The 71535-nt window shown below is 42.5% G+C and overlaps 1 protein-coding gene and 2 pseudogenes across 10 annotated transcripts; 1 reads left to right on the top strand and 2 right to left on the bottom strand.

Annotated features, from left to right (window-relative positions):
- Positions 1–28212: 28212 nt before the first annotated feature.
- On the bottom strand, positions 28213–31697 carry LOC108349783 (40S ribosomal protein S19 pseudogene; annotated as a pseudogene).
- A 2073-nt stretch (positions 31698–33770) lies between these two features.
- Positions 33771–70497, top strand: Tial1 (Tia1 cytotoxic granule-associated RNA binding protein-like 1). Of its 10 annotated transcripts, none has more exons than XM_039083035.2 (12): positions 33771–33800; positions 54195–54291; positions 61003–61101; positions 61335–61389; positions 61526–61613; positions 63464–63539; positions 64522–64630; positions 65366–65461; positions 65572–65656; positions 65869–65992; positions 66329–66468; positions 67652–70497. In XM_039083035.2, exons 2-12 carry the CDS (start codon positions 54280–54282, stop codon positions 67776–67778), a joined length of 1011 nt encoding a protein of 336 aa, XP_038938963.1. In that variant the 5' UTR covers positions 33771–33800; positions 54195–54279; the 3' UTR covers positions 67779–70497. The 10 variants fall into 10 exon arrangements, 9 of the variants coding, with proteins under 9 accessions (XP_038938963.1, XP_006230372.1, XP_006230374.1 ...); XM_006230310.5 differs by lacking the exon at positions 33771–33800 and adding an exon at positions 41355–47700; XM_006230313.5 differs by lacking the exons at positions 33771–33800; positions 67652–70497 and adding exons at positions 46965–47700; positions 66173–66231 and having other exon boundaries at positions 60952–61101.
- On the bottom strand, positions 36859–37758 carry Rps2-ps13 (ribosomal protein S2, pseudogene 13; annotated as a pseudogene).
- Positions 70498–71535: the final 1038 nt, after the last annotated feature.

Below are 71535 nucleotides of genomic sequence, written 5' to 3'. Positions count from 1 at the left end.
AAACTTCTCTCCCACCCATCCTTCCTCTCCTCCAATGACAGGCCTCCTTCTATCCTGTACCTGCCCCTCACCTGTACTTTACAAATTCAATGGGGAAGGTTCTGGTGAAGTTACCTGATTCCTGAGTATGTGACTAGGCAACTGTCCTTGGGGCAGTGGAATTAGCATCAAAATGCAGATTACTCCTGGGCAAACCACAGGATTTCCCCCTTTGAAAAATTTATTCAGAAGAATCAAACAAAAAGATATCTAAACTTTTGTCTTGAGAGTTGTATTTTGCAGAGTGTGCCTACTTGGATTCCTGGTCTCAAGGACTTTCATCTGGGTCCAGTCAGGACACATTGGCTACAGCATTTGCTTCATTCTTCCTACCCCCTACCCCCAAGGATATCTCAATGCCCATGTACAGCTTGAAGAAGTTATAGAGGAGTCATCACCCCAATTCCCTGGACTTTGCAAATTCAATGGGGGAAGTGGTTCTGGTGAAGTCACCTGATTCCTGAGTATGTGACCAGGCAGCTGTCCTTGGGGCAGTGGAATTAGCATCAAAATGCAGATTACTCCAGGGCAAACCACAACAGGGCTGACTTAAGAGGGCTGAGCTCAGGGGCCAGAGGGCTGTGCTGTGCTCTAGGTTCAGACACAATGAGGTGACAGTCTTGATTGGCAAAGAGACTCTTCCATCCCTTGCTGTTTGTAGCATCCATGGAGAGGTTCTACAGGGAACCCAGAAATGCTTCCATATAATGACCACATGACATCAAAAAAAAAAAAAAAAAAAAAACCTACATCTTCCCTAGTGATTCTATGTATTTGTAACTTGATACAGAATCTCGATAGACAGCCTAGACAGGATGAGCAGGTGACTGGTCACCCTTTAGCACGAATCTCTTATTTTTGTTGTCATGTGAGGGATTGAGCTCCGCACTGAAGAAATACTAGGAACAGAAGGGAAGAATGCCTGGGGCACATCTGTTGGAGAGGCAATAAATCTCCATACAAGGGATTATGATGGCTACCCCACCCACCAGCCTGATTGCTCAGCCAGCATCCCGGGATCTTAAAAAGTGTATGGTGGCTGGAGAGATGGCTCTGAAGTTTAGAGCATTTGCAAAGGACGCACATTCAGTTTCCGACACTCATGCGACAGCTCGCAACCACCAATAACTCTAGTTCCAAAGGATCAGATATCCTGTCTGCCTCCACACCAGGATCACATGTGCTGTACATACATACGTGGAGACAAATGCTCATAAGTATAAAACTAATGAATTCGTTACTTTAAACAATGTTTAGGCTTGTAAAAATGTTTGCTAAGCATGTAGGAGCCCTGTAGGCATTTTTTTTTTGCACCCTACTTTAATAAGGTTCAACCTTTCCTCTAGCCCACCACCCAGCAGAGGTAGTGGAAGAGACATGGGGGAAGTGGACCTGTTCAGCAATAGTTCTTTGTGGGTGAGCTCCATCTTCTCTGACAGCAGTTCAGTCCCACAGCAAACACCAAATACAACTCAGCAGCTGCAGACCAGTCCTCTAGGCAGCAGGCAGCAGGAAGCACACATGAACTGGCAGCTAAAGGCCATCCTTGTGGCAGGCTGACACCAGGCACGAAACAGCAGCTGTAGTTCAATCCCAAAGAAACTGCAAGGCTTGCCAACTAGCCTGAGGTGAGGCCTCAAAAACAGCAAGCAGCTGCAGGAACTTCACAAGCAGTTCTTGGACAAGCTCCTTTCAATGGCGGTGTTACCAAAAGTTGAGCTCAATAATGCTATCCATCGAACCAACACAGGCCTGTTGTTAGTGAAGAATAGTGAGGTGGAGCAAACCAAACCAATGCTCATTGCTCGTCCCCCACTGTCTGTGGGGTCACAGTTATACTCCCTCATCATGGGTCCTTTCATGTGTTTTCTATATCAAAACATCTTTTCATCTGTGTCAGCTTCAGGAAAACATTCTTTCCTGTGTCTGCTTTAGCAAGACATCCTTTCCCCTGTGTGTTCCCGCAAAACATCATTTGACATAACTGACTTTCCAAAGAAACTAGAAATTTCCACACCATAGTTCTGATGTTTCAGGCCAATTACTCTTGTATCTTGGTTTTTCTTTTCTTTCTTTCTTTTTTTTTTTTTTTTTTTTTTTTTTGGTTCTTTTTTTCGGAGCTGGGGACCGAACCCAGGGCCTTGCGCTTCCTAGGTAAGCGCTCTACCACTGAGCTAAATCCCCAGCCCCCTTTTGTAAAATTTTTAATGATATCACTTCATGGGCTCTCTAAAATTATAAGCAAGCTCACAAAATGAAAACTCCTCACAATCGCCAGGACGTAAACAAATTGCATAAAATAAACCCTCTAAATCTATCTTGAAATGGCAGTTGGAGTAAGCAAACAGGCTGTAATGATCTCACAAGTTCCAAAACCTCATCAATCCTTCGTAAATCCTGTAACAATCTCTACATGTTTGATTATTTTTTATTTAATTACAAATAAGTCTGAGTTAGTCAATATAACACTGGCAATCCTTTTTTTCTTCTTCTTTTTTTTTTTTTTTTCTGGAGCTGGGGACCAAACCCAGGGCCTTGCGCTTGCTAGGCAAGTGCTCTACCGCTGAGCTAAATCCCTAACCCCTACACTGGCAATCCTTAATCACAATCTTTAAGTTCTCCTTGTAACACCAGAGCACAACCACAACTTTGGAAAGTCACCTGAGTTTTGAGTACATGACTAGGCAGCTGTCCTTGGGGCAGTGGAATTAGCATCAAAATACAGATAACTTCAGGGCAAACCACAACTTTGGAAAGCAAAACTCAACCTCCAACAAACAATCTAGTCTCCAAAATCCAGTCTCCAAGACACTGAGTCTGTCCTTCATGCTACAAAGTTTGACTGCCAATTCCTACAAATGAACGCACGATGGTGCAGTCTCCAATACCTCAACAAAGAGACATTGCCCTAAATTCTTTTAGAAGCCTGGTTTCTAGGATAAGAGTTCCATAAAAATATTATCCCAATTTAGACCTATTTCCCTAGATTGGCTCATGCCACATGTTGTCTAGAATGACTTCGTCCAAATTACCAGTTTTTTTTAATGGATTTATTTATTATATATGAGTACACTGTAGCTGTCTTCAGACACACCAGAAGAGGGCATCAGATCCCATTACAGATGGTAGTCAGCCACCATGTGGTTGCTGGGAATTGAACTCAGGACCTCTAGAAGAGCAGTCAGTGCTCTTAACCACTGAGCCATCTCTCCAGCCCCAAATTACCAGTTTTATGCCAACTTTCTGTTACCAATGTTACATTTTTTTAACCATATCCAATAACTTAAAAGCCAATAGTCCATAACCAAGGCATGTAGAGCATATTTATACATTTAAAACCAACCAGAAACAAAATTGAAGTGGCTACACATATCTTTAATATTTAGACCAAACACCATTTTTACTTTTCTAGCTGTGATTTTAAGAGAAGCACCTTGTCACCTGCTAAGTCTAATAATAAGTCAGGGATTTTTCTAAGAGAAACAGCCATCAGCTCCCTTACCATAGAAGCTGAGGAGCTGCTGGCACCTTTAAGATCAGCTTGTGCAGATGCTCAGCCCCCGGGCAGCTTCTCCAGCTGACCTAGGCTCCTAGCTACAGGTACAGGGCTCCAAAGGCTGATTGAAACTGCTTTTTATTCATTTGTTCCTTTTTTGAAATGAGTTAAAAGCAAGTCAAGGTGTGAACGACCAGCAGATAAAGTTTTTACCATTTTTTCTTTTGAACATGGAACATAAAACATTTAAGCAACGAGAAACAAAAACCACAGACATAAACTGACAGACATGGACAGCTTGGTGCACCAAGGACAGACAATAGACATTGTCCCCGCCAGCGGGGACCCAGTTATTCAGGGTCCCGAAGGGGCGCTACCCTTGGGCCTAAATGGGGGGCGAGAGAAGAAGGAGACCAAGCAAGATTCTGTTGTCAAGGTCTCGTTTATTGGAGTGAACGTTACAGCTTTTAAGGCTTTCAGGTAGGGGGAGTGTCCTTTGTGAAACACAGAGGAGGGGGAGGTGCGGATACAGGCAGTGATAGCTGGAGGCAAAGAGGTCAGGCAGTAGACGATGAGGTCAGGCGGTGGAGACACTGGGTGTTGATTCAGGAGGTAACAGGTATCTGCTAAGGGAGCTGAGGCATCCCTTGAATGTTATCTTCTTGTGTCGTAAATTCATGGGAGAGGCTTTCATTCAACAATCTTAAGACTTATGGCAGTCATCTTAGGGGTGAATATCTGTGGCCAAACAGCCCAAAGTCACCTAGCCACTTTGAGCCATGCAGTCAAAAAGCGGCTAGGCCCAAATCCAATACGGCTCCGTGCAAGACATAGAGGGAAAAAACTAGATGGTGTCCCACTGAAGGGACCCAGATATCCTACCTATGGAACCCAGAACCAGAAATAAGCATTTCTCCAATAGGAGCCAGCAGAGAGACAGGACGTCTCCTGCCTTCCTTCTGTTCCTAGGAGAGTTCTGAAAAGGTTTTTCTCTTTCTCCAAAACATCTGCGGAGAATCTGGGAGGACTGTTTCTCCCAAACCCATTCATTCTCTCTCATGTCTAGGGTGTAAACTATCTCTAGTCAGGATCCAAAGACTAAAACATAACTCTAAAAGAACACATACGCAAAACCACTTTACCATTACCTTGTCCCTTTCTTATTACAAGTTTTACTCACGCTAGCCCAAATCATCAAGGCCTTTTCTAGCCCATCTTACCCCAATATGTCCCTGCTTCTGCGCCGGCTTCCTGGGACGTCCCATCAGGAGACCTTGTCTTTCCCGGTCTCGGATCGCTGGATTCAAAGTTCAAATCTCGGTGGGACCTCCATTTGTCGATGCCCCATGCCCGCACCGACAGGGTACTGAGACTCGGGCGAAAGCCTGCAGGATTAAAGAAACACACACACACACAGGTTATTCGTGTCAAGCCAGAAGAGGAAGGCGCTCTTGTAACTTTATTCACCACTTATATACCCAAGTTCCCCACGTAGAAAATATCTGGGAAGCACAGTGGGAAACCCTGGCTTGAGACTTCGGTAACAAAAGACAGACTATGAGACCTGAATAAACTAGGGAAAAATCCAGGCAGACCAGCCTAAATCTCAAAGACAAAGATGAGAAGACAAAAGGCAGGAATGAATTGACCACAGCCCAGGTGTGTCGGTACCAGGCCAGACTGCTCCTTTGTTAGGAACAAAGGCTTCCACATGCATCAGCAGGGCTCAGCAGGGGTCAAACCCTGCAAGAGACCCAGAAGGGTCTGACAAGGGGGGTGAAACATTGCAGGGGACCCAGGAGGCTCTGACAAGGTGAAATAGAAAGACCCACATATTGGCATGATCCTGTCCAGGTATTTTTGTGGGGAAGAGGGAATGTTTGTGTTTTTCCTACAGGATGCTGCAGGAGTGTGCCAGCTGCCAGAGGTGGTTGGTGAGACTTGCTGATCCTGGGAGCATGAAGATTCAGTTCTCCTGGTTTGGGTCCCTGGAGTCATTCCTGTGTCCTTAGAGGAAGATGGAGGATTCTCCCTCATCTTTTGTCATCACAGAAATTCTGGCATTGCTGCAGTCATTGTTACCGCCACTGCATGTCCCATCCCACCGCGGCCTGCGCCCCAACCCTCTGTGCACCACTACTTGCCAGAGAAGACTGGACTCTAGCTGTTACCCCTGCCCCCTTCATTCCCGTGGCAGCTCTTGCCGCCTTGACTGGTGGTGTCATTTTGCAGTCTGTAGCTTCACAGGAATGCCATCTGCGTGAAGCTGCTGTGGACTGGGGAACTCTGCCCTGGTTGTGCGGATCTCAGACGTGGTTCCATTGCCTGCTGGTTGTTCCAGAGAAGAATGGCCCATCCTGAACTGTCCTGGGAAAGACCTTGGCATTTTCGCTGCTATTGTAGCAGCCATTGCGTCTGTAGTGTCTGGAGTTACCCTCCCCCAATCTATTATTAGGCAAGCACAGTGGGTGAACTTTCTGGAGTAGTTGCCAATGATTGGGAATTCTAAATTTTATTACAGGAGTGGCTTGACGATGACCCTTGGTGTTATGGCCCTCCGAGTTCAGCCCTAGGGCCCTTGTGCTTCTTATGACATGCGCAAACAGCACATACAGTACTGGGCAGCAACTAAGCATGTTGTTCTCCTTGGTAGGAGACAAACCTTCTGCCCAAATTGAGCTCAGTCTTCACGGGAAGCAGTTAGCTGATGATGGGCAACTCTTTGGGACCAGGCTTCGCCTAAGGCAGGAAATTCTGAGGCTGGCAGAATATTCCAATGACGGGAAAGAAGCTTGTTATCTCAAAGTGACCTAAGACAGGCTGCTGCTTGAAATTATTATAGGGGGACTTGCTTAATAAAAAAAATAAAATAGGGGGACTTGTCAGAGCCTCCTGGGTCCCCTGCAATGTTTCACCCCCCTTGTCAGACCCTTCTGGGTCTCTTGCAGGGTTTGACCCCTGCTGAGCCCTGCTGATGCATGTGGAAGCCTTTGTTCCTAACAAAGGAGCAGTCTGGCCTGGTACAGACACACCTGGGCGGTGGTCAATTCGTTCCTGCCTTTTGTCTTCTCATCTTTGTCTTTGAGATTTAGGCTGGTTTTTCTGGATTTTTCCGTGTGTGTGTGTGTGTGTGTGTCTGTGTGTGTGTTTCTTTAATCCTGCAGGCTTTCGCCCAAGTTTCGGTACCGTGTCGGTGCGGGCATGGGGCATCAACAGTAGCTGGGCAGTGGTGGTGCATGCTGTTCTCTGTTCAAGGCTAGCCTGGTCTATGTAGTGACCAAGATAGCCATAACTATACATTGAAACCTTGTTTCAAAAAACATAGAAAACAAAAAGGTGGGCTCAGATGATGGAAGGAATGAGAAGGTTTTTTTTTTTAAAGATTTATTTATTTATCATTATATATAAGTACACCATAGCTGTCTTCAAACACACCAGAAGAGGGCACCACAGACTCCTTTACAGATGGTTGTGAGCCACCATGTGGTTGCTGGGAATTGAACTCAGGACCTCTGGAAGAGCAGTCAGTGCTCTTAACCACTGAGCCATCTCTCCAGCCCCGGAATGAGAAGTTTTTACACAATGCTTGCTAAGAAGCCTGGCTCAGAAGATACAAAAGTTTTCCTTTTTTGACATGGGACTTGATGCATATGTTTCCACATGGCTTTCAGAGGGGAATAAACGCAGACCCTTGCCCAACCCCATCTCCCCCAATCTCACGCTTTGCCCTCTCGTTCAGGCCTGTCTGGGCTGGTTCTTCTTGTGGGTTTGTTTGGCAGCTTTTTTGGTAGTCTAGGCTCCCCCCACAACTCTCTATGTAGCTGAGGCTGGTCTCGAACTTCTAATCCTTTTTAACCTCACCTCTCAAGTGTTGGGACTACAAGTGTGTACCCCATGCCTGCCTGATCCTTGTGGTAAGTGTGATAAGAACAACCACTCAAAATTCTTCAGGATGCCAGCAGCAGCAGCAGCAGCAGCAGCAGCAGCAGCAGCAGCAGCAGCACAATAGCCCCTGCCATAAAGAACCCCAACAGCTACTGCTCAAAGTTGTTCATCTCCCTCCTCATTTTGTTTTGAAAAAAAAAAAATCTTTAAGGGACATATGATTGAGATTAGGGCTAGTGGCTCCATTGGTAAAGTGCCTGAGTTTGGATCCTAGCGCTCGCATAGAAGAGAGACCTGGCTTATGTCTGTAACCTCTGTGACCCCGGTAATGAGTGGCTGAGACAGATGGATTCCAGGGGCTCACAGACCAGACAGTCTAGCCAATAGATGAGCTCCAGACTTCAGGAGAGAGTGTGTCCCAAAAAGTAGAGTGAAAGATAGCAACTGAGGGAGACACCCAGTGTTGATCTTTGGCCTCCAAAAGTACATGTACACACACACACACACACACACACACACACACACACACACACACACACACACGCTGAACCCCATTTTCCTAATTTACTCCAAACTGAATGTCAGGCTGGGAGAGCCCAGGCAGTGCACTGTAGATCTGATCTTCCCATCCTGGGAGCTGTTTAACAGCAGCTTCTTGTGAGGAACCTCAGGTGGACAGCATTACCTGAGGAGTCCACACAACATGACTTGATCCAAGGAAGACTCCACGTTGAGGCTAAGCACACAGACACTGCTGATCAGAGCTCTGTGTCAACACTGATCACTTGCAACAGGCCAGACACCCAAGGACTGAGCAGTTACTAAGGCAGCCAGACATGGGCACCTCCTAAGAGACAGGGACCAAAGTCTTGGTCCGTGATGACACTAAACCTGGGAGCTATGGAAGCATTCCCTTAGCTTCAGATTGAGCTGTTTCATTGTAACCGGAATCTCCAAGACTGAACAATAGTGAGCTTTTGAAGAGAGGTGAGAGGCCATTTAAGGCAGATGCAGGAGCCAGCAAAGACCAAAAGATATGCAAATGTGTGTGCATCTAGAGTACAGGATTCAAGGGCAAGACAAACAAACAAACAAACAAACAAACAAACAAACAAAACAGTGCAGGGGCTGGGGATGTAGTTTGGTTGATAGATCGCTTGCCTGGCATGCACAATGCCCCGGAATCACATACACTGGGAGTGTTGGCACATGACTGCATTCCTAGCACTTTAGAGGATCACAAGATCAAGGTCATCCTCTGCCACGTAAGGCATTGGAAGTCAGCCTTGGACACAGGAGATTCTGAGAGAGGGAAGCAAAGGACAGAAGCGGTGTTGGATAGATATACATTCTGGAAAGTCCTTCACGGCCCATATGTATCGTCTGAATAGGAAACCTCTCCAAAGGTAGACCCCCAACCCGTGGAACAGTTTTGAGGAGTTCTGGAAACTTAGCTGGAGGAAGCTGGTGACAGGAAGAAGCATCTTGTCTCTGGCTGCTTCTGTCCCTCTCTGCTTCCTGGCTACACTGTTACAAAGCTGCTCTGTTTGCCTTGTGGTCCCTGCCATGCTAGAGTGAATCTTCTGAAATTGTGATAAGTGTCAATCAATCAATCAATCAATCAGTCAGTCAGTCAGTCAATAAATCTTTCCTATTTGTAACTTACAATCAGCTATTTTGGTCACAGATACACAAAAGTAACTAAGGCCCTGAGAGACCAAGTCCTTTAAGTTCAGACTCCATTTTAGAGAACTTGAACTCAGGTAAACTAACCAGCCACTACCTAGAATTAGTTTCCAAGTTATCCCCTCCTCCAATAATACCAGACCCCCAGTTTCTAGGCTAACCCCAACAAGACCTTCGTCTCCAGGTTAATCTCCCCCAACAAATCCAGTGTTTCCAGATTAATTCCCAACAAGCCGCCCCCTGTCTAACAACCACCAATGCAGAGGGAAGCAGAAGGGTTAAGTTTATGGTTTGACTCCCAGAGCACCAGCCAGTTATGCCAATTAGATGCTCTCCAATTAGATGCTTACACACACACACACACACACACACACACACACACACACACACACACACACACACACAGCCTGAGCTGGCTCCAATAAAGGTTCTGGTGTGATTTGCATCGGATCAGCTTCTGTCTGGTCTTTTGGGGTTCACTAACACTTCCCTGGCATTACAGCACCTAGTATCTTCTCTTCAAGATGACAGATTTCAAGGACCCGAAAGATGGAGTCTCAAGAGTCCTCCCAAAACCTGCAGAGGATACAAGTCTGTTTTCCAAAATCGAGATACTAGCTCCGTTTCAGAATTAGGCAGTGGCGGGTGGGAGAAGAGCCAGCCCACAGAGGCCAGACAGCCAGGCGCCTGGGGAAGACCTTGTTCTGGAAAGACTCAGCTGTAGCCCACAGAGTTTCAGAACAGTTCCTGAGACCAACTGGGCGGTGGCTGTCAGGTGATCAAATAGTCAGACAACTTTGTTGGAAGTTCCTCCAGCTGGGAGTGCTGGCCCACACTTTTAATTCGGGCATTCTGGAGTCAGAGGCTGGTGGATCTCTTGGCTTACAAAGCGAGTTCTCTGCCAGCCAGGCCTGCAGAGTGAGACCCTGTCTTTAAAAAAGAAGAAAAAAAGAAAAGAAAAGAAAAAAAATCTGTCAATGTGGAAATAACTCAGTAACTGAGGGGGAGGACGCTAGCCCATGAGGAGCCCTGCCACATTCGTTCCTTTTTCCCATGTCATACAATTTAGGGAAGAGATGCTTAGTGATCTGGGGTGTAGGCCAGCAGTGGACTGCCTGTCTCACATACCTGAGACCCTGGGTTCTATCTCCAGTACAGCGAACAGCAGCTATAGCAGGATGTTTGATAAAAGAGAGCTAAAGGAGCTGCTCTGCCTGGGTGCTGGTCCCAGCATGGGGACCAGGAGAGAATCTGACTCACATTTTATCAGCTGTCTGTGGACAAACCTTCATTTTATAAAACACTAAATTATTAAAACAGGGAAAGTCAAGTTTATGGTTGTTGATGTCAAAAGAGTGCTTATGGGAGGCCTAACAACATTAGTGTTTAATAACACAGTTTTATCCCAGGGCTGCTGGGTAAAGGTCACAGTGGTGGCAGCTGGGAGGCTTTCTGTGCAGTCCCTAAGGTAGCTAGAGTTAGGTCACCGTAAGACCATAATCAGGAAAACAATCTCAAATTACTTTTCCTGAGGGCCTCCCACTGGCCTTGCCTTCTCTCTGCCTTGCTTTTGCTGAGCTCTGCCTATGCATCTAGAAACTTCTTGAGTACCCTCACTGAAGGCTGAGGGGGAGAGGGGCATACAACGTAGGTATAACCTCACTGCTACAACAGAATTAAATATTTCCATGTTCCTCTCAGTTTTCAAATCCCAGAAAAGGGAAAAGCTTAGTTGTTTGCGGGGGCGGGGGGGGGGGTTTGTTTGTTTTTGTTGCTATTGTTTGTTTTTTTGAGACAAGATTTCTCTGGTAGCCCTGGGTATCCTAGAAATTGTTTTATAGGCCAGGTTGGTCTCAGACTCAGAAGTCTGCCTGCCTTTGCCTCTGCCTCCGGAATATCAGGATTAAAGGCATGTGCCACTCCACAGAACTGGATTATTTATAAGGATTAAAAACAGGTCTGGAGAAATAGCTCAGTAGACAGTTTCTGCTCTGGATCCCCAGAACACACATAAAATCTGGGTGCAGAAGTGCGTATCTGTCACCTTAGCAGACCAACAGGGAGGTGGGAGGCAGAAACAGGAAAGTCTCTGGAAGCCCATGGGACAGCTAGACCAGCATACACAGTGGTGAACAGCAAGAGACCCTGTCTCAAACAAGGTGGCGGCAGGAGGGACATCTGAGCCTGTCGTCTAACTTCCACATTTGTGCCAATGCACACATATGTGTACACACACACACACACACACACACACACACACAATTATGCACACAAATCCAAATAAATAAAACATAAAAATAAATAAGGTTTAAAAATATCTTAAATAGTATGTGACACTGAAGTTGTTATAATTTGCCTCTTCTGGCCTCAGTCCTAATGGGTTACGTGCAAGATAATAGTAACATCTTCCTTGTACAGTTACTGTGGAGATCAAATAGGTGCACAGAAGGAGTGCTTGGTGTTATTATGCCTTTATGCCTGTTGGAAAACAAACACCTGACAGTTTGTACCAATTTCTATCGCAGATATTCTGCCTCCAGAGTGTCTTTGAGTCTCTAAAGAAAAGCACTCATGAGAAAATGCACAATGTACATGCTTGTGGTCTCAGCGATTGAGAGGTGGAGGCAAGAAGTAACAGGATCAGAAACTCAAGGTTGCTTTGTGAGTTCAGGGCCAGCACAAGATATGTGAAACCTTGTGTCAAAAAACAAACAACAAAAACAGACAAATGAAACCAGGTACAGTAGCACACCCCTTGAATCCCAGCACTTGGGATCTGCAAAGGCAGGCAGATTTCTCTGAGGTTTAGGCCAGCCTGGCCTACATAGCAAGTTCCAGGCTAGATAGATCTACAAAGTGAGACCTTGTCTCAGAAAGACATGGGGGTGAAGTGGGGAATACATCTGCACACATGCATAGAGACATTATATTTACCTCAGTATCTTGAATATGTTTCTATATGAATGAGTACTGATTCACCATCCTTTCTTAATGACTGGGCAGTATTTCACTGAATGAGTGTATCTGTCTTAGTTAGGGTTTTACCATTGTGAATAGACACCATGACCAAGGCAACTCTTTTTTTTTTTTAGTGGGGAGAGGGGTAAGATTTTATTTATTTTATGTATGTGAGTAACACTGTTGCTGTCTTCAGACACACCAGAAGAGGGGCATCAGATCCCATTAGAGATGGTTGTGAGCCATCATGTGGTTGCTGGGAATTGAACTCAGGACCTCTAGAAGAGCAGTCAGTGCTCTTAACCACTGAGCCATCTCTCCAGCTCCCCAAGGCAACTCTTATAAGGACATTTAATTGGGGCTGGCTTACAGGTTCAGAGGTTCCGTCCATTATCATCAAGGTGGGAGCATGGCAGCATCCAGGCAGGCATGGTGCAGGAGGAGCTGAGAGTTCAACATCTTCATCTGAAGGCTGCTAGTGGAAGACTCATTTCTAGGCAGCTAGGATGAGTGAGGGTCTTTTTTTTTTAATTTTTTTAAAGATTTTTTTATTTATTATTATATATGAGTACACTGTAGCTGTCTTCAGATACACCAGAAGAGAGCATCAGATCCCATTACAGATGGTTGTGAGCCACCATGTGGTTGCTGGAACTTGAACTCAGGACCTCTGGAAAAGCAGTCGTTGCTCTTAACCGCTGAGCCACCTCTCCAGCCCGTGAGCGAGGGTCTTAAAGCCCACACCCACAGTGACACACCTACTCCAACAATGCCACACCTCCTAATAGTGCCACTCCCGGCCCCAAGCATGAACAAACCATCAGGATATCATAATTTATATGACCAAAGAGGGTATTTAATATACACAATGACTTATTTGTTTGGAGATTTTATTTTTGAAAAATACATGCGGACCATCATTTGAATAATCAAACACAGTTTTGACATCCACAAAGCCACAAATCCAGCTGAGAGGCAAACTGGGAGGGACCTCAGATCAAGGAGCCAGGACAGACACCTCATGGGACAGGTTAAAATCAGTCCAAGTTACTATACTTATTCCAGATTAATTTGGAACAGAATGAAGCATTAATGGAGGTGTAATAGTTGTTTCTTTAAGCTTTTAACTACAGTGTAAAAGGATTAGTGGTTTTACTATTTTATTTTTCCATTTGGCTTCCCAGAACCTCGAATTCAATCAGAGTCCTGCTGTTCAGAGGCATTTTGAAATGTGCCAAATCTTAATTGAGGTGGAAGTGCCTGGAACCAGAGTTAATACCTGGAGCAACAGGGAGCCCACTTTATGGAGGTGAGCTGTCGCTGGTTCTGCACCTCAACTCCTCTCTGCTCCTGGGGCCAGTTTACATTCTGACTGTAGCCTGGATGGCTGGGCGCTGAGCTGGGCAGGGTCAGACATACAGCTCCGGTGGTTCTGCTGGGCTTCAGATGCTTGGGAATGTAAGGGCTGATAGAGCTGTGTTACACAGTCAGGGGCTTATGTCACTAGTACCAATATGCCTTCCACCCATATGGAGTATCCTCTGCTCCAGGCACTGTGCTGGGAGGTACAGAGAAGCTAACAACGGACAAGACTGGGTTCTTCTCACTTTCTTGGGGTTTAGAATCTAGTCAGTGGTTTCCACACAAACAAATAAATAGTGTGTGTACATCTGTGTGTGTATGTGTGTGTGTGTGTGTGTGTGTGTGTGTGTGTGTGTGTGTGTGTGTGTATCCTCAGGAGGCCAGAGAAGCCAGATCTGGAGAGTTCGAGTTGTAGGTAGTAACTCAATATGGATGCTGGAAGTTAAACTCAAGTTCTTTGCAAGTCGTTAGATGCTTTTAATGGCTGGTCTATCTCTACAGCCCCAGTAGATAAACCTTTTGATTAACACCATGAGAAACAATCAACAGAGTGATGAAGCAGAGAGTGACTGGGGGGGGGGGTCTCCTCCCTCTCTATTGCTACTACAAAGTCTCAAGAGAGTCCTAGAGGGTCAAGAGCTTTGCACTGACAGGTTCTTGTCTCTGGTGAGGAATTTCATGGTACATAGTATCACAGTGAAAGTATGTGCAAGAGGGTAAGCCAAATTTTAAAACTGGAAGCATGAAACTGAGGAAGGATCCAGGCCTATTATTTTTTACAATAATCCAATCTTCAGGAACTAACTCCCCCAAGACTTGTGTTAATAATCTCTTTAGAAGGTAGAGCCCTCCAAACCTGATTAAATCAGACTAGACCCTACCACTCGGTGGCTCCACATCCTTAACATCGCCACACTAAGGATCATGCCTCAGGTTGGACTACTTTAACTGACGCATTCAAACCAGTTCTAAACCACAGCATCTGCTTCCAACGGGAGGTATTGTGAGCTACGGCCTGGTGGATGAGGTGGGCCCAGCTTTGAGGTGGGCCCAGCTTTGAAAAGAGCTGCAAAAGAGCTTTTTAGACTCCAGTCTTGGGGTAGGATATACCTATGGCCTGAAGCACTGCCCGTTTGAGTCATAGCGAGGCACAGAAGAGTATTCTCTGAGCCAGCAGGATTCTACAAACACAGGGATGAATTCAGACTTCTTTCTAAATGATATTAGATGCACAGAGGATCTTAAGCAAACAGTGGAATTGTGTGAATCCTATTCTTTTTCAAAAAATAGTATTAATCTGTTGATTTGAGGATTTGTCAAAAGGAGTAGGACCAATGGAGAAGTTGGCTACAACTTTTCTCTAAAGACATGATGCTATTGTTCTGTTGCTGTGAAGAACAGTATCACCAAGGCAACTCTTATAAAAGGAAGCATTTGTTTGGGAGCTTCCTTACAGTTTCAGAAGCTTAGTCCATTATCATCACGGCAGAGAGCATGGCAGTAGGCAGACACACTGCTGGAGGAGTAATCTGAAAGGTACAACTTGATCTGCAAGCAGAGGGAAAGATTCTGGGCCTGGAATGGGCTTTTGAAACCTCAAAGCCTACCTTCAGTGATATACTTCTTTTAACTGGCATCTCCTGATCCTTTTAGTACTTTTAAACAGTGCCATTCCCTGGTGACTAAGCCCTCAAATATATGAGCCTATTGGTGTTGGCTTTGATTTTTCAAACCCTACTTTTAATAAGGGTTCTTAAATGCTTTCACCTCCCTTCTAGCCCACCGTCCACCAGAGGTAATGGAAAAGAAAGGTTATTAGGACACAGGGGAGTGAACCTGTTTAAAAATAGTTCTTTAGAATAAATCCAATTTGTGTTGTCAAGGTATATACCAGCAGCCCAGTTCAGAAGTGTTGGGATAGCCAACATGAGTCAGCAGTGATGGCATGACTCAGCATAGACAACCAGGCCTCTGCTGAATCAGAACAAGTCAACAGGAGCTTAGGGGACCAGCAGAGACACCAGGAGAGAAGTTCTCTGCCGTGCCTCTTTCAACCAAGTGAAGATCAGCAAAGACGAAAACGAGAGGACAATGAAGCATTGCAAAGCTATCTATGCAGGCCTCCAGTCACTATTTGTTGTGTCCTGTTTATATTTCCTCCAAATAACATGTGTCCTTCTACCAGTCTTGCTTCAGCCAAACACAGCTTCAGTAGGTCTTAGCAAAACTGCACGTGAATCTGCATCAGCTGACATCACTCTGCCAACTGGCCTGAGTCTGAGGAAGAGGCAAGAAGCTGCCAGAGCGCCACCAGGTTTTTGGCTCGTTTCTTTCTATGAAGTCACAACAAATGATGACCAATAAGGAATGGCAAGGTGGGGGTTGGGGATTTAGCTCAGTGATAGAGCGCTTGCCTAGGAAGCGCAAGGCCCTGGGTTCGGTCCCCAGCTCCAAAAAAAGAACCAAAAAAAAAAAGGAATGGCAAGGTGTACCAATACCATCAGTGTCGTCCACCATCCGTTAAGTCCTTCTTAACATTATGTGTCCTTTCATGTGTCTACTTTAGCACAACATCCTTTCACTTGTGTCTGCTTCAGTGAAACATTCTTTCCTGACATGTATGCTACAGCAAAATACCACCCAACACAACTGACTTTCCAAAGAAACTGTGTTTCCACTTCAGATCCCCCTTTCTGTTTAAGAATTGGCCTTGTGATGGGGTTGGGGATTTAGCTCAGTGGTAGAGCGCTTGCCTAGCAAGCCCAAGGCCCTGGGTTTGATCCCCAGCTCCGAAAAAAAAAAAGGAAAAAAAAAAAAAAGAATTGGCCTTGTCTCTAACAAACACAATAGAAATAATTATAAGAATCATCACATTTTAAGTAAATGGCTTATGTACAATATAGTTAAGCAATAGTCTAACAAAACAACCTTAAATTTCTATCAATATACAACAATTAAACAAAAACCTTAAATTTCTATTAATATACAATAATTGGAACAAAACAACTTAACATTTCTGTCAGTCCTTGAGCATAACCAATAACAACCTTTACCCTAGATGGCCACAACCATAACAACTTATTTATATATTTGCTTCCTGCTGAGCTGGGGCAAAGAATTCCTGGTTTGGGGCCCCAAGGAAAAAAATGGTTAGTCTGAAAGAAACTAGCTGTAGCATTTCTTGTCTAGTCTCTGTGTTTATCCAGTGTCTGTGTGATTGATCATTAGGGCTAGCCCTTTTGAAGTGGATTTGCATGCATATTTTGGAGAAACCAATAATTGAGACAGTCTGTGAATTACCTGGGCTATTTGCTTTGTGAAGACATCTATGTCTAATTTTTCCCTGGTCCGATCTAATCTTTCTAAGTTTTGTTAGTAACCAAATCTTCTTTTTTTTAAAAAAAAAAAAAAAGATTTTGTGCTATGTATGTGAGTACACTTCAGACACACCAGAAGAGGGCATCGGATCCCCATTACAGATGGTTGTGAGCCACCATGTGGTTGCAGGGAATTAGACTCAGGACCTCTGAAGAGCAGCCAGTGCTCATAACCACTGAGTTATCTCCCCAGCCCAGTAACCATATTTTTCATTCCATGTAGTTACATAAGCCTAACTACATCCCCACCTTAAAGGTATTTCAGGTTTCCACTCTAGTGTGAACACATCCTTATAATATATTGGTTGGCCCAGTTCCTCAGTTTTTTTGATAACCTTGTGTCTCTCAGCTGCTACTGTTCCTCTTTCACCAACATTAAGAAAACAGAATTAACAACACATTATTTAGTCTGTCGCTGGGGTTTTTACTCTCCCTTTTTCTTTAATAAGCATCTCTTTTAAGGTATGATTGACTCTTTCTATAATGCTTGTCCTGTGAGACTGCATGGTATACCAATGACATGCTTCATGTTATAATATGCAAAGAATTGTTGCACCTTATTGGATACATATGTGGGAGCATTATCAGTTTTACTTTGTGCAGGTGTCCCCATAATTGCCATTATTTCCAATAAATGTGTAACTATGCAATTAGCCCTTTCAGAACTTAAAGCAGTTGCCTATTGAAACCCTGAGTATGTATCAATGATATGGTGGATGTACTTTTGTTTTCCAAATTCTTCAAAATGGAGAACATCCATCTGCCAGATATCATTTCTTTTGGTAACCCTAGGGTTACTATAAGCAGGTAACAGAGTTTGTTTGTATAGAGAACACATAGGACATCCCCCCCCCCCCCTTTGGCTTATTGCCAAGTGATTGATTTTTTTTTTAAAAAACTTTTCCCATTAACATGATCTTCAACATCCTAGGGTTTCCAAGGCAATCTGGCCTTTAACTTCACAGTTTCCTACAATGACCTCATTGGGCTACCATACAGGAACGTCCTTGGCACACGCCTGGCTTCAGTGGCTTCTTTGACTGTAGAGGTTGATTCCACAACCCCTTTCTTGTACTCTTTTTTTTTTTTTTTGGCTCTTTTTTTCGGAGCTGGGGACCGAACCCAGGGCCTTGCGCTTCCTAGGTAAGCGCTCTACCACTGAGCTAAATCCCCAGCCCCATATTCTTGACTCTAAAGTGAGAACCATATGGTTGAAGCTGCCAAGTTCTACTGCTTGCTATGGCTAGAACATGGCTGCCTCATTCAAATACATTTTCATCATTTCTGTTGTTGATAGTTCCCTTCACTTCTTAAGCTTTCCTTTAATTCCTTTTTAAGCTTGGGTGGGGGGAGTCATGCCCTGGTGTAACCACTTCCTTTATTCCATTTAGCACTAAGCTCTTCTTTCTTCCTTCCTTCCTTTCTTTTTTTTTTTTTTTTTTTTTTTTTTTTGGAGCTGGGGACCGAACCCAGGGCCTTGTGCTTGCTAGGCAAGCGCTCTACCACTGAGCTAAATCCCCAACCCTACCTTCCTTCCTTTCTTCCTTCCTTCCTTCCTTCCTTTCTTTCTTTTTAAAAAGATTTATTTTATGTATGTGAGTACACTGTAGCTGTCTTCAGGCACACCAGAAGAGGGCATCAAATCTCATTACAGATGGTTGTGGTTCCTGGGAATTGAACTCAGGACCTCTGGAAGAGCACTCAGTGCTCTTAACCACTGAACCACCTCTCCAGCCCCAGTACTAAGCTTTTCTTTTTCTTTTTTCTTTTTTTTTTTTTTCGGAGCTGGGAACCGAACCCAGGGCCTTGCGCTTGCTAGGCAAGTGCTCTACCACTGAGCTAAATCCCCAACCCCTAAGCCTTTCTTTAAACGTTTTATCTCCTCAAGCACTGGACTTGGCTCCCACATCACATTTCCTTTTTCTTCTCAAACTGTACATTTTGTACTTTTTTCCTTTTTCAGTTTGCTTCTTTTTATTATAGATCTGCATAAGAGTGGCTATTAATACTGCATATCAGAATCAACATTGAGCTGTCTTGAAATCTCCTCTGCCAACACCATTAATCCCAATGTCTTCAATTTAGCTTCAAATAGATTTTTAAAGCCAACACAAAAAGCAGCCAAAATATTGTAGGAATGGTCTCTAGGCTACTTACTAATAGTCCTCCCCTCTGAAACTTCTTGAGCAGGTGCCCCACAGTTCAAATTGCCCTCAGCACAGTCTTGCATCATCCTTTTAAACGTCTGATAAGCCCTGCTTAAAGCATCCAACTGCTTTTATAGTCCAAAGTCCCACAGTCTTTCAAACTCCTTCAGACAACAGCACAGTCAGGCCTCTTATAGCAATACTTTAGTCCCTGGTACCAACTTCTCCCTTCCTTATTGTTCTATGAAGACACCATGATCAAGGCAATTATTATAAATGAAAGTATTTAATTTAGGGCTTGCTTACAAATTCAGATGATTACTCCATTATCATCATGACAGAGAGCATGGTCATAGGCAGGTATGTGTCCTTTCAAACAAGTTTCTTTGGAAAATCAGTTATGTCAAAAAATGTTTTGCTGAAGCAGATGCAGGTGAAAAAATGTTTTGCCAACAGCAGACATGTGAAAGGACTCATGATGAAGGAGTATAAATATGGCCCCACAGACGGTGGGAGACGAGCACTGATCATTGGTTTGGTTTGCTCCACCTCACTGCTCTTCACTAAGGACATGCATGTATTGGTTTGCCTTTCACTGATTTGCTGAGCTCTGCTTGTGGTGATGCTTTAGAGAGAAACTTGCCAAAGAACTTCATGTGAGGTTCCTGTGACTTCTAGCTGCTTCAGTGGACCCTGGCCAGTTGACAAACCTTGCAGTTAATTCAGTTTGAACTGCCATTGTTGGCTTCTGTGTGGTGACTGCCTAGAGGACTGGATTGCAGCTGCTGGTTCATATTTGCTGTTTGCTATTGGACTGAACTGCTGAGAAAGAAGATTGACCTTACCCACAAAGAGCTATTGCTGATCAGGTTCATTTCCCTAATATCCTAACAGCTTTGCTCTGCCACTGCTTCTGATGGGTGGTGGGCTAGAGAAGAGGTTGAACCATATTAAAGTAGGCTGGAAAAAAATGATGCCTACACAGCATGAGGATCCTTTCTCCCTGAGTAGATCAAGTATTCCCATGTGATGAATTCAATTATAAGATACAAGAGCACAAGCATCAGTGAGTAGCCCTAGGGTCAGAGGAGGAAAACACAACTATGTTGGCAACCCAGACACCTTCCTTTAGAATCCCAGACATAACTGTGAACTATATCCAGTCCATGCCATGCTTCCTATCCTCCCGGCAGAAATGCATACTGCCCCCATCTCCCACACTGACACTACCCAAATCCCTTTGGTTGCTTGGAACATGTGCCTGCTGGGTTTTGTGTGTATGTGGTGACACTAGGATTGAACTTAGAGCCTTGGCATGTGTCAGGCATGTGCTCTCCACACCTCCTCACACCCAACTTTCTTTGGAAACTCCAAGGAAAGAAAAGAAAACAGAGGCATCAGGATGAGTAAATCCAGGCAATCTCTGAATGTATCCCTAGGTAACAGTAGACTTGATCCCTGGCCTAAGCTCACAGTGTGTGATGCCTAATCAGAGAAGGTGTTTCTTAGTTAGGGTTTCATTGCCGTGAAGAAACATCATGACCAAGGCAACTCTTATAAAGAAAGACACTTAATTGGGGATGGTATACAGTTTCAGAAATTTAGTCTATTATCATCTGTCTTAGTTAGGGTTTTACTGCTGTGAAGAGACACCTGACCAAGGCAATTCTTTTAAAGCACAACATTTAATTGGGGTTGGCTTATAGGTTCAGAGGTTCAGTCCGTTATCATCAAGGTAGAAACATGGCAGCATCCAGGCAGGCATGGTGCAGGAGGAGCTGAGAGTTCTACATCTTCATCTGAAGGCTGCTAGCCAAATACTGACTGCCAGGCAGCTAGAACGAGTCTTAAAGCCCACGCCCACAGTAACACATCTACTCCAACAGGGCCACACCCTCTAATAGTGCCACTTCCTGGGCCAAGCATATACAAACCATCACATCATAGCAAGAGAGTATGGCTATGTGCAGGTAAACATGTTGCTGGAGAAGGAGCTGGGAGTTCTGCATTGTGACCCCTGGGCAGCAGGAGACTGTCTTCCACACTGGGAGGAGCTTGAGCATCTGTGAGGCCTCAAAGCCTTCCTTCACTGTGACACATTTCTTCTAACAAGGCCATACCTCCTAATAGTACCACTCCCTACGGGCCAAACATTCACATGCATGAGTCGATAGGCCATACCTATTCAAATCACCACAGCATCACATACATTTGAAAACAAACCTTACAAATTGAACAGGTTCTTCTCCCCCCTACAAACACACTGGTCTCTATGGAAGGAGCAATGCTGTGGTTTGCCCTGGAGTTGTCTGTATTTTGATGCTAGTTCCACTGCCCCAAGGATAGCTGCCTAGTCACGTACTCAGGAATCAGGGGCAGGTACAGGATAGAAGGAGGCCTGTCATTGGAAGAGAAGGAAGGATGGGTGGGAGAGAAGTTTGAAGGAAGAGGAGGAGACTGGGACGGAAAGGAGGAGAGGAGAGGGAAGCCGCGGCAGGACAATATGGAGGCTGACGTTAAGATTCCACGCTGCACCTTTACAGGTTGTTATGAATGTTTTTAAAGGATGGATGTCTACTGGGCTTTGTATGTTTAGGTGGGCAGTTATATCTTATCAATTGGGCCAAAGGTTATTGTGTTGTGTGTTCTTTTATGTGACGATTTGAGTGTAGCAAAGTGTGCGGCGGCAGGAGACACTGGGCCGCCGAGGGGTTGGGATGTGTTTCCGCCAAGATATCTAGCAGATATCTTGGGGTACCATGGTGCCGGACCTAGCGGGGTAAAAGGCAACTTTACTATTTTCGTTTTTTATATTTTTACAACAGAGCAAGTACTGGATCATGTTTGAAAATCTAAGTAAGATTTAACACTGAGCTTAAATAGCTGTCAAACTTAGTGAGTGTGCCAGGGCACTCTCTGCCTCAGGTTAGTTAGATGATTTGGGTGTGAGGGGAGAGAGAGTTCTGACAGGAATGGGGTGGGGGTTACAATGTTAAACAGGACACAGAGCCTGAGGGCTAAGAACCAGGTCCAGTAGAGGTTGAGGCCAGACAGGAAGGAGCCACGCGCTCAGTCCACAAGTGCTTCTATTTTGACCAGCTGGGGCAGGACCAATTGTCTCTGTGCTGTTGTGGCAAGACCATAGGGATGGCTTCTGCCCCTGCTTTCTCAACTAAGTGGGCAGACAGAGCAATGGGATCAGGCCCTCCATGCCATGTGGCTGCTTTCTGGGGCAGCTCTTGTGTCTGTGCTTTGACCAGCTTTGGTTCTGCTTTCTGGGAGAGCTGGGGGGATCTTCTGGCATCTGTGATTTTTTTTTTCTCTAAATGTTATTCTTGACAGTCACAAAGGCCTTATTTCAGCCAGGTGTGGTGGTCTTTAATCTCAGTAGAGGCAGGAAGATCTCTGTGACTTCCTGTAGGCCGCCATGCTGGAGGTTTTCCATGGAGATCTCTGTCCCAGCTAGGTGCTCAGGTTCAGGTGATGGGGAGAGAACTCAGGCAGAGAGGAGGAACAGCTTTTGCCACCCCTGCTGCTGGGCTGAGCCAGCAAAAGACTGACTGGCCAGCAAGGGGTGCAGGAGGGCTTCTGGCAGCAATTTCGGGAGAGCAAATCTCTTCCCCAAGTGGCGGTGTTACAGCTCTTATGACAGAAGGTCTCAGAGGATGGAATGATTCCTGCACACCTTTAATCCTTCTGAACAGGATTCTTAAGTACAGTTCTGGGATGGGCCAGGGTCTGGCAGCAGGTACTTCCTATTGGTTTGGCCTGAGAGCTTGGGAAGACCTCATCTACATATTCGGGGTTGAGGTCCTGCTTCTATGATTGATCTGTCTTGAGCCTGCATGACCTGTGGTCACATCCTCACCTGTGGAAGAGGGGTTTGGGGCATTGCCCTATGTGACTGATCCGTCTCAAACCTCTCTACTGTGGGGGCTGCGGCTACGTGAGAAGGACCTGATCCCCTGGGAGACTGGAAGTGTGCCTGCCATCCCTTAGGGTTCCCTGGGGATTCGACCTATCTCAACCAGGAATCAGGGTACTTTTCACAGCCCACTACCCTATAACTTCCAGGCCAGCCTGGTCTATATAGCGAGTTCCAAGGTATACAGGTATGGTGGTTTGAATGAAAACAGCCCCCATAGGCTCATAGGGAATGACACTATTTTGGTAGTTGTGGCCTTGTTTAAGTAGGTGTGGCCTTGTTGAAGGAAGTGTGTCACTGGGGGTGGCCTTTGAGGTTCTAGATGCTCAAACCAGGCCCAGAGTCTCTCTTCCTGCTGCCTGCTGATCCTGATATAGTACTCTCGACTCCCTCTCCAGCACCGTGTCTGCCCGTGTGCTGCTGTGCCTCCCACCATGATAATAGACTAAACTTGTGAACCGTAAGCCAGCCCCAATTAAATGTTTTTCTTTATAAGAGTTGCTGTGGTTTGGTGTTTCTTCACACAATAGAAACCCTAAACATAACATTTGGTCATCAGGGAATGATACCACCTGAGAGGGATTATGAATGTGCCATCTTCAGAGTAGGAGTGACCTTATTAGAGGAACTGTGCCACAGGGAGTGGGCTTTGAGGTCTCAAGGGCCTGAACCAGGTCCAATCTCTCTCTCTTTCTGCTGCCTGTGGACCTAGATATAGAACTCTCAGTTCCTTCTCCAGCACCATGTCTGCCTGCGTGATTCCATGCTTCCCGCCATGCTAACAATGGACTAAACTCCTCAAACTGTAAGCAAACCCCAATTAAATGCTTTCCTTTTTCTTTTATAAGAGTTGCTGTGGTCATAGTGTCTCTTCACAGCAACAGAACACTGACTGAGATACCAGGACTCCTACATAGTAGGACTTTGTCTAAGAATAAAATATAAGATAAATAAAGGCCTTGCATGCTGCTATTGTCATCTTTGAAAGACCAACTGCAGTCATCCACTTGGCTCTAAGGATTCAGATCTGAAGCCATCTCAACTCCTGTGATACCTGCCACATTTCACTTCCCCCAGTGAATTCATTGGCTCAGTTAAACTTGCAAATTTTGGTATAGAAAAACACATCTTCAGAGACTTCCCACATGGCCTCAGAAAACAAGATAGCTGTGTTTTTGCTCATGTTTGGTACCGAGACCTGTCACCAAACACAACCTTCTTCATTGATGCATTTCTATGAAGGGAATGGGGCTCTGATTTCTGAGCTCCAGGGACTGCACACAGAAGACCACACTAGATCCAGCTACCGAGTTTGTGCCATGGTCTTACCAATTCTAAAAAGCAGTCAAGACAGGAACATGCTTGCCCTGTCTAGACATAGATGCCAAACTTAAGGGGCACCCTATGCCCTGAAGGGTTGGTTCTTGGGTGTGGCCACAAATGCTTTTAAAAGAGGTGCTGTAACCCGAGTGGGTTTTAAATTTGGCATAGGTATGGGAGAAATATTAAGGTCTGTGTCTACTTAGTGGTCTTGGCCAGCAATGCTCTGGTGCTTATGAGTTCACACACTTCCTAGCCCTGGACTAAACTGGTGTTGGTCAGAGGGTGCTAGGAGGCTTGAACAGATTTTTGAGGTTGAGTTGAGGTTGCAAGGCATTTGACACAGCAGAAAAGACTCAGCTGACTAGCCAACCTGTTAGCTGGAGCCTGAACTTCAGTCCTCTAGAAGAACAGCAACCATGCATAACCTTTGAGCCATCTCTCCATTTCTAAGTGAAAATTAGATCCCTCACAAGAGATGACAGGTTATTGGTCCAATCCTCACTACCAATATTAGAGGACAGAAAAGAGAAGATGATAAGTTTAAAATACTGAAAGAAGCTAAAGCACGAAGCAATGTTTTAGTTAGGGTTTTACTGCTGTGAACAGACACCATGACCAAGGCAACTCTTATAAGGACAACATTTAACTGGGACTGGCTTACAAGTTCAGAGGTTCAGTCCATTATCATCAAGGCTGGAGCATGGCAGCATCCAGGCAAGCATGGTGTAGGAGGAGCTGAGAGTTCTACATCTTCACCTGAAGGCTGCTAGCCAAATACTAACTTCCAGGTAGCTAGGAAGAGGGTTTTAAAACCCACACCCACACTGACACACCTACTCTAACAGGTCCACCCCAACTCCAACAGGACCATTCCTTCTTTTTTTTTTTTTTTTTTTTTTTTTTGGTTCTTTTTTTCGGAGCTGGGGACCGAACCCAGGGCCTTGCGCTTCCTAGGCAAGCGCTCTACCGCTGAGCTAAATCCCCAACCCCAGGACCATTCCTTCTAATAGTGCCATTCCCTGGGCTAAGCATATACAAACCATCACAAGCAAAATTTAAAAATGTTTTGTAACTGCCTTGTGGTCATTAACAAAAGGATATTCCCTCAAATCAAATACCAGGGAAGCAAGAGGTTCAGTGGGAAAACAATGTAACCACTGTAGTAATTGCTGGATCAGGGAAGAATCATTAATGGGCTCTCAAACAATCAGCATAATAACATGGGGAAAAGGACACTGAAATGGACTCAAATAATTAACTACCTCACAGATTACTTATTGATTTCAGAGGACAAAAGATATCTGGTCAGAGGAGGAATTAAGTGGCATCCATTTAAGTGACTGAACTTATGTCGCCAATAATAATACTACAACCTAATACTAGGTAATTGCTAATATGATATACAGAGGATATAATAGTCCCTTTGCTATGTTCCTTCCACAAAACAGTTAACCTGAACCTTATTATGAGTGCACAAAAAGACAAATTCAAACCAAAGGCCCATGTGAAAGGATAAATAAAAGTATCATAAAATTGGTATTTCAAATTTTTTAGTTTTATATGTATGGGTGCTTTGCCTGAGTCACCTGTGTGTCTGTGGTCCTTGGAGGCCAGAAGAGGGCAACCGTTCCCTTGGAGCTGGAGTTACAGTTACGTGTAAATCATCATATGGCTGATGAGAACCTAATCTGAGTCCTCTAGTGGTGTGGATAAGGTTGGCCTAAGGAGTGGCTCTCTTAGTAGGTGTGGCCTTGTTGGAGGATGTGTGTTGCTGTGGGGGTGGCCTTTGAGGCTCCTTTGCTAAGGCCCCACCCAGTGTGGAAGAGGTCCTCTTCTTATTTGCCTTCCAGAGCTAGTCTCCAGCTGGCTGCCTTCTGATCAAGATGCAGAACTCTCAGCTCTGTGTGTGTGTGTGTGTGTGTGTGTGTGTGTGTGTGTGTGTGTGTGTGTGTGTGTGATATGCATGTGTGAACACTCGTGTGTATCTGGGCAGGTGTGAAAGCCGGAGTTTGGCATTATATCTTCCTGAATCACTTCTGCACTTTATTTTTGAGACGAGATCTCTTACATCATGCAGAGCTTGCTCTTTTGGACTAGACTGGCTGACCAGTGAATCCCTAGGGTCTGCTCGTCTCTGCCTGCCAGCACAGGGTTACAGACATGAGCCTCCACAATCAAATTTTTATGAGTGTGCTGGGGAGTCCAAACTCAGGTCCTCATGCTTTCATAGCAAGGAATGTACCCACTGAGCTGTCTCTAGCCAGTCCACAATTTGAATCTTAAATAAGAGAACTGTGGGTTCAGTTTAACGAAACTTGCCTTATCTTTCAGGTCACCCCCATCCAAGAGGCCTTTTTCACTCTTCTCATCAATACTTAACAGAAACGAGAGAGGAAGGATTTATTTTGACTCACAGTTCCAGAGTCTCACAAGGTCCACCATGGTGGACAGGGTATATATAGCACAACATAGCTGTTCACACCATATGGCCAGGAGATAGGGGAAAGGGATGATATAAAAAGGGGTAAGCTATTCCCAGTAGAGAGTACTTCCTCCACACAGACTCCACCACTTTCCAGAAACATTCATCCTGTGGACTTCTCCAGGGATTCCTTCACTCCTGGGTCAGGCTCAGAACCCCTATGGTGTAAGAGCCTGTGGAAATGCCACCATAGAGATGGTTTTAATTAATTTAGAGATTTCTCAGTCCTATCAACTTGACGAGGTTAAGCACTGTGCCTCTGGTTAAGGCACAAGTAAGAGAAGAAAGCATAGAGTGACAAGAATTAGGCACGCATGATGTGCATGTAAGAGGAGAGTTCCTACATCTCCACTTTATTATCCTTGACAGTGCCTCTGCACTCCTTGGTTATCTCTCTTTGATGCAGGGTCTTGTATAGGCAAAGGCTGGCTTTCAGAGTTGCACCATCTGGTTTTATGTGGTGTTGGGACAGAATCTAGGATTTAATGAGATGTATTAGTTACTGTAACTGATCTTTGCTACTTTGTGTGTTCTTCTTTTCCCTACCTTTATCTCTCCAGTTTTACCCCCTATCACTAGATAGGAGAGAAAGAAGGAGAGAGGGGAGAGAGGTAGAGATCTCTAAATCCAACTCTTTCCTTTTGTTTCTTCTTTGAGCAGGACTACTGATAAAAATGCAACCAATCCCCCTGAGCGATCACTAACCACAAACCTCATCTCTTCAGGCCCTAAAATTTGTATATGCTCTGAAAGCTTCCAGAGTTCCAAATGTCACACAATCGCAGCTGGCAAAGCCACGCCTCTGCTAGAGCATGAGGCAAATCCTAGTCACCTGCTGCAAAGCAGGGGGCCCCATAGCCCCACACCTGGGATTAAAATGAAATATTTTTATAATATTTGTTTTTTAAAGAAATCAGAATTTCAGAATTCTCGCTACAAATTACCTTTCTATTGTTGTGATAAGACATTATAACCAAGGCAACCTTATTTTTTTTTAACTTTTTATTGATTCTTTGTAAATTTCACATCATACATCCCAATCCCACTCATCTTCCTGTCCCACCCTTGCAGTCTCCCCCAACAAAAGGAAAAAAAAAAGTAAAAATCTCATCATGGAAGCTGTAGTGTGTCCCAGTGTGTCCTACAGCACACCCTTTTGACTACACATCTTCACTTGCAAAAGTTCATTGCAATGAGTCCTTGGTCTGGTTCCGGGCCTCTGGCTTTTGCTACACCATCAACCCTGGATCCTCACCAGGACTCTTCTCAGAGATCCTCTTGTTGCCCTGTGTCAGGCAACTTTGATCCTGCAGCCTTGGATCTGCAGGCCTACCTCTTCATCTTAGTGACACCCAGGCCCTCTGGGTATCTGGGGTTGTCTCAGGAGTGCTATGCCCCCTTGTGCTTTGTGACACTGGGCAGGGTTTGACTTGACCATGGTCTGTCTGTTCGATCGACATGACTCAGGAGTGAGGTCATCTCAGGGTTTCTTCCTGCCTGGGTTGCATGGCACCAGGCTGCAAGGCATCTTATTTTTTTTTTTTAAATATCATTTATTTGGACTTAAGTTTCTAGAGGATTAAAATGCATTATGGTGGAACAGTAAAGGCACAATGACAAGAGCAACTGAGAACTCACATTTGAACAGGAAGCAAGGAGAGCACTGGATGTCAAGAAACTTTTGAGACCTCTAAGCCCACCCCAGTGACAATGCCACTCTTAAACCTTCCTTAACAGTTCAACCAACTGGACACCAAGCATGTAGACATATGAACCTATGAGGGCCATTCTCATTCAAACCACCACATTCTACGCCCTGGCTCTCCCACACAGGTTGGTAGCCAAATCATACTGCAAAATGTATTTAATCTGACTTAAAAAGTCCCCACAGTCTTTCGATCTAAATACTGCTTAAAAGTCCAAAGTTCATAATCTTTCCTGGGACTCATGTGAGTTGGACCTCTACCGGGACCCCTTGAATGAGACTCATGAGGTGGTGATTGATGCAAAAGCAAGAGAAGTTTTCATTATTCCAGCGCATTGGGGTCGCCCCGCTTCAAGAGGGATACGACCCTGAGCAGACTCTAACAGGGAGTTATATACCTTTGATAAAGGCAGAGTTCAAACAATAAGGGCAGAATTCAAACAATAGTAACTAGGCAGGGTACTATTGGTGGGGCAAAGCGACCTTCCAACTGTCTTGTGGTCAGTGGACCGTATGGGACTTTCCAAGGGGGTCACTTGGGAGTCACAGGTGGCTTTGTCTTGCAGTTGTTCCAGGAAATAAGATGAAAGGGAGGGTCTTTGTGCCTGGAGGTCTGTGGTGGAATTTTCCCACTGGCCTTAGATTGACCCCAACTCCGGCTCTTCCGCTCAAGGTGATCTCTTAACTGTGAACCCCTGTAAATCAAAATGCAAATTACATACTTCCAACATGCACTAGGATAGACCATGTATTCCATCCCAAAAGGGGGGAAACTGAGGCAGAGTGAGGAAATACTGGTCCTAAACAAGATGGGAAACCTAGCAGGCAAACTCCAAATCCTGGAGCTCTATGTCAAACAAGAGGGTTTAGGTGACTCTGTTCTTCCAGCTTTGCTGACGGCAGCATACTGCTCTCTCGGGCTTGTTCTGCTTCCTCTGTGCATCTCTCCTGGGCAGATTTCCCATGCCATAGACTCCTCTACCACCTTGGAATCCCCAGTATATCCTAATCCAGGCTTCACGCCCATAGCTGTACATCATGGCCTCTCAGGCCTCTTGCCCTCTCAAGGCCTTCATGCAGGGTCTTCCCTGACATCTGCGGCTCCCCCTAGTCAGGGAGGAGGATTCCACAACTCCTTTACCACCATGTTCTTCATGACTCTAATGACAGTATGACCTAGATGGCACCGCCAAGTTTGACTACCAATTTGGGGTGTACCCTGGTTCCTCTGAATCACATTTTCAGCAGCTTTGATTTATTCCTTTTTAGGAGCAGAAATTTTCCAAGGCCTTTTCCTTCCACAGGTTGGAAGCTTAACTGGGTGGATCTTACCCTGAGGGTACTAATCCCTTTCTTCAATGAGCTATGAGCACCAGGCTCCTTAAGCTTATCTCTTTCAGCACAAGCCTTGGCTCCAACATTAAGTTTCCTGGTGCTCTGTTTTCTTCAGACTATCTACTTTGTATTTCTTTTTTCCCAACTTCCTCTTTTTCACTGTAGACCTCCATAATAGCAATTACTAATAACCACACTGCTAAGCCAATCAATATTAAGCTGTCTTGAAACTGTCAAAGAAATTAGTCTATTTGCTATTAAATTTAACCTCAGGCAAGTTCTTAGGAAGAAGACAGAAAGCAGCCACTTTGCCAAAATATTACAAGAGTAGTCCCTGGCCCAGTGACTTCTTACCCCCTAAAACCTCTTGAGCTGGGCCTCCAAAGTCCACATAAGTCTCAGCATTACTGAAAAGCTGTGTTTGGCTACTTTGTGGGTTCTTCTTTCTTCCACCTTTCTCCACCTTTTTTTCCTTCCACCCCATCAACTCTCTATCACTAGATAAGAGAGAAAAAAGGATGGAGAAGAAAGTAAAGAGGTCTCTGAAAGACTTCAGGGGTTGGAAAAGAGGCAACTGTTATTGTTAGACTACTTCCTGCTGATTAGGGCCATCAAATTCCTTGGGGCAATTTTGATCTTCCCTGTCAGGATATCTAACATTTTTTGTGCACTACGATCTAACAGATGACGACCAACAACAACCAATAACCCACCTCTTGGTGGCTCGAACATTTACATACCCTCAAAAAAGTCCCCAGAGTTCCAAATGTCACACAATCACAAAACCTGTCTGCAGCTGGCAAAATCACTCCCCACCAGAGCAGTAGGCAAATTACAGTCAGCTGCTGTGGACAGTCTGAAGCAACCCTGCATCCCAGACCTGGGATTAAAATGAAAACATATTCTTTTAATATTTCTGTGGTTTTTTTCTTTTTTCTTTTTTTTTTTTTTCAGAGCTGGGGACCGAACCCACGGCCCTGCGCTTGCTAGGCAAGTGCTCTACCACTGAGCTAAATTCCCAACCCCTGTGTTTTTTAAAGAAACCAAAATTCTCACTACACTACTGACTTCCAAGTTCCTACTGGGATGGCCCATTAAGTTCTACTCACAGCATTCAATAGCTTTTCTAGTCCAAAGTTCCAAAGTCTTCCTGCAAACAACCACATGGTCAGGTTTGTGGGGAATCTGCCTGACTCCATTCTGAGGGCAGGAGCTATTATTGTTAAAAATAAGTTTCTATTTACTGTAGGAGCTGAGCTTCTGGTTGGTTTTGTTGTTGTTGTTGTTGTTGTTTTTTGTTTTTTGTTTTTTGTTTTTATGAATGAGGCAATTTATTAACCCAGCATCCTTTGTTCTAATGTTTCTTGTTGGCAGCTGCCACCTGTCCGGCGATCCTGTCCAGCCTCTCTGTCCCTGAGGTGTTAGCTTGCAGCCCCCATCTTGGTCCTTTTCCACCATTTTCAGCCCCTCCAGGGCCTGGAGGACCCGGCGGGCCATACTCTTAGAGCCTCTGCTGAAGTGGCTGGGCCTGACACCGTTTCTCTGCCGTCCTCCGTAGATCTTGGTCAAGGAACCAACCCCTGCACCACCACGGAGGTACAGGTGCTGTGCTGTGGAAGCAGCTCGTGTGTAAAACCAGTTCTCATCATATGGGGCAAGCTCTTTATGTTTGGCCAGCTTGACTGTTCCACCCATTCGGGGACTTACAGCTTCCCAGACTTTTTGAGGAAGGCTGCCAGAGCTCTGACGAACTCCTGCTGGTTAACGTCTTTTACAGTAACTCCAGGGATCCTGCGGCCTCCACGCTGCCAGCCAGGGGAAAGGGAGCTTCTGTTTTTAAGTCCCCCTGCCCCAGCCTATGACCTTGACTTGTTTTTGAGAACACCCAAGCCCTTCCTGATCAGTGACTACACTGGCTGTTGTTTTTTTGTGTGGTCAGTTGTTTTCAGATCTTTCTGTACTACTTTACTGCTCCATTGTCTCTGCTTTGTTACTTAAAGGGGCCACTCAGGGCTGCTTTCTCTCTAGCCCTGCTTAGGAGGCAGACACTGGCCAGCTCTCAGGTACACCCCAATAAAAATCAAGCTTGCTTCAAATTTGGCTCAAAAATTGTAGTGGTCTTGTTCTATCTGGTGAGAATAACAGTCTGCCACAGTAATAGCCCAGTTCTTGGTAACAACTTCTGCATTAGTTACTTTTTCTATTGCCTGTGATAAGATACAATGACAAAGGTAAGGTTATCAAAAAACAAAAACAAAAACAAAAACAAAAAAAAAACAAAAAACAAAACAAAACAAAAAAACCCAAAAAAACAAAAAAACAAAAAACAAAACAAAAACAAAAACAAAAAACAATTGATTGGGCTTAAGTTTCCAGAGGATTAGAATCCATGATGGTGAAGGAGAAGCATGATGTGAGCAGCAGCAGATGAGGTCTTACATCTTCAGCACTGAGAGAGAGAGAGAGACAGAGGGAGAGAGAGAGAGAGAGAGAGAGAGAGAGAGAGAGAGAGAGAGAGAGAGAGAGGGCGCATTGGAGGTGTTGGGAAGCTTTCAAAGCCTCAAAGCCTACTCCCATGACACATCTCCTCCTCTAAGATCACATGTCCAAATCCTTCCCAAATAGTTCCATCTACCGGAGACCAGGTATTCAAACATACGAGCCTGTGGAGGTCATTCCCATTCAAATCACCACACTAGGCAAATGATGTACTGAGACTGGCCTTGAACTCATGATTCTTCTGTCTCAGCTTACCAAGTATAGTTACTGGCCTTTGTTACCGCACCCAACTTGTTAAATATATGCTTTGTCTTAGTCTTTTTTATTGCTGGGAATAACACCGTGACCGAGGCAGTTTATAGAAGGAAGGGTTTCTTTGGGCTTAGGTTCTACAGATGTGAGTCCATTATCACCATGGTAGGGAGCACAGCAGCAGACAGGCAGTATGGTGCTGGAGCAACAGCTGAAAGCTTACATTTCAACCTACAGACAGGAAACAGAGAGAGCTAATTTGAAATGGCATGAGCCTTTATAGGTCCTCCAGCCTGGCCACACTTCCTAAGCCTTCCCAAACAGCCACCACAGGAATTCCAGTATTTAAACTGTGGGGGCCATTCTCATTCAAATCACCACACTCTTTAACAGGAGTTACAATTGCATCTTTGTTTCTTTTGAAACAGATTCTCGCTCTCTCATCCAGGCTGGCTCTGAAATCACTATATATCTCTGTCTGAACTTGATTTCATGTTCCATTTTAGTGGAATTTTGCTAGACGTATCAGAAATGGCCATCCATGTGCTTCCTTTGGCCTATTAGTTTACCTTGATCTAAAACAGGCATCAGTATAAAGGTGGTCGGAGAAGACAAAAGATCGTCAGAGGCTGCTTCATTATTTTTCCAAAACCCTGATGCAGAGAAAGTGGATGGAATGGGCTACACTAGTAGACTATGAAACCTGGGCAAGTACCAAGAACTACTGTTTATCTCCCAAGTTGACTTGAGTGATTTTCCTCTCTAGGGGAGGAGTCCCGTTTCCCTCACCCGTCAACATCAGGGAGAATATTGCCGAAGGGCAAGAACGAGGCAGCTCCTGGAGCCGAGTATAATGCCAGGCCTAAGGATTCAGGGAGACAAGATGATCCAGAGAGAGAGAGAGAGAACAGACCTGCTCTTCAGTATTCCTGCCCGGGAATGGAGAACCAAGGACGACAGCCGATTGCTTTTACTTGGCAACCTCTATGGGCCACTCCAGAGAAACTGCCGTTTACGCTGGCGGGGGATCGGATGCCGTACAGAGTAATCCAGAGAAGGACCTTAGCTCCAGGCTCTTGAATTAAAAATTAACACTGTTAATCTGGAGCTTAGTCAATGTTTTCTTCTTTTTCTTTTTCCACAAGGAGCCTGCCACCTCCCAGGATGACCTGCCTTTCTACCAGGACCAGGACGCTGCACTGGCTTACCCCCCCGGGTAGTGGAAAGTGACTCCTTAGAAACAGAGCTCCCCCTGCTGGGCCATGAGTGGAAACCTTCCGGATATGGTCATTCTTCCAGTGACATCAACCTCATCGCCATCATAACTAGGTAGGACAATTAATAGTTGCTTACTTGTGTTGAAGTGCGGTAAAGGCTCCTGAGTTAGCTGAAACCTTTAGGAAGTTGTGACCTTTGGTATACTTCTTTTTCCATCTTTCTCCATCTTTATAGTGAGGAGACAGAAATATGCTAATAGAGAACATAAAGATATTGGAGAAATAGAAAAGTCACAGGGGCCTCTGGAGGCCACAGAGAATGATTGTATGGAATATCTTCCACCTTTTTAGTTGAGGGGAGTGGATTATCAGACTTGTTACTGTCATCAACTACTGCATAACAGCCATCCACCATCTCTTGTTCTTCTTCTCTTCTCTTCTCTTCTCTTCTCTTCTCTTCTCTTCTCTTCTCTTCTCTTCTCTCCTCTCCTCTCCTCTCCTCTCCTCTTCTCTTCTCTTCTCTCTTCTTTTTTCTTCCTTCCTTCCTTCCTTCCTTCCCCCCTCCTCTTCCTCCTCCTCCTTCTTCTGATGATTAAGGATGTGGTCAACAACACCTGGCCTATCCTATTTTTATAATTATTATTTTTAATTTTGTGTATTTGTGTGTGTGTGTATTTGTGTGTGTGTATTTGTGTGTGTGTGTATTTGTGTGTGTGTATTTGTGTGTGTGTATTTGTGTGTGTGTGTGTATTTTTGTGTGTGTGTGTGTGTGTGTGTGTGTGTGTGTGTGTGTGTGTGTGTGTGGTCCTGGAGCTTGAGTTATAGGTAGTTGTGACCTACCTGACATGGGTGCTAGAAACCAAGCATGGATCCTCTGTAAGAGTATGCTATGTGCACCTAGCATGCCCAGCACTTGGGGATGCAGAGGCAAGCAGATCTCTGTGAGTTTGAAACCAGCCTGGTCTACAAGTCAAGTTCCAGGACAACCAGGGCTGTTAGATGGAGTCAACCCTGTCTTGAAAACAAAAACAAAACCAAAACCCCAAATAAACAAACAGGAGTAGTATGTACCCTTAACTATTGAGCTGTCTCTCAAGGTGCCAATTTCTTCTATTCTTTTAAGATTTATTTTTATGCGTGTGGACATTTCGCCTGTTGTACATATGTGTGCCTCATGTGCATGCTTGATACTGTCAGAGGCCAGGAGAAGGCTTCAGATTCCTTAAAAAGGAGTTACAGACAGTTATGTGGTTTCTGTGGATATTGGGAACTAAACCTAGTCCTCTGTAGGAGTGATAAGTACTCTTAATCCCAAGCCATCTCTTCAGCTCCACTTAATTCTTAAAAAAATTCATTTATTTGGTTTACTTTTTATTTTAAAGATTATTATTATTATTATTATTATTATTATTATTATTATTATTATTATTTCTTTGTTGGTTTTTTTTGAGACAGGGCTTTTCTGCATACCTGGCTCTCCTGGGACTCCCTCTATAGATCAGGTTGGCCTCAAACTCACAGAGATCTGCCTGCCTCTGCCTCCTGAGTGCTGAGATTAAAGGCATGTGTCACCATTGTGGGCATTTATTTGTTTTTTGGTTTTTGTTTTTTTTTTTTTTTTGAAAGAGGCTCTCACTCTGTAGCCTCTGCCTGACATGGAACCAGGCTGCCCTGGAACTTATAGAGATCCTCCTGCCTCTGCCTCCTGAATATTTTGGAATTAAAGCCATGAGCCATCATACCTGTCCCCTGTTTTATTTTCAAAGCAGAATCAAACATAGATTTATTAAGGGAAAGTGAGGAAAATTCCTAAGCATGGGAAGGATTCTAAGGGAGAAATACATGAATGTGTGTTTACCTCTTGTAGTTCTCTGAATATTCTAGGTTTTTTATTTCTATGGATGAGGTGTTTTGCCTCAGTCTCTATTTGTGCACCACTTGAGCACCTAGTACTCACAGAGGCCAGGAGAGGACATTGAATCCCCTAGAGCTGACATTTCAGACAGCTGTGAGCTGCCATGTGGTTGCTGGGTATTGAACCCAGATCCCCTTGAAGAGCAGCCAATTCTCTTAGCCACAGAGCCTTCTCTCCAGCTCTGTCTTATCAACCCTCTGTATAATATGTGTTTGGCAAGGAGTTTGTTTCTTCATTCATTAGTAGAGTATCCAGCACGCAACCTGCAAGGTTATTAGATTAAACATATATTTTTTAACAACATTAAGACATAATATTATCGTTTGCAAAGTCCATGCTCTAGAACTGCTTGACCAAGTTACAAATAAATTAATAAATAAAACACAGACACACACATCATATAATGGTTAGATGTGTCCACAGGTATAATAATGTCATAGCTGTTATGGTGATAACCCATCATTTTCTGTTTGCTTTGAGGCCTGCATTACAGGAAGGAATCCATTCTTGGTACTATAAACCTGTCTAAAAATCCATGGTTAGGAGACTGTAGGCCATAGAGGGCAACTCTTTTGTTAAATGGACATGTAGTCAAACTGCCTTCTAAATATTTATGCTTACAAACATAGATTAGCGTGGCTCTCAGCCTCGATCAGATATACATTCCCCACCAAGCAAGAACAATCAATACAGAGAACCCAAAGGTCAAAGTGCGGAGAATAAGTGACTTTTGAATGCTCAGCCCTAAGCAGTACATCCATATGAATTCCCACAAAGCTCAGGGAACATCCGGAAGAGAGGGTGGAAAGAAATTAAGAGCTGGAGGCTGAGGGGGAGTGCTGTGAAATTCTGTCTTCTGGACATGACATGGCCATTGTGCTCACGAACTCACAGGAGCTATAATTATTTGCACAAGATCAATCCAGTCAATAATTCTAGCAGGGATGGGGGAGACGCTCATGAGCTTCTGCCTTAGCTCAGGAGCCATTGGCAACTGATGCCTGCTGGGTCGTCAGACCCAACATGGCTGTGTAAGGAGAGATGCTAAAGCATGACAAGAAAGAAGAAAGAACGAGAATCCTCAGGGGACAGAAAGAGTACCTGAACTGACAGCTTGCATCTAACACTGACTCAGAGCTATCTCTCTAGACCCTGTTGGAATCATGTTCAAAAAGTCTTTATCTATGCATGTAGATCAAAGTCTTTTTCTCCAGTATTTTCAGGAGTTCAAATCTTTTTTTAAAAACAGACTTAATTCATTTATTTTTCTTATATAAAAACCCTTATGTGATAGCCACAGCTGGAGCCTGGGTCCTCTGAATAGAGACTCTGGTGTGGGTTTTCACAAGATGGTCAGTGAATTCCTGATAAGGAGACTTGGTGAACACAGTCTCTTTCCAGAGGTCAGGGGTCAGGTAGCTGTAGGTCTTGGAGATGGCATCAAAGGTGGCCTTGGCAAAGTTGCCCAGAGTGGCAGTGCAGCCCCTGGCTGAAGTGTAGCAGTCATCTATACAGGCCATCATCAGTAGCTTCTTGAGCACAGGAGGAGAGACAATGCCAGTGCCTCTGGGGGCGGGGATGAGACGCACCAGCACTGAGCCACAGCCCTCTGTCACCTTGCATAGCACAGTGTGGGGTTTGCCAATCTTGTTCCCCCAGTAGCCTCTCCGCAGTGGGATGATTGAAAGTTTGGCCAGGATGATGGCCCCTCGGATGGCAGTGGCTACCTCCTTGGAGCTCTTAACACCAAGACCAACGTGGCCACTGTAGTCCCCAATAGCAACAAAAGCCTTGAACCTGGTTCGCTGGCCAGCCAGAGTCTGCTTCCGCACTGGCATGATTTTCAGAACCTCATCCTTTAGAGATGCACCCAGGAAAAAGTCAATAATCTCAGGCTCCTTAATGGGTAGGGAGAACAGGTAGATCTCCTCCAAGGACTTGATCTTCATGTCCTTAACCAGGCGGCCCAGATTGGTGACAGGGATCCACTCCTTGTCTTCAGCTTTACCTCCATGAGCCCCGCAGCCTCGACCACTACCACCGCCACAGCCATGGCCCCTAAGGCCGCTGCTGAATCCTCCAGGGAAGCCGCCCGAGGCCTCCTAACCCTGGGCCCCCGGGTCCTCCGGGCCCTCCCACCGGCGTCATCTGCCATTTGGTGTTTTCCCGAAGAAGAAGAAAGGGGTTCATATCTTATGGTAGGATCTTTGATCCATTTTGAACTGATTTGGTGTGTGTGTGTGTGTGTGTGTGTGTGTGTGTGTGTGTGTGTGTGTGAGAGAGAGAGAGAGAGAGAGAGAGAGAGAGAGAGAGAGAGAGAGGCAGTTTTATTATTCTACATAGAGAATACAGAATACAGTTTTTCTTGGCATGATTTGTTAAGGAGGCTTTCTTTCTTTCAATGCATTCGTCAAAATTAGGTAGCAGGAACAGTGTAAGAGTCTTTCTGGGTCTGTATTATATTCCACTAGTCTACCTGCCTGTTTTTGTGCTGGTTCTATGTCTTTTGTTGTTGTTGTTGTTGTTGTTGTTATTTTGAATCAGAGACAGAGTCCTTCTACGTAGCTCTCACTGTACAGACCAGGTTGGCCTTGAACTCAATAGAGATCCTCCAGGTTTTGCCTGATCCCTGTTCCTGTTGGGATTAAGGCTTGAGCCACTGCACCCAGCTGCTTTAAAACAACAACAACAACAACAACAACAACAACAACAACAAGGTTTGTAGTATAATATGAGATTGGATATTGTTCTTTTTGTCACGGGTTGCTTTGGCTTTCTGGGGGTCTTTTGTGAATCTATATGGATTTTAGATATTTTTCCCCCTAGTTCTGTAAAACATGTCATTGGAATTTTGGTGGGTTTTGTGCTGAATTTGTAGAATGCTCTCAGTTACAAGATTGCTTTTGCCAATCCAGGTGCACAGGACATCTTTCCATCCTCCAGTGTTCCTTTCTTTCCTTTCTTTGGGGTCTTAAAGGCTTTTATTGTTGTGGTCATTCACTTACTCGGTGAGCTTTAGTGTAGGTATTTTTTTTTTAAAGCTATTGGGAATGGAATTTTTCCTTTTGGTTTCCTTCTCAACAAGTTTGTTATTAGTATACTGGAAAGATACTAATTTCTGTATCCTGCTACTTTGTGGAAAGAGTTTATCAGATCTACGAGTTTTCTGGTGGAGTCTCTGGGACCTTTTAAGTATAGGATCATGTCATCTTCAAATAGAGATAATTTCTGGGTGTTTTCTTTTCCTATTTGTATTTCTTTTGTTAGCTAAGACTTTGAGCACTATGTTGGGTAAGAGTGGAGGGAAAGCCCTTGTTTCATTCCATTAGGGTAAATGCTGCATTTAGTGTAATGGTCTATACATCTCATATAATGTCTTTATTATGCTGGGGTTTGTTCCTTTTATTTCTGGCTTCTTAAGGACTCTTAACAATTTATCATTACATTTTATTTTATTTGTTGTCCTGGGAATCAAACTCAGGTTATCAGGCTTTGTGCCAGGCTCCTGTACCCACTAAGTGATCTTGCTTCACTCAAGGTTATTATCAAGAAAACAAAAATGGTGAAGTTTGTTAAAGACTTGTTCTGCATCAATTTGGATGGTCATGTGATTTCTGTCCTCCTTATGTACAAAATAACACTTACTTATTTGCATATGTTGAACCAATTTTGCATTCTTGGAATAAAATTAATTTGGTCATGGTGTGTCTTTTTTTTTTTAAGTTTTTTTTAAATGTGTATGGTTATTTTGCCTGCATGTATGTGCAGTGACGACAGAATTCATCAGATCCCCTAAACCTGGAATAACAGATGGCTGTGAGCCACTGTGTAGATGCTGAGAACCAAAACTCAGGTGTCCTCCCCACCCCCAAGTGCAGCACATGCCCTTAACTGCAGAGCTATTTCTCTACGCCTTTGTATGATCCGATTTTTTTTTTCTCCTGAGTTTTCAAGACAGGCCTTCTCTGTGTAGCCCTGGCTGTCCTGGAACTCACTCTGTAGATCAAGCTAGCTCCGACTCAGACATCTGCCTGCCTCTGCCTCCTGTGTGCTGGGATTAAAGGTGTGCATCACCATGCCTGACCTGAATGTATTCTTGAACTCAATTTGCAAAAGTTTTACTTAAAACCAACAAATCAAGACTTTTAACATCTATGTTCACCAGGGAAATTGGCCTATAAATTCATTCTTTGTTGTATTATCTGGTTTTAGTATCAGAGTAAAGCTAGCTTCACAGGTTGCTTTTGGTAGTGTTTCTTCCTTACCCATTTTTTGAAAATTTGAGGTCCAATGATGCTGGTTCCTCTGTAAAGACTCCATCTGGTCCTGACCTTTTCTTTGTTGGAAGGTTTTTGTTTTCTACTACTGCAGTCTTACTGATGGTTATGGATGTCTTTAAGCTGTTTATATCTTCTTGATTTAATTTCAGTTATATATGACTAGAAATTCAACCATCTCTTCTAGTTTTTTAAAATGTTTTCAAAATACTTTCTAATGATTCTCTCCATTTCATTGGCACCTATAGCAACCTCCCTCCTTTCATCTCTAATTTAATGGATTTGTATCTTTTCTCTTTTAACTATTTTAGTTTGTCATTCTTTTCCAAAGACTTGTTCTCTTTGTCTGATGAGCTTTATGAATTATTGTTTTATTCCTACTTTCATTAAATTCTATTCTTCATTATTTCTCCCTGTTGCTTTGGGTTTGTTCTTGTTTTTCTAAAATCCCGAGTTGCCCCATTGATTTCTCTTTTTGATGTAAGCACTCTGTATTAGTCAGGGTTCTCTAGAGCCATGGGACTTATGGAAGGTCTCTATATATCAAGGGAATTTATTGTGATGACTTAGTCTGCAGTCAAACTAACCCAACGATGGGCAGCTATGAATGGGAAGCCCAAGAGTCTAGTAGTTGCTCAGTCCCACGAGGCTGGGAGTTCACGCTGGATGTAGCCAAGTCGATGACCAGGAATAGCATCACACACTCACAGCTATGTGTGCCTTCTCGGAACTGCCTTAGCCATATCCCAAAGGCTCTGGTACATTGTGCTTTCATTCTCACTTGCTTTTGCAAGCTTTTATTTCCTCTCTAACTTCCTCAATGCTCCTTCCAAAGTGTGTTACTCAGTTTTTTATGCATTTGTGTAGTTTCTATAGTTTTTCTTGCTATCAATTTCTAGTTTGATTACACTATTATCTAATAAGAGATATTATTTTGATTTTTGTGTACTTGATAAGACTTTATTTATGATGTGGAGGGTGGTCTATTTTATGGTCTATTTAATGTTTCAAACACTGCTAAAAAATGTGTGTTGTTTTTGTTGAATGGAATATCCTGAAGATACTGGTTAAGATCATAATATTTGATCTATTATGTATTTAACTGAGGTCTCTTTATTTTTAGTTTGTGTTACCTATCTAGGATACTAGGACCACTTAATATCAGAACCCATGCATCCATATCCATCTATCTATCTATCTATCTATCTATCTATCTATCTATCTATCTATCTATCTATCATCTCTTATAAGCATCACCTGTCAATAAAAAAGCTGATGGCCAATGAGTTGAGGCAAGAAATAGGAGGTAGGACACTGGTAGGAAGAGAGAGGATTCTGGAAAAATAGAGGTGCAAGAGATTCAAGCAAGATGCTTGCAAGACACAAAGGAAGAAGCAGGTCAGGACCATGAGATAACTAACCATATGGAAGACATAGAATAGTTTGTGTTAAAAAAAAATTATGATGGGGCTGGGGATTTAGCTCAGTGGTAGAGCGCTTACCTAGGAAGCGCAAGGCCCTGGGTTCGGTCCCCAGCTCCGAAAAAAAAGAACCAAAAAAAAAAAAAATAAAAAAATAAAAAAAAATTACGAGCTAGTCAGGGAATGAGCCAAAGCTTGTGTCCAAGGCATTTATTAATAAATGGTCTCAGAGTTGTCATTCTGGGAACAGGGAATGGGAAGGAAAAATGGATTGTTTTTTACATATACACAATTGTTTAGTCCCTTCTTCAAGCATTTTCTCCTTTGCTACTATGTAAAACCTTCTTTATGTCTTTTAATATTGAAATTACTTCATCGGATGTTAGACCGGCTCTGCCAGCATGCTTTCTGTTCCCCTTGCTTGATGGATTGATTTCCTTCCTCTGACTCTCAGTCTGTTAGCGTCTTCATCGCTAAGCTGCGTTTCTTCCAGACAGTGGGAAGTTGGCTATGGTTTTTTAAATCCGCTTAGGCACTCTGCATCTCTTTATTGGCAAGGTAGGGTCATTTATGCTTCAGGGTACTAGTGTGAGAGTTGCATACTAACTACTGTAATTTTGTCCATTGCTTCATCTGTTGGATTCCGTTTTTCCCTATCGGTGTCCGAGGTTCGCTGGATTACTGTGTAGTTCATGACATGCTCCATCTTGCTTTTTCTTTGTTCAGCTATTCATCTCATGAAATTCATTATTTTTTCTGATGTTGTGACTGAGACTTTCCCCCTCCTCTGTATAGCACTAAGTGTCTCTGAGCCCTGATTTGATGGGTATGTAGTGTATTAGCCTGTGCTTGACTTGAAATGCCTGCCAAGTTTAAAAGGTACTTTTGTTAGCTGCCGAAATCTTGATGGGCAATTATTTTCTATCAGAACTGAAATATTCCATTCCGTGCTCCCCTGGACTTGAGGATTGCTGATGGGGTCTGATGTTCCTCTGCCTTTATGGGTAAATTAATGTCTTTCATTACAGCTTTAAATATTTACTTTGTATGCTCGTCTTCTGAGACAGGTTCTCACATAGCCCTGAAGGTCCTTGTACTTACTAAAGAGCGTCAACATCTGATCTTCTGTCCTTCTTCGCCTCCCAAGTACTGCAATCAGAGGTGCACATGGCCATAACCAGCTTCTGTTGTGCTAGAGACTGAACTTGTCAGTCAGGCAAGTGCTCTACCAGCTGGGCTATCCCAAGCCAACATTGCTGACATGTTGGCTATGATATGTTGTAGAAAAAAACATGCTGTGCACTCACCGATAAGTGGATATTAGCTGTAGAGGATAGTTATGCTACAGTCCACCGACTCAGGGAGGCTAAGTGACAAGGAGGGCTTAGGTGGGGGAACAAAAGGCTCTTCCTGGGAGGATGAGGCATTAGAGTGGCCTCTTTCCAGGTCCTCCAATATTGGAGACCAGGTTAAGTGATTAAAGAGCACATAATGCTCTTGCAGAGGACCTGAGTTTCGGTATTAGCACCCACATTGTTGGGCAACTCACAACTGCCTCCAGCTTCGGGGGTAGCTCATGCTTCTGGCCTCTGCAGGCACTGCCATTCATGTGCACTTACTCATACACATACCCAAAATTTTAAACCTCTAAAAAAATAAGTTCAGGAAAAAAAAAAAGACTGTGTACAGAGTAGGGAGGTAAGTTGAACTGAGACTCTGGCCTTTCCTGTGGTTTATGATGCTGCTGAATGGCTAATGATTAAGTGTCTGCTGTTTTCCCTTTTTGTGTAACAGGGGTGTCTGCTGGTCAAGTTTTACATTCTGTGGGTTGGGCAGGTTTTCTCCCTCTGTCCTGAGTCTCCACATCACACTGCTGGGATGACTAGTGTTTTCGTTGAAGGGTGTCTCTTAAGTGCAGTGGGGGTTTGAGCAGCAGCCACAGCACTGAGACTGGGACAGCTAGAGGCCCTGTCTTTATCCTTTCAAGACCTCCTGAATACTAATCACCTTGCTGGAGGGCGGAGGGATCCAGCTGTGGGTATCACAAACACCCCTTGGAACTTCAGTATTCTTAAGTATTAACAGTAGTATCAGGTGGGTGACTCTAGAATTTGATCCACCCAGGGGTCTCATATCCACATAATTTCTCCATGATTTTCCCAGCCAGAGAACAGCATACCCGAATCCTTCGGTTTGTCAGTGACATGCTCGCCTGCTCTCCACAGCTGCTTATCTGGACCTCCCTCTATCTTGGGGCACTAACAGGTTAAGTTGAGGCTCTGTGGATGCTCCCTGGTTTCAGGTCCCCAGGTAGCGGTTTTTAAAAATAGATTCTCCCTTCAGATTGCTTCTGGCTACTGTCCTCTGAGTCATATAGTGTGACAAAATGAGATTCTCTCTGCTGCTGAATTTTCTGCTAGGGCAATTACTGTTGTGTCAAACCTGGATTTAAGGCTTATAAGGGTTCTGGGCTTGTTCTGGGTATAGGATTGCCTGAGTTTCATTTGACTTATCTTTTGGCTTTTATTTTGACTCCCCATCCCTGCCAGGGAACTGTATGGCTGAGGCTGAGCTTGGCTTTTCTCTCTTTTTTTTCTCTCTGTCTCTATCTCTGTCTCTCTGTCTCTGTCTCTCTCTCTCACACACACACACACACACACACACTTGTTTTATTTCTTTTCTGATCCTTTTGTTTCACTTGTGTAGATTTTCTTTCCTTCCTAGGTTCATGGAAAAGCAGCCGCCAATTTCCCACTGTACCTATAAATTCATGTAGGGTTCAGTATGCAGCTAAGCAGATCTACAAGCTACCCCAGAACTCTCTCTTGGCCACCAGGCTTTGCTCTCCTTCAGTGAGACCGAGTGCAGGGATAACACTAGGCGACTGGGGACATGGGAGGGAGACGGCCGAGAGCACATTTGCTCTTGCAGAGGCTTCTGGGTTGGTTCTCAGCAGTCACGGGCAGCTCACCACCACTCTTAACTCCAGTTTTAGGGACTCCCACAACCTTGTCTGACCTCTAGGGGCATCAGCCACACATGTGGTGTACATACATGAAAGCTTACACTCATACACATGAAATAAAAAGAAATCTTTGGAAAAAAACAAAACAAAACAAGGTATGTGCCTAAGTTGGTAGCGGGCTGCTTCTCTACCACAGAAAACTGAATTATTTTTGTTCTCAGCGACAACTCTGTATGTAGGTTGGTATTGTAGTTACTTTTTAAATTGTTGTTCCTGGGACAAAATATCCAATAAATGCAACAAAAGGAAGAGGGGATTCTGTCCAATTTGAGGGTAGAGTTCATCATGGAAGACAAGGGTTGTGGTGGATGTAGGGGCAGTGGTAACCTTAAGCCCACTTAAGTGATGAAGGAGAATGTAAAAGGTGACTTGAATATGCTCGCACTGTGAAGGAGCATGCATATGTAGAACAAAACTTAGTAAGAGAACAAGAATTGGTAAAGACAGAATTAGGGTCATGTACCTAAAGTGAAGGAAGACTGGGATAAATTAATATACTATAGTATTTTAAAAAGTCATTAAATTATGTACATTGAATAGCATTGAAGATCCCCAGAACGAGACTGTTTTAATATGGGAGGTGGGGCTTTTTGCATGTTAAAAATCTAGAAATCACCAAAGTAGTCACAAAGAATAAGTGAAAAGGTAGATTAGTCAGAAAGAGATGAAAGAATAGGCCAAAAAAGTCGCCTGTGTAGGCGGAGAAAGGTGCAGAGTCTAATAATGTAGGCTACATCCAGAAATCAAAATGAGGCAAAACCAACCAAAGCAGAAGAGTTCCGTTAACACCTTGACTTTAGCCTAGTCTCTCACCCCAATCCTTTTTTAAAAAATTAATTTAATTTAATTAATTTAATCTTATGTGCAATGTATGAGATTCCTTGGAAATGAGTTTACAGACAGTTGTAAGTTGCCATGCAAGTGCTGGGGATTGAACCCAGGTCCTCTGGAAGAGCAAGACACTGAGCTATCTCTTTGGTCCCTTTCTAACCTTCTTTTTAAGAAAAGGTCTTAGGTAGCTCAGGCTGGCCTTGAAAAGCCTGATCTACTTTTTTTAATTTTATTTTTCTTGGATATTTTATGTATTTACATTTCAAATGTTATCCCCTTCCCCCACTCCTTTCCCATACACCCTCCCTCTGCTTCTATGAGGATGCTCCCACTCTCACCCACCCACTCCCACCTCAACGCCCTGGCATTCCCCTACATTGGGGAAACCAGCCTTCATAGGCCCAAGGGCTTTTCCTCCCATTGGTGCTGGACAATGCCATCCTCTTCTACATATGTGGCTGGAGCCATGGGTTGCTCCATGTGTACTCTTTGGTTGGTGTTTTAGTCCCTGGGAAGTGGGGTCTGGTTGGTTAATATTGTTCTTCTTCCTTTGGTGTTGCAAACCCCTTCAGCTCCTTCAGTCGTTTCTCAACTCCTCCACTGGGGTCCCCTTGTTCAGTTCAATGGTTAGCTGCAAGCATCCTCATCTGTATCAGTAGGGGTCTGGCAGAACCTCTCAGGAGACACCCATCTGATCCACTTCTTTTTTTTTTTTTTTTTCCGGAGCTGGGGACCGAACCCAGGGCCTTGCGCTTCCTAGGCAAGCGCTCTACCACTGAGCTAAATCCCCAACCCCCTGATCCACTTCTTGAGAGCTGGATTTGCAGACATGTACCGTATGCCTGGCTGAATGTGCCTTTCTGATCTCTAGGACTGTTAAGATAATGCATGTTGGTTTAAATTTATAATTTGTTGCCATAGTAACAAATGTACATTGGGCTAGGCATGGGCCAATGAAGAGTTATGGTTATGACTAATGTAGTTTTATACCTATGTCTAACACTCCATCCCTTGGATCTCACTCTGTAGACCAGGCTGGCCTCAAACTCGGAGATCTGCCTGTCTCTGCCTCCTGTCATTAACAGTGAGCATTACCGCTCAGCTTCCAGTAGATTGTCATGATTTCTGTCTCCTCTCTTGCTTTAGCAACTCAATACTAGCAATCCATGTCCCTCACTACCTAACTCCAGGCTATGTTTTAGCACCAGATCTGGTCCTTGAGCCTCTTTGCTGTTTTCACTGATTATTAGTTTTTGATAAGATCTTATCTATTTCAAGGCTGGCCTTAAATCCATTATCCTCCTGCTCAGCAGTACTGTGCGCCACCACGCGAATATTTTAGTTTTAACTAGGGATTTGAAAGAGCGGTGGAGGCGCAAGTCATTTGCATGAGGGGCTGCTCTTTTGCCGCTTTACCCACTAATTCGATGAGATAATGGGTAGAGATCCTTGTGGAACTTGTAAAGCAAGTTACAAGCGGTATAGTCTAGAAAGGCCTATCTGGTCGGAACACGTGCTCAAAGACCAGGCTGGCTTCGGTGTAGCCCGATGTCCGCCACATCCCTCAGGGTTCAGAGTTGCTTCTCTCCTGCCCGTCGCGTGAGGCGTCGGTTGTTGAACACGGACCAGCAGTTCTGAGGGCAGAGGCGGACGAGGCCGACTAGCTGGAGAACCACGCGGAGCCAGCACACCGCCTGATCCGCAGTTGAAGAAACCGCTCTGGGGCTGGACGGAGGCGGAGCAGAAGCTCACACTGGACCAACAGAAAAGCCTTAAGATGCTAGGAGCGATCCTGGGGCGGGCCCCGGCGCGAGGCACTCTGGGATTTGTAGTTTACTTCCCGGACAGCTCCTCTCTCATTTCGACCACCCGCCTTTTATTCCTCGCTCTCTCCCGGCACGCCGACTACTTTGTCGCGGCACGTCCTCACGTACGACTACACTACCCAGAAACCTCTCCTTCGCGCTCCGGCAAGCTCTGGGTCTTCCTTGAACTACAGTTCCCAGAAGGCCACTGGAGAAGGGCTTCCCCCACTTTCCCGGGACCGCAATTCCCAGAGACTTGATTTCGCGGCTTTTCTCTGTTTTGGATCTGTCTTGGAGCTGGTTAGGGCTTCGCCGGCCAGCAGAACCACAGCGACTACGTGGTCCGTTGTGTCCAGTCGTAGGGTGTACTCTTTGGCCAGGCTTTCTGTCTCTTCAGCCACTTTTGCCGGACAGGCCGTCGCAGCTGGCCTGAGCAGTGACCTGGCGGGCTGCGCCTGCGCCCTGCCGCGTTTCCTGCCTGGCTGGTGGTGGCGGCCATTTTGTTCATCCTCCTCCTCCTCCTGCTCCTCCTGGTTGGAGCGCAGTGTCCGGAGCGGGCTGGGGGGAGCGAGCCCAAGAGCCGGGTTCAGTACCTTTTCCTCTGTCCCCAGCCGGCGCCCGGAGTCCCCCTCCCCTTCCTTCCCGCCCCCTCCCCTCCCCAGCCCTGCCCTCCCCCTTGTCCCGGGATCACTCCGTCGCACCCACCATGATGGAAGACGACGGACAGCCCCGGACTCTGTGAGTACCCGAGACCCGGAGTGCCAGGCACCGAGTGGCCCGGGCACTGCGGGATGCTAAGGGAGGGAGAGCCGGAGACCGGGACTAGAAGCGGAGAGCCGGGCCTCGCGGTGGCGCGGCTGTGAAGTGCATTCCTCATCTGTCCCCCTTCCCAGAGAAGGAAACCCTCCCTTCCCCCCCAAATACAGTCACTTCCTAGGGTCTAGGGCTTGTCTCGACCTTTTCCTCCCGACCCCTTTTTTGCACACTCTTGGCTGGGCTTGTGCACGGCTGAGGCTGTCAGGCACGGGAGAGCTCCTATTCTCCCTGTTTTTGGGGGGCTCCGGGCTGAGCCAGGAGCTATGGGTCCCCACGGGGGCAGGGCTTGGCGGGGGTGGGACTGCTGCTGCATCCTTTGGCGTGAACACTCAGCCTCAGTCCACGTCCTCAGCAGTCCACGTCCTCAGTCTCAGTCGGTCCGAGTCCTTCTCCCCAGCCTACCACTCTTTAACCAGAGGAACCCCTTGTCTCTTTCTGCCCCACGTGCCCCACGCTGTCAGAAACACCCGCCTAGCGCCTGCTGCTTTTGAAGTGCCAAAGTGATTGCCTTTTGCTGCCGTGCACCACCTCTGTCCCTTGGATAACGAAGTTTACTTTGAGCGCTCACTGCGCCAAACTGACAACCAGTTAAACTCCTTTCACTCAGTTAGTGATGCCGCTTCCTAAATCCGTTTGTGCGTCCGGACCATCAGAGTTCGATAAAAGGATGTCTGCTCCCGCTATTTGATGCGTGTCTTTTGAGTGCTATTTTTCGCGGTTTAGCTGTCGGGTTTCACCTGAAGCCCAATCTAATGAATGAATCGCATCTTCCAACCGCTTAATTGGCGTTTCCTTCTTTTCCCCAATGCAGAGTGATGACTCAGCGTCTGTATTCCTTTCCAAATAGTGTGGCAGTCTTTTTTTTCCCCCCTGCATCTGAGTAATTTCCAATTCATTGTTTAAAGTGAGCACCTTGGGTTTTCCCAGCCTCTTCAGGCCTACTACTCCTGCCTGGAGTAACTACACAGAGTCAGCTTGCTGCTTTGTCTCTCTTGCCTCCCTCTGCCTAGTATTGATTGATATGATGATCAGAGTCCACTTGGCTGGGTCGGCTGATGGGGAAAGTACTTTTTGGGGAATGCAAGACGGTAGATAGACGTTGAGAACCTCTAAGCTTCTCAGAGCTTCGTTCGTAGCAGGAATATGTTTATTAAAGAAGGTCCATATCTTTATTCAGCGTTGATACTTTTTTTTAAGCATTGTTTATACTTTACATTTTTATTTCTCTTAACATCTGGTTTGGGGAACTTGAAAACATCCTAAACGTACCATACCCCTGAATGAAAAAAATCTTTGCGTGTGTGTGTGTGTGTGTGTGTGTGTGTGTGTGTGTGTGTGTGTGTGATTTTTCCATTTCTGCCTTCCTCAGAAAAAAGATAATTGAGACAAAATTTGAAATTTGTTCTTCAGCGATTGTTTAAGCCAAGGCTTGGTATTTTGTATTTAGCCGTGAGTACTGTGATGGAAGCATCTGGGGAAGCTGGACTTAAGGCCTAGAAGTAGCTGTTCAAGGAGGGCGGCAGTTACATTGTATCTAAATACCTGAAATGTCACCATTGCGTCATAATAGCCGCTGGGTAATTGGTAAATTCTCATGGCTCATTAACGGCATCTATTTATTCCTTAGAAGAGGTCGACTGTTTCTGTCTGTTACATAGTATGCTTTTTCTGTTTCTTCTTTTCCTGTGATGGTCTTTACATCCACTGTCAGATTTCCTCTAGACCAGAGCTAAATTAATGTTTCATACATTTATCATCTCAGATCTCTTGTCTTTTTTTCTGAAACACATTTCAGTTGTCTGTGTTTGGTTACCTAAAACTGTGATGTAAACAGATGAGTGAATAAACATCTTAAGCTCTATTGTTCCTGTGTGTCAGTATGTGTTTATATATCTTCCTTTTCCCACTTTTCTCCATGGGAGGTTGAGGTGTTTTTGTTTTGTTTTTAAATATAAGAACTGTACAGCTTCCTAGGACTTAACCCTTCCTACACTTAGTTCATTCATTGGCATATAAGAGGTACTCAAATATTTTACAATTGTTCTTTGGTTAAATTAGTGTTGTCTTGTTTTTAAAAGTTCTAATTGATTTAAATTATAGGTATTGTCATACTTCCTGAAGTTTGTTTATGTGTGTGTATCTATATCTATATATGTATATGTATGTATGTATATATGTACAGATACACACACACATATATGTATATACATGTGTGTGTATGTAAAATCTTGACATCAAAGTAAATGTTTACCAGAGTATGGTTTTGTTTATGAAGGGTCTATATTTTGCATTGTGATCTATGGATTAGATTTCTCAAGTGGCTACTGTTTTTAAATAATGTACTCTAAATTAAGCTTATCTTAATTTGTTTACTTTAAAATGCCTGTGTGTTACTAGTAAGGTTTTCTTCCTGCAGACACACACAAGCTAAGACATATGGTTATCTTCAGAAAACAATATGGTGTTTATAGCCTAGGTAGGTTTTTAAATATTCATTATCTACAGTATTACTAATTTATTTGATGGTATTTAAAAGTGATATAGAATTGTCTTGATATAGAGTCTGAAACCCTGTTTATCATATAGTTGCTTTAAAGGTCTGTTTTCTGGTGTTCTTCATTCCCATTTGACATTTATTTGGGGTTATTATGTATTAGTGATCTTAAAAACCAACCAATGAGGTCACAGTATGAGATACTGGTGTTGGAAGTAGACCAGTCTTGTAGGACACACTTCAGCTTTGGGTTGTGTCTTTGCAGTGCAGTGATTTATCTGTGGTTTCTGAACCCACAGTGTGACACTGAATTATAACAGTCAATTGTAATTTAGTCATCTGTTTGGTGTACTAAAGCCCTAGAAATTGTGGATCTAGGATAAAACCAATGCCACCTGTTAAGGCTATTTATTCTTCCTTGATACTCAGTACAAAGAAGGAAATAAGCCATTGATTTAGAGTGCGTTCTGAACACGTGTGAACAGAGCAGAAGAAAACAGTCTAAGCCCTCGTAGCCTTGGCCACACCACTGACGTAGGTGTATGGTGGCTGTAGTCAATCCGGTTTGTTTCTCCAAAGTGTGTGGGTCCTTAGTCAGGTTAGTTACCCTACATCAGTGTGCCTTCTACTTTGCTGCCTTCCTAAAATGAAGTAGTGACAACTTGGGTAGTCCTTTGGGCTGTTGAGGGCTATTGTTGAAAGTCTCCTTTTGTATAGGAATTTGTTAAGAATAATCGAAAAAGAACTTTTATGGAAATGTAGCCCCACTGTATTTTGTATAAAAGTACTGGTAATTTCAGCCTTGGTGGGGTTACTTTTTAGAATGAGAGCACATTCAGTGGAAAAGCTGTCATTAGCTTTCTGCAAGGCACAGTGTTCTTAATTTCTTTCTGCCCAGTTGGACATAGGAAGTAGTTCATTGGCAATGTGAACTTCTGCCTGCTGTGAAACTGCCAAGTTTTCTCGTCTCCAATTGACAATTAGACCCAATGTTAGGGATAAAGGTATCATTTTCAGTTATCAATGCTTCAGCTCCTACAGTTCCTGTTCTTAGAAGACAAGTAGACTGTAAGGTATGCGTTTTCCTTATTTTTCCTTGAGTTAAAAATGATTTTGGAATTTCCTAAGTGTTTTCTGTTACTATAAGAACTCAAGCTATTCTGCTGTTTTGTACATGTTCTTCTGGTAGAAACTGCATATGTAAAAACTTGGAACTTTAGAATATTCTTCTTAGCTGCAGCAGAAGGTGAAGTATAGAAAATACTATTTGGAGAGAAACATCAATCCAGTAAGCTACCCATGATGCTTACTATGATCAATTTTGAACCTTATCTTAAATACCTTTGTTAGAATTATTCTGGGATGGATTATATTTTGATAATGCAAAAAGCACAGTATACTACAGTATGCTTAGAAGTAAAAATTGTGCTTCTATTATATACATAAATTACAGAACCTTTAGTAGAAAAGTCAGTTTAAAATTTAGATAAATGCAGGTGAAATTATATACTGAATTGTGTCCTTTTCATCATAAGAGATTACAATGACCTCTGTTATGGAAAGCTCTGTAAGCTTTAAAACTTAGCTGTTCTTTAGCAGTTAAAATCTGAGTGAGTATTTGGAAAAACAGGATAACTCAGCACTGGACTTTTCTATAAATATTTCATGGCATTCTAAACCTAAATGTTAGCAGTTTTGATCTCTGACAGTGCTAGATAGGGAAATCAATTATATCTATCAATGTGCCTCTAGAATCTGGCAGTTCCCTCACTGATTAGAAATGGGTTGACTTAGAATGAAAGTCTTGTTAAACAAAAATAGCTTTTATTGTGACTTAGCTGTGAAAAGTAACATGCATTTTTTCCTCTTAAATGTTTTAAAACATTAACCCAAACTTAAACCTGTTTAAATCATCAAAACTTTGCTATAGTAAAATGATGTTCCATTTATATTTGTTACTGTCTAGCTTCACATTAAAAAAATCACTGTTTATTCCGTGTCCTCTCCCAGAAATGAGCAGACCAGACGAGACTGGTTAGATGAATGTATCATTTAGAAAATCAAGATTACTTGCTCATTTTCCTTTATACTGGGTCTCTTACAAAAGCAAGTTATTCCATAGTCACAGGCTCATAAAGCCCCTATGAATGAAAAGGGACAGGCAGGTGTTTATAGCTAATTCATAATCCTTTAACTATTTGCCTATGCTGGAAAGAAGAAAAAAAATCACTGCATGGCCTACAGTAGGTCAGCTCCGTTTAAATTATAAGGAAAAGATGGCGTACAAGAGCTAAACCAGTTTTCTTCTAGCTTGTCCTTTTATTTCAGTAGCACAGGACTTGTGTTTCAGCCTTAGAACATGTACCCTGAGGTTATTGGTAACCACTGTGAAGTTCTTTTTTTTTTTTTTATGCTTTTTTTTTTTTTTTTTTTTTTGGTTCTTTTTTTCGGAGCTGGGGACCGAACCCAGGGCCTTGCGCTTCCTAGGCAAGCGCTCTACCACTGAGCTAAATCCCCAATCCCTCACTGTGAAGTTCTTAATTAACTTGGAAGCTGCTGCCTATTTTCTTATTTTTTTTCCCATTTGTACGTGTGTGTGTGTGTCTGTGTGTCTGTGTGTCTGTGTGTGTATGATTGTGTCTGTGTGTATTATATGTGCATACATGTGAGCACAAAGGCATGGGAGGAGGCCAGAAGAGAGTGTTGGATCCCTTGGAACTGGAGTTGTAGGCATTGTGAGCTGCCAGACTTAGGTGCTGGGAACTGAACTCTGTCCTCTTCAAGAACAGCAGGCACGCTTAATGTCTGGGCCACATTTCTAGCCCCAGTTCCTTACCCATTCTTAACCAATCTTCTTAGGTTTTCCTTAACCATAGCTTTCTCTTGCCCTTTTCCTTTTAATATTTTTCATTTGAAAGCTTTTTATGTATTTAACATGGCAACTGTTGCAAGCCTAATTTTGGTCTCAGCACTGTTTCCTGATGTTGTATTGTGGTTAGAAAAGTAAAATGGTGTCCTTTTACAATTCCAGAAGAAACTGTGTCACATTTTACAAATAATGGTTTGGTTTATGAAGTGGTTTGTGACAAATGTACATTTAAGGTGTTTGCTGAGAACCAGAAAGACTGGCAATTTATTGAGATAAGTTAAACACATACATAGTGTAAGACAGGGTAGTCATCTCTTGGGGGGAAGGCGGTGATTTTTCTTTTTTCTTTTTTCTTTTCTTTTTTTTCCGGAGCTGGGGACCGAACCCAGGGTCTTGTGCTTGCTAGGCAAGCGCTCTACCACTGAACTAAATCCCCAACCCCTTCTTTTTTCTTGTTAACATTTTTAATCAGTTGCTAACTAAGGAGAAAAAAAAAACCCTCAAACTTAAATATTCAGTCAAAAGTTATTTTGGGAGTTTATCTTAATTTTTCTTTGAATTTCTAAAGAACTCTTCTTAAACTTTTGTTATCCTCATGAAATTATCTTTTGTTGATCCTGATACATTTTTTAATGAGGAAGTTTAAGTTATTCAATTTCCTTTTTCTTAAACAAAGCAGTGAAGATGTACAGCCAAAAGTGGAGCAGACCCTGGCTCCCTCGCCCCACCTACCCTCTGCTCTGCTAGAACAAAACTGAACTCCCACTCTCTTCTTTGTTCATGTAGTTGTTTTGGTTGGCAGTGTTACGAGGAGCCCACTAACAGCTACTGTTAGTGTTAGTTCCTCATCAAGATGTTTTAGTAAATCAATATTTGTCATATTTGTGGTGTAAATTATTGTGAAATAGAAAATATAGTTACCATGGGGCTAGGCTTGACTGGAAAAATTTGAGACAGGGACTTGAAATAAAAGATGACAAATTGAAGTAACATATTACAAGTGTAGCTAGAGAAACATTGCTGATGATGTTTTGTTTTTGTTTTCTCTCTCAGATACGTAGGTAACCTCTCCAGAGATGTGACAGAAGTCCTTATCCTTCAGTTATTCAGTCAGATCGGACCCTGTAAAAGCTGTAAAATGATAACAGAGGTAAGACCTTCCCGGCTAGATGCGCCACCTGTCACCCTGACAGTGAGCATCTTTACACGATAAATGAGTTAACACAATTCTAAAATCCACTTTAATTTAAGCTTCAGATTATTCTGTTGGACAGATTCCTGCTTGTGGCATTGACTTAATCCGTTGATTTGACCAGTAATCTAGGTGTGGAGTAAAGTCTGGTGTGAGAAGGCAAAGACTCTGCTCTGATATTACACAGTCCTGATGGAGAAACCTTCAGGTGATTCTGCTTGTGAACAGTCTGTCTGGGAAAGATGACAGATGATGATGGTATTTCACATGCTCCAATGCAAATACTGATAGTTCAGTCTATATTTTTGTTTCTTTTTTCTTTTTCTTTTCTTTTTTTTTTTTTTTGCATCCCAGTCCTTTATTTCCTTTTTGTCCATTAGGCCATGAATCCATATGGCATATGCTCCAGCAGCTCAGGCTCCTTTCCATTAGTCCTCACAAAGTGGGCTTCTCTGGGTGTCTCAGGCTGACCCTTCAGCTGAACCCAGGAACCCTTCTCTTTGGCTTCCTTTTTCTTCTGATCGTTCTCTTTCACTCGCTTCAGGAAGCTGTCTCTGCTCTTCGAGTACTTGATGTGCTCAATCCGCACATTTGATCCTCTTGGCCAGAATCTTGCCTTTAACTTAAGAGGTTACAATGGTGCCCACAGCATGCTGAGTGACATTGTATACTCTTCTGGTTTTGCCGTTGTAATACTTAGGGGGCATTCCTTTTTGAACAGTGCCCATTCCCTTGGTGACTACAATATCACCCTTCTTGTGGATTGCATGTCTGTGGCCAAAGGAACAACTCCATGTTTCCTAAAAGGCCTAGAGAACATAGACCGAGTGCTTTTCCTCTTTCCTTTTGTGTTTGTCATTTTGGCGAGTTACTGGAAGATGGCTGCTGTGGCTGAAAAGTCTGTGTACATTTCAAGTTCAAGGTTTGGTATGTTTTGAAGTCAGCCTTTGGTTATTGTGGACACAGTGGGAACAGTGAACATCTTAAGTACTTTAGAAAATACTAAAGCATGAACAACTTTACAGATAGGAATTTAAACCATTATAATAATTTTATTTCCTCTAGAGTTATAGCTCATTGGTAGAGCAGCATGTATTCATGATATGCAAGGCCCTGGGTTCAACCCATAGCACCAAAATAAAATCTAAATTTTGTCTTATTTTCAAAGAAAAAATTTTACTTTTCTCAGTTAAGACTCTTGTTGTGCCAGTGACTCATGTATCAGTTACTCTTTTCTTCCTTTCTTCTTTACTAAATTTTCTTTTGACTTTCTTTATACAAGATACTATGGTAAGTGTTAAGAATCCATTGGTGAGGGGCTGGGGATTTAGCTCAGTGGTAGAGCACTTACCTAGGAAGCGCAAGGCCCTGGGTTCGATCCCCAGCTCCGAAAAAAAGAACCAAAAAAAAAAAAAAAAAAAAAGAATCCATTGGTGAATAATAAAAGACTTCTTTCCTGTCCTGATTTTAGGACTGGCAGGAGACTAAAGTCAACACTCACATAGGATATAGAATAGAAAGCTAGAGATTGCTTAGGTTAAAGTGCTGTGGGAACTTCAGGAGAATATCTGTTGTGGTGGCGGGTAATGGGAAGTTTCTACTGGGAGTCAGAGCTGAAACCCAAAGCATAACAGACACTTCTGCAGTGAAGTCTGAGGAAGACGATCTGTGAAGAGAAGAGTGTCAATGGAGCCTGCGGTGTAAGAGTGCCTGTGAAAAAGAGAGGCCAGTGAGTTACAGTTGTATTCAGTAGATGTACAGCTGGAGTTTGAAATGGAATTAGACCTAGAAATGCCAGTAGGTAATGAGACGAGTATTTGGAAGGGCTGAAACTGTACTGGTTTCTAAGGAACCATGTCCTGGTGTTTTAGCCTAAAATGGGGAACTCTAGAAGAATCTGTAAAGAGCATTGGCCTTTTTAATCTCTTAATTGATGACACTTACATTCTGTTGTGTATATTTTTCCTTCTTTCATTTCTAACTTTGAGTCTACATTCTTTCATTAATAAAAATACTTTTCATGAGCACTATTGAAGGCACTGTGAACACAGTGGGAAAGCAAGGGAAGTTCAGATGAATAGAGAGAAGAGCCATGGAGAGAGTAAGTGTTCTGTGATGACTGGGTGGGGGATGAGGCAGAGGACACGTAGAAGGTGTCTAGGCAGGAATATCAAGATGGTGTCATTTGTGCTAAAGACTGGAGCAGAGGAAAGCAAACAGTAAAACCCTGGTAAAGAGGGTGACTGGAGTCAATGGTGGGGAGAGTCTAGTAAGGCAGCAGGAATCAGAATCACAGGGCAGGATGGGCCAGGACAGGGTTGAGATTGTAATGCCAGGTCATTGGAGAGGTTTAGGCACAGGGAATACAGAGTCTAATTTGTATGTTTAAAGATCATTCTCTGTGGCAAATAATTTGTAGAGGATTGTAGGATTGAAGAGCAGGAGAAAAACCAGGTGGGTTTATTCTGCTTGTCTGTATAAGAGATGATAGATTTCTGGGTGTTAGAGGAGTAGTGAAGAAAGGCAGTATAGTGTGTACATCGAGAGTTTTGATTTTGGAAGTAGGAACAATAGGATTAGAATGTTATAGGAATCGGGAGACTTAAGATTCTGTCAGTGCAATCATGTGGGAGTGAACATGCGTCTTGCTAAAATGGGAATGACTGAGAAAGGCACAGGATGGATGGGGGAGTGGTGGCAATCAAGAATTTTGTTTTGGCAGTGTTAAATTTAAGATACACTTTGGCTATACAAATGGAGGTTTTATTTGGCAGTAGAATAAGTAAGTTTGGAATTGCAGAGAGAACAGTGCTGAAGGATACAGTAATTTTTTAGTCCCTGGGACTAGGTAAGATCACTTAGAAAAGGTGAGAGCTTGAGGTATGAGGCTTGCAACAACTAAGTATTCAGGAGTCCCAGACAGAGTTACCGTGGAGTGACAGACCTTGTGAAGCAGCCTCCAGTGAGGAAGTGGGGGCACCAACAGAAGAAACCATTTACAGGAGGGAAGTTACTGTGAATTGTGTGGAAGAACAGAAGAGAGATCAGGTAGCAGAGAGGGCACTGGTGAGTTAGCATGCAGTTTCAGTGTCTGGATCAGCGTGATGCTAGTGGCTCTGAATGACTAAAGGAATGCAGAGGATGGAGAAAGGAGTCACCTGATAAATATTTTTAAAAAATCTCTGTGTATACAGACATTTGATGAGTGAGAACTCTTTACTACTTAATCATGTAATTCCTAGATTTGAACCTGTAGATAGTTTAAAATCTCTTATATATCTTTTTTGACATTTATGTCATCCAGTCAGTATGGTGACCAGACTAAGTAAGGTAAGGACTCAACTGATTGGTAGAGTATTGCTTGGCAGTGATCTAGGTAGGAAGTTTCTAAAGGACATAGACTCTAGGAAGGAATATCTCACATCTAGACAATTTCTTTTTGCAAATTTGATTTTGTTATATAAAGAATCCTGAGTAGCTGGGCAGTGGTAGTGCACACCTTTAATCCCAGCACTTGAGAGGCAGAGGCAGGTGGAGTTCAAGGTCAGCATGATCTACAGAGCGAGTTCCAGGGCAGCCAGACCTATACCCAGAAACCTTGTCTTGAAAAACAAAACAAAACAGTCTTGGTTTTTGTTTTATGACTTCTTTTTATTTGGTCTGTATTGTTGAGGCGGGTCTTGCAGTATAGCAGTAAAACTTACCATGCTGTCCTTCAACAAGTGGTGACATTCCTGAGTGTTGAGGCTGTAGGTCTGGTCAACCACATCCACCTGCTTTGATTTTTCTTACATTAGCTACTGTCATGGACTCTAGTTTTTACAGTATAATGGTATGCACTTTGTACATATCTCTAATTTTAAGACATTAAAAATTCTAACATCTGATAGATGTGTTTTAAACATGGATCAAATAATGGGATGTGAATATTTTACCTGAGATCATCTTCAGTTCAAGATATAAATGGAAATGGAAAATTTCACAAGAAAACAGTTTATAAGTTTGGTTTTTGATTTTTGTTAAAAAACCAAACAAAAACAAAAAAATTATTCATGAGTTGGCAAATGCATAACTAATAAGGATGCTAAGGAAATTAGTGCTACCTAAAAACCATAAAAAACAAGGTCCCTGGCTGTTGTGGCGCTTGCTGTGTGAACCAGACTGACCTCAAACTAGCATAGATCCACCTCCTTCTGCATCCTGAATGCTGGAATTAAAGGCAGGTGCCACCATGTCCATCCCAATTCAAAAGTTTTGAATTACAGATCTCAGTGGTGGGATGAAATCTTTTCGTTTCCAGAAGGAGACACAAAGGATTTGTGTCTAACGTACTCAGATTATGCATGCCACCCACCCATTAGTCACTTAGTAACTGTCTTCAGATGACTATGGAGAATCTATGTAGTACCCATGTTCCAGTCACTTGTACTTAATGATGACTCCGGTGTGAAGTAATTCTGACAAACAGAAATCCCAAAGATAAGTTCTGAAGTACTTTCTTTAAATGAAAAGGTAAAAATTCTGAAATTACTAAGTAAAGAAAATTACATGCTGAGTTTGTGAATATCAGCAGTAGGAGCAAATCTACTGTGGAGGTGTAAAAAGTGAAAAAAATGAACCTGTTTTCCTGTTGCACCTAAATTTCCACTTAGCATGTGCAGGCTGCAGTGTGTTGTGAAGGTGGGCCAGTCAGAGCCATGTGGTATTTGTCTCAAAACAAACAAAAGATGGAATAGGCATTATTCCTATAGTAGAAAAATAGTATTAAGAGGACTTAATGCTATCATAGATTTCAGGCATCTGTTAGGGTCTTAAAACACGTTCCCACAGATAGGAGAGCCACTGTATACAACACATGTACACAGAGTATGAAAGTATTTACAGGAACATACAGGAGCTGGCCTACTCTGTTTAGAAGAAATTGGTATTACTCTGCATAAATACACTAGTTTCCTAAAATCTGTAGGACTGTTTCATATATCATTGTATTAAAATGAGACAGGATCTTACTATATAGCCCTAGCTGACCTAGAACTTCTATATAGACTAGGCTGGCTTCAAAATTAAACTTTGAGATCCACTTGCCCCTGCCTGCAGGGGTTAAATATATGCTCCAAGATTGGTCCAATTGTTTTATTTTTTTGTGGTCTGTCTGCCCATTGTCAGTGAATGTGTCTGGTAAATATTCACTCTTTCACATAGGAACAATTGAGTGTCTTTATTTGGGGTCTTCTCTTATTTCCTTTCTCTGCTTCTTTCTTTAGTCTTAATTATGGCTATGACAATAGGGTTTTGTATGAGAGTTTTTTAGGTAGCACTAATTTCCTTAGCATCCTTATTAGTTATGTGTTTGCCAACTCATGAACTTATTTTGTTTTTTTTTTTTTAACTTGGTGCTTTATGATATGAAATTGTAGCTTTGTCCTGGGTTTATTTAATATTTAGTTACTTGGTTTTCAGATCCTAGGTGGCAACCCATTCCCTGACACATGCTAGACAATTGCTCTGCCACTGAGCTGTACCAGCATGTGCTAGGATATGCACATTTCCACAGTTGCATTCTACATCACTAGCATATGTGCTGAGAGACAAATCCGAAGTGTCTTTATACTCTCCGCTAGCTCTTTTTAATGGTGTGTCTTTCGTGTGTGTGCACATATGAGGTCATGTTGGCTTTCAGCTTAGTCTTCTGATTCTCCTGCCTCTGCTTCCCAAATGCTAAGGTTACATGTGTGTATAATCATGCCTAGCTATCAAGCCTGTTTGAAAGATGGAGGATTCATTTTATTAACTAGTTACAAGAATTTTTCCATTTTATTTCTTTATTTCTTCCTCTTTTAGTAAAGGACCACTTTATATCAGTCTGGTTAACAATACAAAATGCTTTAACTTGGTAGTACTCACCACTCTAGGTTTGATCAGAGGTAAAATGGACTCATTTCTATATATTTTGTTTGTTTGTTTTTTGAGGCAAGGTCTCTCTAGCCTTGGCTGTCCTGAAACTATATAGACCATGCTGGCCTGGTCACAGATCTGCCTGCCTCTGCCTCCCAAGGGTTAGGATTAAAGGTGGGTGCCACCATGCCTGGCTACATTTTTCTATATTTTTTTTCTTATAAGCCTGAAATATAGTATATGAAGGATTGTAAAACACAAGTAGAAATCAAATTTTTAAAATAATGTTGGAACTGAGTGGTCATGGCGTGTGCCTTTAATGGCAGCACTTGGGAGGCCGAGGCAGGCGGATCTCTGAATCTGAGGCCAGTCTGGTTTACATAATGAGTTCGAGGACAGGAAGTGGGGTTTCTGTTGTGAAAAAGACCCCTGATACTAATAACTATAGTAATAGTTGGAAGGAAAGAGCAGTGATGGTGAGCAGTCTTCACCAAATCTGAGGTAGGGGTTCTCTCTTATGAGACTTACTTCCCCAGTCTTCTGGATTCTGATTTAATACTCAGAGCCATGATTCTTTACTACTGTTTGTATGGCTCTGCTTGAATACAACAGTATTCTGAGGCTCAGCTTAAGTCTTAAGTGTTAGGCTTTCATAGACTTATGGAATCTCACCTTGTGCATTCCTAGCTGTCAGTAATGTTTTTTCCTGGATTTTCTTCTCAGCAACCCGATAGCAGAAGGGTCAACTCTTCTGTTGGATTTTCTGTTTTGCAGCATACAAGCAATGACCCATATTGCTTTGTGGAATTTTATGAACACAGAGATGCAGCTGCTGCATTAGCTGCTATGAATGGGAGAAAAATTTTGGGAAAGGTAAGATAATGGGATGATGACATCCAGTGAATGTGTATATGTTTGCATGTTAAATCAGACTGCATTCTTTCTTAGCAAGATTAAAATAGACAGTCGGCAACTGGGTGGTCTCTATTCAGCCTAGTGCCTTTGCACAAATAATTCAACTTGGTAGATGATTTATTAAGTGGTAAGTGTTAACAGTTCATAATGACGTGCCTAATAATTGTATTAAATATAATGTTTGTTTTTAGGAGGTCAAAGTAAACTGGGCAACAACACCAAGTAGCCAGAAAAAAGACACTTCCAGTAAGTACTCCTGCTGCACTTTACTGTGGAGCGTGACGTTGTCCTGGCAGCATTACCAGCTTACCTGAGGTTTTTTTTCCTCCTTTAGTGTTGCCTGTCTTCTTAAGTATTTGATTACCAAATGCTTTGATTTCAGATCACTTCCATGTGTTTGTTGGGGATTTGAGTCCAGAAATTACAACAGAAGATATCAAGTCAGCATTTGCCCCCTTTGGTAAAATATCGTAAGTATCATAATTAGTATCAGACTCAGTAGTGATAGGCAAAACTGTATTAACATGTATTAGGATCAAGGTTTTCTTTCTCTAGTTAGTGTGTTTTTCTTTGGTCTTTACTTTTCTTCTTTTGATTTGTTTTGTTTTTTGAGTAGATGTTGTTGCAAATGTTGATGTCATTTCAATGTTTGGGGTCTTGTTTTCAGATAACCTTGTGTATGATATGTTTAAAATTTTTAAGTGATTCTGTTTGTTACATTTAAAGCAAATATTTAGATGGTAAAACTTCTAGCTCTCTGTCAAATGTTTTCAAATAATGATGATTAGAGTATTGGGTTAATGAAAACTAAATGTGATCTTTATTGTGTATTAAACTTTAATCGAAGGAGTTTTTAAGGGAGGGGGAATCTAGACAAATCCTTGTATTTATGGTTAAATTGGAAATGTCCATGTTTAAATATAATGATAAGTGTATTTTGATATTTAGCTTTGAGAAAACGTAATACCATTACAATATTAAAATGTTTTCGTGTCTAGATAATAAGTATGAGATTAAATTGACTTTTGATAGTGATATTTGATTTTGCTAGTGAGGGGACAAATATGGGTTGATTTTTAAAAATATATGCTCAAATTTTGTTATTTGACTAAATATATTGGAAAAGTAAAGGTGGTTGCAAGTTCTATAAAATGTCATAATTTTGATTAAAATGAATTGGTTATATATTTGTTGGTTTAAAGTAAATGTATGACTACAGAAATGTTTTAAGAACAACAACTTTTCTATTAACATATAACTTGTTGTTCTATAGATTTAACTTATTTGTAAGAAAGATTTAATTCTTAATTTTCTATTTTGATATTTGCTTTGCTTTTTAATCTAAATGTGGTAAGTAGTGCTGTTGTAAAGTCAGTGTAAAATGATACAGGTTGCTGTTTTTGATCTTTATTTATACCTGAGACCTGCAGTTTTTCTACAGTCCAAGTCACAATTAAAAGTAATAGCATTCTGGTTATTTTGCAGAATTGCTCATAAGAATGGACAGGATCTTGAAGGCTAACTGCAAGGAACTGTGCACACTGGAACTCAGTTGTAGATTTTTTTTCTCATTTCTATTTATTCTTATTATACATTATTTATATATACATATTTTAGTATTTACATTTTAACATTCTATATTCAGTGGAGTTCTATATTTCCAATCATTTTAACTTACTCACTAAAATTTCTGTGTAAATTTGTTGTTTTCGTACTGGTGTGCTTAGCGTTGTTGTTAGTTTTTTATTCTCCTTTCTTAAATTTCTGAAAATGTCAATTTTTCAAAATTTACAGCTGCCCAAACTCCAAAATGATGATAGAGAATTGACCAAGAAAAATAAAGAAATCTGTTAACAGGCCATGTATGCCTTTTTAATTCCTATTTTTTCCTCTTTTTCAATTTTTTAATATTTCATATATTTTGTATCACTAGGCAGAAGACATTTAACTATTTAGATATTGCATGGTAAAGTAGTTAGCATTGTTACAGTAATTTATAGAATCAGTAAATCTTAGAGGACACTAGCAAATAGAATATTAGAGAAGGACGTTGTTGCTTCTATTAATCTTGAGATTTGAGTGTCTAGTTAGAAAGCACAGGCTATGTGGTTAGGTTGCATGTTTATTACATGTTTTTGTCCTACTGCTTTTTTCTAACAGGTAAAGAAGCATTAGGGAGAGTTCAGGAATGGCTGTAGTTAATTAGGGCTAACTGGAGTTTATTTTTAAAATGCTCACAATACAGTGTGTGTGGTTCCTTTTAGTTTTTATTTGGAGGGTGACTTTTACTTCCCTCATTTAGCTGTGCTTCTTTTCACAGGGATGCCCGGGTAGTTAAAGATATGGCAACTGGAAAGTCCAAAGGCTATGGTTTTGTATCTTTTTATAACAAACTGGTATGTCCTTTCAGTTAACTTAATTAAAAATCTTCCGTTCTGGATTTAGTTGCTTCATTAAAATTAATGATTGAAACTTAAAGTGCTAAAAGTTTACTTAGAAATATAAATCTTTGGGGTTGGGGATTTAGCTCAGTGGTAGAGCGCTTGCCTAGGAAGCACAAGGCCCTGGGTTCGGTCCCCAGCTCCGAAAAAAAAAGAACCAAAAAAAAAAAAAAAAAAAAGAAATATAAATCTTCTATCATTTTTTTCAGCATATATTAGTAGTGGAAAATAATTCATTCTTTCATTAACGTGAACGTACATGGAAAAGGCTAGGGTACTAACATAGTGAAGGACAATTACTAACCACAGTGTGCATTGTCGAAGGCGGAGTGAGGTAGAGGTAAAACCTGAGACTAGTAGAGGCAAACCAGTTATGAGAATTATGTTCAGTTTTAACCAGGAAAGTCGATTTTAATCATTTCACCAAAACTATATTTTTACAGTGAATATTGTTAGAGTAGTTATGTATATATGTTAGCCTCTTTTTACATTTTCTTCAGTAAATGTTACATTGCAAAGCAGCCATAAAAATTAAGGTACTTTGAAGTGATTTTGTGAGATGCCTATTTTTTGTTTTTTGTTTTTTGGTTTTTTTTGTTTTTTTTTTTTTTTGATTTTTTTTTTTGACACATTTGTGTGTATTTGAGAAAAATGATTTTTGGGTGATCAATGCAATTATCTTTTTCCCCTTATGTTAATTGTAATATAATTCTTGAACTTATGTGTTATATTAGTATTTTGAAACCCATTCAGTAAAAATCAGCTTTTATGGTTTAGGTTGTTTATTGGTGACACATTGTTACTGTCTTAGTGGGCCCCAGATGGTGGCATGTGTTGGGCACAGCAGTGCCAGCTTTCATTTGTCTTACTAGGTCTTGGGAAGGTTTCCCCTTTGCTTCTGATTGCCCTTTTTAAAATGTTTTCTTTTTCTCCATAGGATGCAGAGAATGCAATTGTGCATATGGGGGGTCAGTGGTTGGGAGGTCGACAAATCAGAACCAATTGGGCCACACGTAAACCACCTGCCCCTAAAAGTACACAAGAAAGTAAGTTACATCTCCATATGTACGCAGGTATAGATTATGATCACACCATGCAGCATTGTGTCTTAATTTCCTGTACTTAAATTAGTGTAAGACCTAACCTTGAATTTCATTATAGGAGCTTTAGATATAAATGGAGAACCAACTGGTTTATTTAGAGATGAGATCTGTATTTAAGGCTAAGGCTGAGTTGGCAGAAGTTCTTGTGCTTGCCTCAGATGCATGAGGCCCCTGGGTTTGATTCCTAGCATCATATAAACCAGGTGTGGTTGCTCATGCCTGTAATTCTAGCTCCCGAGGAATGGAGGCAGAAACAGAAGTTCAGAGTCCTCTTCAGTGTCACAGTGAGTTCAAGCTTAGCCTGGGATACTTGAGACCCCACCCCCAACGTGTTAAGTCATAATATGGAGGAAAAAAATGTGTTCCATCTCACTGGGCTCTATCTTAACAGTATACAGCCAGGAGTGGCGGAGCATGCCTTTAGTCCCAGTACATGGAGGCAGAGCCAGCCTAGTCCACATAGGTCCATGATGGCCAGGACTACATAGAGGACCCCTGTCTCTAAAAACAAAGACTTAAAATTATATATAAGAACAGAAGATTGTATGTGTGGTGCTGGGTTTTAACTGGGACCTTGCACGTGCTAGGCAAATGTTTTACCATTTAGCTATAACTTTAGCTCAAAAAGTAGTTTTATAATACTGTATAGCAATCAGATTTCATTTTTCCTTCTTACAGCTAACACTAAGCAGTTGAGATTTGAAGATGTAGTAAACCAGTCAAGTCCAAAAAACTGCACTGTGTACTGTGGGGGGATCGCTTCGGGGCTGACAGGTAGGGTTGGTTCCCACCACCTTCTCTTTTGGTATTTTAGCACTGTTAGTATAAATTTCATGGGTAGCATGAGCTTTAAATATTTTCTTGTTGTATTTTTCTTTGTATAGATCAACTTATGAGACAAACATTTTCACCATTTGGACAAATTATGGAGATAAGAGTTTTTCCAGAGAAGGGGTATTCGTTTGTCAGGTAACGTTCAAGCTGAGAGAGAGATTTAGTACTCGTGCATCCTCTTCATTCTTTTCACTTACATTATTAGATCCCTACTAAGTGTCAGTTTACCTATAGAATATATAATTTGAGAAAAATGCCAACTGAGAGGTGTCAGTTATTGTGTTCCTATGTTGTTTGCCCAAATTCTTAAAGATTGAAGGCAAAACCTCACTGTTTTCTCCTCCTAGATTTTCAACTCATGAAAGTGCAGCCCATGCTATTGTTTCTGTGAACGGTACTACAATCGAAGGACATGTGGTTAAATGCTATTGGGGTAAAGAATCTCCTGATATGACTAAAAACTTCCAACAGGTAATTCGATTTTTCTTAGCACTTTTTGCGGTTTCCATCTTACATGTCTACATAGGAGCTTTGGAAATTGTAAAATAAACAGTAAAATAAAGCGTATAGCTGCTTTCAGTTGATTGTGTAAAATGCTATTTCAAAATTGTTTTGCGGTATTAACTGAATCTTAATACTTTCTTTTCACAGGTGTCACCACCCCAATAAACTTAGACAATGATAAATAACAGAGTCCTATTCACATAAGGGTGCTTACTTAGTTTTTCTCTTCCTTGTCTCCCACTCTTTCTTCAAATACGGTGTTTTGTTCTTGTTCCCTAAAACAGTCATTTGCTTCTTTCCTAGGTTGACTACAGTCAGTGGGGCCAATGGAGCCAAGTGTATGGAAACCCACAACAGTACGGACAGTATATGGCAAATGGGTGGCAAGTACCTCCCTATGGAGTATATGGGCAGCCATGGAACCAACAAGGATTTGGAGTAGAGTGAGTTGTTTTGGTTTTTCCATTGTAGAAACAGATGAGTTTCTGGCAAAAGAGAAAGCTGTGCTCTCCTAGGGGAGAGTCTTTTGAAATGATTGTATGTTCAGGCATTTGGGTTATAGCTGTTACAGTAACAAATCTCAGGTTTGTGATGTTTTTAATTTCAGAGATGGGGAGGTGCAGTGTGACCTTTCTGTAAGCAGTTGGTGGAATTTGACTTATCCGTAGTGGCATTTTCATTTAATTTTGTGTGTATAAAAGATCTTTGTCTAGAATATGCTCAGAAACTTATTTTTATATTTTGCCTCTACAAGGCATCTTCACAAGTTATATGACAGCAGTTTGCTTTCTGTGATGATGGTAGAGTGGATTCATTGCTTCGCTTTCTCTCCTAGGCTGAGTAGACCTCTATTTTCACAGTTTTATTGAGAATACTACAAAGGTCAAGGGCTATAACAAGAGTACTGCCTACTAAGTCATTTATTTTTATTTTTGTAAGACGGTGTTTTTCACTGTAGCCTAGCTCTCACTTGGTTAGCCCAGGCTAACCTCAGACTTAGACTCATAGTAGCAGTCCTGTCCCAACCTTTCAGATACAGGGATTACAGATAGGAGACGTAAACCTCACTCTGTTGTTGTTGTTGTTGTTGTTGTTACTGTTACTATATTTTTATTTTTGAGACAGGGTCTTTCTGTGTAACCCTGGCTGTCCTGGATGTTCACTTTTTAAGATGGTCTCAGTATAAGCCCTGGCTGGCCTGTAATTATGTAGACCAGTTTGGCCTCAAACTCAAAAAGATCCACCTGCTTCTGCCTCCCGAGTGCTGGGATTAAAGGTGTGTGCCATCATGCCTAGCCTCATTATTTAAAAAAAAAAAAAACAAAAAACCAACAGCTTTCAGGTAGCGTGCAGACTGGAGGTAAGGTGTGATGACCGTAAGAGATAGTGCTGGGTTGTAGGGCAGTGTATCCTGTAAAGAAAGCCCTGGGCTTGATCCCCAAGCACTGCAACAAAGTAAAAACAAATGAAAAGGAACTTTAAGACTTAATGGTAGTGTATGTGTTCTGCATGTGTTCTGTTTGTTGTAGATCTGTGTTCTGTGACTAGTCTCTGCCTGAGTTTATATAGCTGTATAGATTATCTTTTTCTTGTGTTTGCTGAAGATTTTTCCCCCTTTCTTCCAAGTCAATCACCTTCTGCTGCTTGGATGGGTGGATTTGGTGCTCAGCCTCCACAAGGACAAGCTCCGCCCCCTGTCATACCTCCTCCAAACCAAGCTGGGTATGGAATGGCAAGTTTCCCAACACAGTGAGTGAGCTGGGACTCTAAACACAAGTGTAACCCACCGCAGGCTGCAGGCTCCTGTGACACTCTGAAGACATGAAGAGTAAACATCGGGAATGAAAATATTTATTTTAAAAATTGAAATGTTTGGATCCTTTAGCACAGCTTTGCTTGGTGAAGGACACGTGTCTTCTAGTTCTGCCTTTTTAAGTTTTTTTGTTCATGATGGATATGAACATGATTTTTCTTTGTGTACAAAAAACTAAAATAAAGTCAATAAAGACAATTCTGACTATAAATTTTGATATAATAGGAGAAATGGGTAATACACTTTGATCCTTAGACACTTCCGTTTTTATCTTGCTGTTCAGTATTTTAACTCACTGTGTTTTTAAAAGAGCAAAAAAGGGAGTATCGTGAAAAACTGAGAATCACATCAGTCTGTCCTGAATTCTGATACTCCCCTCCCATCCCTGAGGTGGACCACATAGAAGTCAGCAGGAAAAAAGTGTGATTTCAGAAGAAGTACATGATGTGGGGATCGCTGTGGAAGAAATACCTTATCCTCTTATGTTAAAGGAAACGAAGCCAGACTGAAAGTGTGCAGCCTGAGTAAGGACCAGCATCTTAGGAGTTCCTTGAGCGATTGTTGGTGGTCCACAATAAGACATATTTTTAAAACTTTAAAAGTGTTGGTTATCAAAAATGTATATTACATTTCATTTTGGGGGATAATTCCAAGTATGGTGTTTATATTAAAGTCAGACGGTCATACTTGTGTTTTTACATGGAGTTTAAAAGATAAACATTGTAAATATTGAATAACTACAGTGTTTCAAAAGCATGCTTCAACATAGAAGTAGCAGCGATGTAATTATTCGAGGTGACAAGTAACATGCTCGCTGAGTGCAAGTACTCAGTAGCAGCGTCGACACTGACGTCTTTAGCCGTGTAAAATGAGAACGACACAAATGACTACACAGAAGAAGCCTTAATTTAATTTCATACAAATCTTTGATGCATTAGTATATCCTAAATTGTAAGTGGAAGTTAGATTTGGGCTTTTTTTTTTTCTCCCTTCTTTCCCCCCCCTTTTTTTTTTGTTTGTTTGTTTTTTTGTTTGTTTGTTTGCTTTTTTTGTTTTATTTTGTTTTGTTTTGCATTATTTGGTACATACCTTGATTAAAACCCAGTGAAGTGACTTCAGGGTTCCTATAAGTTGTATAGCACAAATTTTTTTTTTAAAGAATCTTGGGATGTTTTTAAAAATCAGTATATTTTGCCCAAGAATTTTTTTTAACAAGATTGCTAAAAATATCTTACTTAGACAACTTGATGTACCAGTTTGTAATCTTATAACCATTTGAGTTGTTCACAAAGTTGTGACTTTTATTTCAAATTTGTTTTTTTTCCCCCTTTGGGAGTGTGTGGGTGACAGATCTGAATAGGCCTGAGTTGTACGTGTGCAGTTGTAATTGAGTCTTTGGGAAGATGCAGGCGTTCCAGGCATGCTCTCACAGCATCTTTCTGTCTATGTGGATACAGTCTGCCTCATAGTTCTATAAAATGAGAATGTGAAATAGATAAAATCCTATGTGTTTCAATTGTGACAGCTAGAGGGTGCAAATGTTTGATAGTGTGTTAAACCTGTTGGCCTGTGTATGCACAAGAGCAAACAGCCCTACTCTAACCGTTCTGAGGTAAGATGGGTAACACGCACCTGGCGTCCACACTAAGCCATTGATGTCTAAAGATTAAGATGATGTGGTTTTTTATATTGGTGACCACAAAGATTCTGGTGTTGATTCCCTCCTTCACTTAGAAATACAGCCAAATGTGTTCAGCATAAAAATTTACAGAGTCTGAAGTTCTTTTTTGAGCCAAAATTTTTATGTACCTTCATGGTTTTGTTTTGTTTTGTTTTTTAACTCACAACTACCCTGTGTTAGTGACTAAATATACCCCTGGGGTTTTTTTGGTCATACCTTTGGGGAATGTTTTTGGAAAATTATTTTATACTTTATAAGAAAACAAGCTATATTCTGCCCTTGAGTTAAAATTTTCATTAAACTTGGTGAAACTCGAACAACCTAAAGACTTTAAGTTGATAAACTGATAAAAGCTTATTAAATTAAAATTTCAATTTCCCTTTTTTTCCCTCTGCCAGTAAATTAAGTGGCTTATCGAGATAACTACTGGCTAACTTTAGCTGTAGTCTTTTCTGTTTTATATTCTGAGTTAATAAAGTTATCCAGACTAGTTACATTGTCATAGTAAGCATGTGGCTGACATCTTTTGTCTTAATTTGGATGATAAAACTTTTCTTGGTAAGTCAGTCACAGTTTTTCGCAGCAGATAGTTTTAAGATGGAAAGGGGCACATGCAAGTGAAAGCAGGTCTGTGCAGCACATGTGAGTCTGTGCCCTTGACCGTCTCACAGTGCACATGTGAGGAGTCTGTGCCCTCGACCGTCCACTTTAAGCCTAAGAGCTGTTGCCTTTTCTTTCCTGTGTTCGTCAAGAACAGCAGAGAGACTCTTTGGCATGCAAGGAAGTGTCTCTTCATAGTTTCTTGAGATTTATCTTGCTGTGTTTCTGCCTGCCATCGTCTGTGCTTGAACCCTTTTCTACTAGCATTTCCTCGGTGCCAGTCCGTCTGATCTTTATGTTTGCCGGCAGTGAGAGGCCAACTAAAGCCAAAGCTGTAAACCACAGTTGAAGTCTTTCAATAAAGACGAGTCTATGTAAGTGGCTTTTTCTCATTGTTGTTCATTGTGTAACTGTTCCCGTCAGCATGGAAGAGGCAGTTTGGCTTTATCAGGGAGGAAGGATAAGACATACCTGTAGCTTCAGGACTGGGGTTCTCTGTGTTAAATAAGGTTCAAGTTCTGAACATGGAGGGACAGGATTTGTACCCACAGGTCAGTAAGATGACTCAGTGGGCAAAGGCATTTGCTGCCACACCTGAACTTGAGTCCTGTACCCAGGAAACCATGTGGTAGAGGTTGACAACTGACTCCTGACTTCCGTGCACACTGAAGCTTATGTGCACACACCCAACTGACTCCTGACTTCCGTGCACACTGAAGCTTATGTGCACACACCTTTTTTGGTCTTTTTGTAGGCAAGAGTCTATACAGTCTGGCTGTACTGGAGCTCACTATGTAGACAAGGAAGGCTACTCACAGAAGTCTTCTAGCCTCTGCCTTCCACGTGCTAGAATTAGGTGTAATTACTACACCTGACAAATAATAACTTTTAAAAAGAAAACTTCATCCTAGAAAGTATATTCAGATATACAGTAAAACATTGCTATTTTGAGTTCCATAAACTTATTTTTACCATGTTGGGGGGGTGTGAAAATTTGGTAGAAATATTTTTATATTATCTTTGATTAAAGATTATTGTTTAGAAACACAAATGTTAGGAAGTAAATACAACTGTCGTTCTAGGTATCCCCAAATTAAACTCACTTGTGTATATTGTAAAGATGCAAAACTTTTAGTTTTCCCCAATTTTAAAAGAAGCCTTCACTCTACTGGGTATGGTGGTACACACCTGTATTCTGAATTCCCCAGATGCTGGGCAGAATGTCAAGTTCTAGGCCAGCCCAAGCTACATAGCAGAAACCTTGCCTTAGTACCTTCCTCCCCCAAGGAAAATCCTTACATCACCAGTGGGGTGTGTGCCATTGCTCTCCAGTGTTTAGTAAAATAGTACCCTGATAATTATGTTCATATAGGTGACAATTGATGACTTTAGGGGAGCAGGTTGATCAGCATGCTA

Source organism: Rattus norvegicus, chromosome 1, assembly GCF_036323735.1.
Source record: "Rattus norvegicus strain BN/NHsdMcwi chromosome 1, GRCr8, whole genome shotgun sequence".
NCBI classification, from domain to species: Eukaryota; Metazoa; Chordata; class Mammalia; order Rodentia; family Muridae; genus Rattus; species Rattus norvegicus.
Note: the sequence above shows the minus strand (reverse complement) of the source record. Positions and strands in the feature narration are given on the sequence as shown.

Coding starts and splice junctions, on each gene's coding strand:
- Tial1 (NM_001013193.1), top strand. CDS start 47,669: ATGATGGAAGACGACGGACAGCCCCGGACTCT. Junction 65,657..65,868: donor AAGGGGTATTCGTTTGTCAG/GTAACGTTCAAG, acceptor TTCTCCTCCTAG/ATTTTCAACTCATGAAAGTG. Junction 65,993..66,328: donor TGACTAAAAACTTCCAACAG/GTAATTCGATTT, acceptor CTTCTTTCCTAG/GTTGACTACAGTCAGTGGGG.